Genomic DNA, 72,089 nt, shown 5'->3' with positions numbered 1-72,089 from the left:
AATCATTAATCATTAATCATTAATCATTAATCATTAATCATTAATCATTAATCATTAATCATTAATCATTAATCATTAATCATTAATCATTAATCATTAATCATTAATCATTAATCATTAATCATTAATCATTAATCATTAATCATTAATCATTAATCATTAATCATTAATCATTAATCATTAATCATTAATCATTAATCATTAATCATTAATCATTAATCATTAATCATTAATCATTAATCATTAATCATTAATCATTAATCATTAATCATTAATCATTAATCATTAATCATTAATCATTAATCATTAATCATTAATCATTAATCATTAATCATTAATCATTAATCATTAATCATTAATCATTAATCATTAATCATTAATCATTAATCATTAATCATTAATCATTAATCATTAATCATTAATCATTAATCATTAATCATTAATCATTAATCATTAATCATTAATCATTAATCATTAATCATTAATCATTAATCATTAATCATTAATCATTAATCATTAATCATTAATCATTAATCATTAATCATTAATCATTAATCATTAATCATTAATCATTAATCATTAATCATTAATCATTAATCATTAATCATTAATCATTAATCATTAATCATTAATCATTAATCATTAATCATTAATCATTAATCATTAATCATTAATCATTAATCATTAATCATTAATCATTAATCATTAATCATTAATCATTAATCATTAATCATTAATCATTAATCATTAATCATTAATCATTAATCATTAATCATTAATCATTAATCATTAATCATTAATCATTAATCATTAATCATTAATCATTAATCATTAATCATTAATCATTAATCATTAATCATTAATCATTAATCATTAATCATTAATCATTAATCATTAATCATTAATCATTAATCATTAATCATTAATCATTAATCATTAATCATTAATCATTAATCATTAATCATTAATCATTAATCATTAATCATTAATCATTAATCATTAATCATTAATCATTAATCATTAATCATTAATCATTAATCATTAATCATTAATCATTAATCATTAATCATTAATCATTAATCATTAATCATTAATCATTAATCATTAATCATTAATCATTAATCATTAATCATTAATCATTAATCATTAATCATTAATCATTAATCATTAATCATTAATCATTAATCATTAATCATTAATCATTAATCATTAATCATTAATCATTAATCATTAATCATTAATCATTAATCATTAATCATTAATCATTAATCATTAATCATTAATCACTAATCATTAATCATTAATCATTAATCATTAATCATTAATCATTAATCATTAATCATTAATCATTAATCATTAATCATTAATCATTAATCATTAATCATTAATCATTAATCATTAATCATTAATCATTAATCATTAATCATTAATCATTAATCATTAATCATTAATCATTAATCATTAATCATTAATCATTAATCATTAATCATTAATCATTAATCATTAATCATTAATCATTAATCATTAATCATTAATCATTAATCATTAATCATTAATCATTAATCATTAATCATTAATCATTAATCATTAATCATTAATCATTAATCATTAATCATTAATCATTAATCATTAATCATTAATCATTAATCATTAATCATTAATCATTAATCATTAATCATTAATCATTAATCATTAATCATTAATCATTAATCATTAATCATTAATCATTAATCATTAATCATTAATCATTAATCATTAATCATTAATCATTAATCATTAATCATTAATCATTAATCATTAATCATTAATCATTAATCATTAATCATTAATCATTAATCATTAATCATTAATCATTAATCATTAATCATTAATCATTAATCATTAATCATTAATCATTAATCATTAATCATTAATCATTAATCATTAATCATTAATCATTAATCATTAATCATTAATCATTAATCATTAATCATTAATCATTAATCATTAATCATTAATCATTAATCATTAATCATTAATCATTAATCATTAATCATTAATCATTAATCATTAATCATTAATCATTAATCATTAATCATTAATCATTAATCATTAATCATTAATCATTAATCATTAATCATTAATCATTAATCATTAATCATTAATCATTAATCATTAATCATTAATCATTAATCATTAATCATTAATCATTAATCATTAATCATTAATCATTAATCATTAATCATTAATCATTAATCATTAATCATTAATCATTAATCATTAATCATTAATCATTAATCATTAATCATTAATCATTAATCATTAATCATTAATCATTAATCATTAATCATTAATCATTAATCATTAATCATTAATCATTAATCATTAATCATTAATCATTAATCATTAATCATTAATCATTAATCATTAATCATTAATCATTAATCATTAATCATTAATCATTAATCATTAATCATTAATCATTAATCATTAATCATTAATCATTAATCATTAATCATTAATCATTAATCATTAATCATTAATCATTAATCATTAATCATTAATCATTAATCATTAATCATTAATCATTAATCATTAATCATTAATCATTAATCATTAATCATTAATCATTAATCATTAATCATTAATCATTAATCATTAATCATTAATCATTAATCATTAATCATTAATCATTAATCATTAATCATTAATCATTAATCATTAATCATTAATCATTAATCATTAATCATTAATCATTAATCATTAATCATTAATCATTAATCATTAATCATTAATCATTAATCATTAATCATTAATCATTAATCATTAATCATTAATCATTAATCATTAATCATTAATCATTAATCATTAATCATTAATCATTAATCATTAATCATTAATCATTAATCATTAATCATTAATCATTAATCATTAATCATTAATCATTAATCATTAATCATTAATCATTAATCATTAATCATTAATCATTAATCATTAATCATTAATCATTAATCATTAATCATTAATCATTAATCATTAATCATTAATCATTAATCATTAATCATTAATCATTAATCATTAATCATTAATCATTAATCATTAATCATTAATCATTAATCATTAATCATTAATCATTAATCATTAATCATTAATCATTAATCATTAATCATTAATCATTAATCATTAATCATTAATCATTAATCATTAATCATTAATCATTAATCATTAATCATTAATCATTAATCATTAATCATTAATCATTAATCATTAATCATTAATCATTAATCATTAATCATTAATCATTAATCATTAATCATTAATCATTAATCATTAATCATTAATCATTAATCATTAATCATTAATCATTAATCATTAATCATTAATCATTAATCATTAATCATTAATCATTAATCATTAATCATTAATCATTAATCATTAATCATTAATCATTAATCATTAATCATTAATCATTAATCATTAATCATTAATCATTAATCATTAATCATTAATCATTAATCATTAATCATTAATCATTAATCATTAATCATTAATCATTAATCATTAATCATTAATCATTAATCATTAATCATTAATCATTAATCATTAATCATTAATCATTAATCATTAATCATTAATCATTAATCATTAATCATTAATCATTAATCATTAATCATTAATCATTAATCATTAATCATTAATCATTAATCATTAATCATTAATCATTAATCATTAATCATTAATCATTAATCATTAATCATTAATCATTAATCATTAATCATTAATCATTAATCATTAATCATTAATCATTAATCATTAATCATTAATCATTAATCATTAATCATTAATCATTAATCATTAATCATTAATCATTAATCATTAATCATTAATCATTAATCATTAATCATTAATCATTAATCATTAATCATTAATCATTAATCATTAATCATTAATCATTAATCATTAATCATTAATCATTAATCATTAATCATTAATCATTAATCATTAATCATTAATCATTAATCATTAATCATTAATCATTAATCATTAATCATTAATCATTAATCATTAATCATTAATCATTAATCATTAATCATTAATCATTAATCATTAATCATTAATCATTAATCATTAATCATTAATCATTAATCATTAATCATTAATCATTAATCATTAATCATTAATCATTAATCATTAATCATTAATCATTAATCATTAATCATTAATCATTAATCATTAATCATTAATCATTAATCATTAATCATTAATCATTAATCATTAATCATTAATCATTAATCATTAATCATTAATCATTAATCATTAATCATTAATCATTAATCATTAATCATTAATCATTAATCATTAATCATTAATCATTAATCATTAATCATTAATCATTAATCATTAATCATTAATCATTAATCATTAATCATTAATCATTAATCATTAATCATTAATCATTAATCATTAATCATTAATCATTAATCATTAATCATTAATCATTAATCATTAATCATTAATCATTAATCATTAATCATTAATCATTAATCATTAATCATTAATCATTAATCATTAATCATTAATCATTAATCATTAATCATTAATCATTAATCATTAATCATTAATCATTAATCATTAATCATTAATCATTAATCATTAATCATTAATCATTAATCATTAATCATTAATCATTAATCATTAATCATTAATCATTAATCATTAATCATTAATCATTAATCATTAATCATTAATCATTAATCACTAATCACTAATCACTAATCACTAATCACTAATCACTAATCACTAATCACTAATCACTAATCACTAATCACTAATCACTAATCACTAATCACTAATCATTAATCATTAATCATTAATCATAAATGATGGCTCAACCACAATGCGTACAATGTACTTCGGGGCCTGTATCTTGTCGAATGCCTCGATTCCATTTTGCACTATTGAACGCATTTTTTACGTCGAGGGTTATTACTGCGCAGCATTTTCCTTTTTCTATTGGAGCCTGAGCCAAGCTAGTCACCATGTTGATTGCGTTGACAGTTGATTTCGCCTTACGAAATCCGAATTGTTTGTCGGAAAGGCCTCCTTCCTTTTCCGCAACAGCGAGCAGTCTGTTATATATTACTCGTTCAAATAGTTTGCCAATGGTATTGACCAGACATATCGGTCTATATGAGGAGGGGTCACCCAATGGTTTACCTACCTTCGGAATGAGTATGAATTTTTTTGTAGGTTCCATTGCTCGGGGAATTCTCCTTCCCTAAGGCATGCCGTGAAAACTTGGGCAAACATACCTGGCGCTGTCCTGGCGGCTACTTTCAGGGCAATATTAGGGATTCCATCCGACTCTGGAGTCTTTTTTTCAGTCAATCTTTTTACTGCGTCTAGAACCTCCTCACTTACCGCTATCGGAACTTCGTCGGGATTTAAATATACTGCAGGCAGACTTGTACAATTCACATCTACTGGGAATAGAGTGTTCACTATATTCTGCAATAACTCTGCACAAGTAATCGGTGGGGAGCGCTCCCCTTTTAGCGAGGACATCACCGACCTATATGCACCACCCCATGGGTCAGAGTCAGCTTCAGTACACATGCGCTTGGAATGTTCGGATTTGCTCTTTGCGATTGCTACTTGCAATTTTTTGTCGCATTTTTATATTGCGCGTATAGCTCCTCGAACTCAGGTCGGTTTCTTCTGCGCTGGAAGCGTCTCCTAGCTTTGAGGCACTTTTTCCGGCATTCCTCAATTTCGAAATTCCACCAAAAATTAGGATTTCGTCTACGGAAAGTACTACGTTGAAGCACAGCGGCATCGCATGCCCGCTGCAATTTTTCCACGACCTGTGAAACTTTGTCTCGTGCGCTTCCTGATAGCAATGTATCTTCCAGAAATACCTGCTTGAACATTTCTGCGTCAAATTTCTTAGTTACCCAGCTCATCGTTATTCATTTTAATGGCTTCATATTATTCCTTTGCGAGGTTTGAAAGGTCATAGCCTGATGATCACTGTGTGTGTACTCATCGCTGACACGCCATTGCAAGTCTCTGATTAGAGTATCACTGACGAAGGTGAGGTCTACTACCGATTGCAATTCTCCCCTCCGGAATGTGTTGGCTCCCCCAGACTTGGCAAGTACCACGTTCAAGCGCGAGAATGTCTCCAGCAATATTCGTCCTCTTGTGTTGGTTTCCCTGCTACCCCATTCTTCTGCCCATGCGTTGAAGTCGCCGGGTATTACTTTGGGAAGAATAGTTTCTCCAGCAATGACGTGAATTCCTCTAATGTGAGGCTCGGTGCTGCGTAACAGCTATATATGTATATCCCTCCAATCTTGGCACGAGTGAACCCATCCTCTGGATGTTTTTTTCGTATCTACTATAGCTTGGCTTCCGCAGCTCCATATCGCCGCCTTACTGGTTTTGTCTGCTGTCCATACTCCGTTGTGCAGATTTTCGTATTGTTCGGATACAATGGCTACGTCGACGTTGTTTTCGAATACGCTTTGGGAAAGTAGGTCTTGGGCTGCTCGACAGTGATTCAGATTGAGTTGCATAAACTTCATTTGGCCTTATTTATAAACGCCTTTCTGAACACTGGGCATTTACTGCTTCCTGCAATGTGGGCGCTGTCACTATTTTTTGCTTCTACGCAGAATACGCACTTGGGCATTCCGTTGCAGTCCTTTGCAAAATGGCCTTGTTCTCCACATTTGCGGCACAGATTTGATCTGTCTTTCGAGCTAGTGGAAGCTTTCGCGATGTGATCAATCTGCCAGCACTTACAGCATTTATGCACTGGACTTTGTTCCGTAACCGACAGACCACCCATCGAATATGTGCTTTGCCCACTGCAATCGCCTTTTTTGCTGCTTCAATTTTCAATTTTCTTCCATAGGTCTTCGCCTCCGTCGTTACCAGCTTTAAGTTCGAACAGCAGGTCGCCTTTCGCGGCTACTGAATGATGCTGGAGGGCATGGTTTTGCAATAAAGAATAGCCCACGTGCTAAGTGCGAACTGACACACTTTATGTACTTAGATGACATCAAGTTGTATGCTTTGTACTGACAGGAAGAAGAAGTCTGTTGTGAATAGTAGACATGTAAAGCCGTGATAATCGGATAGGGTTTGGATAAGACAAATGTTGAATTTTAAAATTATGTACTTTCAGGTCAAAATATTGTTAACCATTGAAATTGAAGTGAAAAACGTGAAAAAGTGATGGTTATCTTAATAATAACTCCAACTGTTTTGTTATTAATTATCTTCTGCAATGGTGAAAAATTGTACTTCATTGGGGAATCCGGCCTCTATTTATTATTTGATTCTGCTAAGATATCGATATTGTCCGGATAGTTGAGTGGTTAGAGCACAAGGCTATCGTGTGGAAGGTCGCGGTTCAAATCTTACTGGTGGAAGTGGAATTTGTATCGTGATTTGCGGTCGGATACCAGTCGACTCAGCTGTGAATGAGTACGTGTTGAAAGGTTTGCAGAAACAGTCAATTCTCTTCTCTCTTAGTCTCCTAGGGAACTCCACTTTGTCGCCAAAAAGTTCATTGAACTTTCCATCCGTTTTCCTAGGATTTCATCTTTGTATTACAGCCTGTTTGCCTGCAATAGTCAGACTAAATTCTAAGGATTGGTGATCTGAGAGTGAGACTTCATCTAGCACTCGCCAGTTTCTAATCAACTCTAAGAATTTTGAAGTGCAGGTTGTTGGGTGAATTACTTCTCTTCTCCTTGGTCCCACGAACGTAAGGGCGCATCCTATAATGCAATCTAACCATTAACAACAAAGTTATAGAAGGTCACCGCGGATAAAATTCATGGGATTCACGTGCGAGCCATGGTTGGCGAGGTGTCCCGTGACTATTCAAGCCAAGTGGCTCAGCTGCAGCAGATGTGCCAATATTAACAGCCAACATCTCTGAGTTCGTGTCCGGATAGCTCCAATGGTTAGAGCGTTGGGTTGTCGTAGCGGAAGGTCGCGGTTCAAATATCACTGGTGGCAGAGGGATTTGTTATCGTGACTGGATACTTGGCTGTGAATGAGCACTTGAGTCAAATCAAGCTAATAATTTCGGGCAAGCGTAACGCTGAAAAGCAACACCACGTCGCCTTACAATCTACGATCCCTTGAGCCACCACAACTATCTGATCGATACAGGCGCTGAAGTTTCGATTCTCCCCGTATCCCGGCAACATAATTTAATACTACAATCGGCTATAGGCAGGTGGACTTGAGTTTAGGACTTCGACGAGCGTTTTCTTGGCGCTTCGTTATCGCGAACATTAGTATACCCATCTCCATCATCATCAACGGCGCAACAACCGTAACCTATTGAGCCGGATTTTATCCACAACCTGACGCCCATGGTATCACTCATAGATTTCATCGCTATGTAGACTACGGCATTGTCCATCCTCATGTAGAGGGCCAAAAATTTTTCGGAGGATACGTCTCTCGGACGCGGCCAAGAGTTCACAATTTTTCTTGCTAAGAACCCAAGTCTCCGAGGAATACATGAGGACTGGCAAGATCATTGTCTTGTACAGTAAGAACTTTGATCCTATGGTGAGACGTTTCGAGCGGAACAGTTTTTGCTGAAATAGGCTGTGTTGGCTGACAACTACTACGTTCTTCCCATGATGTCGATATCGTCAGCATAGGCCAGTAGTTGGGTGGGCTTAAAGGGAATCATACCTCTTGCATTTACCTCAGCATCACGGATCACTTTCTCGAAGGCCAGGTTAAAGAGGGCGCATGATAGGGCATCCCCTTGTCGTAGACCGTTGTTGATGTCGAATTGTCTTGAGAGTGATCCTGCTGCTTTTATCTGGCCTCGCACATTGGTCAGGGTCAGCCTAGTCAGTCTTATCAGTTTCGTCGGGATACCGAATTCTCTCATGGCCGTGTACAGTTTTACCCTGGCTATGCTATCATAGGCGGCCTTAAAGTCGATGAATCCTGTGAACTTTGAGTCGAACGGACGTGCTAAACGGACTTTTTATCGCGATTACTCTGCCGTTTCCTTTACCTTATTCTCTGAGCCTTTCCCTGAGAAACCTGGTGCTATGCGTTATGTCAACAACGGCTAATTCTCGCCCTTCTTGTGTGCTCTCGAAGACTTAAAATTTTCTTCCGAAAACAATATTTTGCATCTAATTTTGGAATTACTGTTCCCCGGTCAATTATCTTTTGTTTGAAGTGCAGTGATTTGCAAATAACTCTGACTTTTTTGCATATCTTTAGGCGATCTTCGTTACTAATTCCTGTTTCTCTGTTATCGACGACACAGAAAGTGTTACGTAGTACTGTGACAACACGCTCGCCTATTGTTCGGTAGATACTGAGTTCGATCCTCTTACGCCCCGCTTCACACTTTTTTTCCCCTAATAAACTATACTGTTGCCGAATCTTTACAGAGTGCGCGTAATTTCATTCTCAATTGAACTTCATATTACTACTATCGATAAACTATTGTGACTACACTTTCGTGGTTTGTGCGTTTAATCACCTTTTTTTCAAATTTATTATGGCAACTTCTTCACCGATTTATGGTACTCTGTGTGCCATTTGTAAGGAGCCGGAATCTATTCGCTCCAAATTTTTAGACTGCGATGGGTACTGTGGTGCGACCTTCCACGCCAAGTGCTTGGGTATTCCCTCTGCGTTTATAGATATTCAGGCTAAATTTTCCCCTAACGTTACGTATCGTTGTAACGCCTGCTGCGGTACCACGCTATCGGATGCAATTCAGCTGCTGCATCAACAAACGGCGACTTTGGCATCGATTCAACTTGCAGTTTCAAAATCGCCGACAATTCTGCCCCCGCAAGCTGCTGCTTTATCGAGCACCAGCGTAGTCTCAGCTCCTGAGATGCCGCTGACTGGCTCTGTTTATACCTCGCCGGCGACTGCAGCCAACAAAACTGGCGCCATACCTAAGTCGACCCGGTCGACTAATTCTAATTCTCTGCCTCTATCTGCCTCGCTTAATTCCAGTGTGTCCATAAAAGATGGTATCAACCCGATGATGTCCGCTAGCCTACTGAAAAATCCTCCATCCGAGGGACAAGTTCCCTACGCAACATCGGATGCGCAACGAAGTTCTGGCGTTTATCCTACAGTCGCTTCATTAGCACCACCGCACGCTTCCTCCTGTGCATCATGTCGTCCGAGCGGCCCCAATTGAACGTCGCCTCGCCACCGAAACAGCTGTTCGTGTCAAGGCTAGCGTACTCCACTACGCCCGACGAAATTCTGGCCTATATCAGAAGCAAAAGCAACTCAACTTTGTCACCTCTTTCCTGTGTGAAGCTGACGAAGGATGGCTCTCCTGACCGAGTGATAGCTTCCTTCAAAGTGACATATCCCCATGACTTCGATGCTATCGTCCAATCCTCCTTTTGGCCACAGGGGGTCTTCGTTAAGCCTTTCAGAGGTCTAAGATTCGTGAAAATTTCCGGCCCGCCCGCCTGCCTCGCCGAACTTGAATGATTCTAATAACTATAGGCTATTTTATCAAAATGTAAGGGGTCTAAGGACCAAGCTGTCGGATTTCCAACTGTCTGCTTTAGCATTCCAACATCATGTCATCTGCTTTTCTGAAACTTGGCTGGATGACAGGATTTTAGATTCTGAGCTCCTCGAAGGTTACTCTGTGTTTCGTTGTGACAGAGACTGCGTTGCGCTTGGCAAGACAACTAGCGGAGGTGCCCTAGTAGCTGTTAAGTCCCCTCTCCGTGCCGAAATCATCTTTTCCTCTTCCTCCTCCTCCTCCTACGATTCTGTTACCATACGTGTCCTTCCGCCAAACGTATGTCCCTTTATCATATCGTGTGTATATTTTCCCTGCCTAAGTCTGCCTTCTCTGTACGAGGATTTCTTCGACAGATTATCAGAGACCCTAACCGTTTTGTTTCCCTCAATTCCTTTGATCCCCTGTGGTGACTTTAATCTTCCTATGCTCTCCTGGCCCGTTACTCCTGGCCTTCCCTCCATCCCTACTAACTCGACCCACCCTTTCCTTCCTCTATCCACTTTCATGTACACCTGTGGGGCCCTCCAATTTAACCTTTCTAGAAACCACTTAGATCGCACTCTTGACCTTCTCCTCTCTAACCTTCCTGTACGTTATCGTTCCCAATCCCTTCATGCTCCGTCTTACGTTGCCCCTGACGCCCATCATCCTGCTCTCGAGTTCGATGTTCAGATATCCCGACTCCACTCTCCTGTCGCTCGCAAGCCTACCAAGTTCAACTTTCGTAAGGCGAACTTCGAAGGTCTGAACTCAGCCCTGGCGTCAATCAACTGGGTCCCCATGCTCTCTCCATTTACATGTGATCAAGCACTCAACACTTTCTATACCATATTATCTGATCTTCTTCCTTGTTACGTTCCCTCCTCTCCTAAGTGCTTACGCTCTTACTCCGTCTGGTTCACCACTGAAATTCACAAAAAACTACGTCAAAAACAAACTGCGAGAAAGAAGTTCCTGTTTTCTAGAAACGTTGCTGACTTAGTTTTTTTCAAATCCCTTCGTTCCTCGGTCAAATCTTTAATACATAAGTCCAGACACGAATATTTGTCCAGCGTGGAAGACTCACTAAAGCGCGGAAATCTGAAACCTTTCTGGTCCCACATTCGCAACTCCCGCTGCCCCGCCAAGTTATCCCCTCCGTCCATTAAATTCTCTGGCTTCTCTGCTAACACCCCCCAACGATCTTGTGATTTACTCTGCCGCTACTTTTCGTCAGTCTATGTTCCTCCTCCTTCCTCCGAATCCCTCCCGATAGTAGATGTAGCCTGCCCCGCATCGCCTACCATTCCCCTCCTTACCCTTATCCTTGTCGAATACCTCATTGGCGAACTTGATGCCAAGGTCGGACCTGGCTACGATGGTCTTCCAAACCTCTTTTTGATCAAAACTGGTAAGTCCATCTCCCTTCCCCTATCTCTAATTTTCAACAAAAGCCTTCAAGAGAATCATTTTCCCAGCTTGTGGAAAGAGGCTCTCATTATCCCCATTCACAAAAGTGGCGATCGTTCGCTTGCCGAGAATTACCGTCCCATTTCCCTCCTCTCCTCCTGTTGCAAAATCCTGGAAAGATATGTCAGCGACTGGTTGTCCGCCCACTTTGGCCAACACATAATGAAAGAACAACACGGCTTCGTTAAACGTAGGTCCACTGCCTCCAACCTGCTTGACTTTACCAACTTTGTCGCCAAATGTCTAAATTCACGCCAAGAAGTGCGTACCATTTACACTGACTACGCGAAAGCCTTCGACACTGTAAATCACAAGATACTTCTATCCAAACTCTCGTCCCTAAACGTTCCCATGCCACTTGTTTTATGGCTTGCCTCTTACCTTTCCAACCGATCCTGCCGCGTCTCTTTTGTCGGCTGTACTTCCCGCTCCTTCTCCCCCTCTTCTGGCGTCCCACAGGGGTCTATCCTGGTCCTTTGCTATTTTTATTTGTTATAACGACCTTCCTCCCCTCCTTACTTGTCCCTGTTTGCTCTATGCAGACGACCTTAAGCTGTTTTCTGCTATATCGTCGCCTATGGACTGTGTTTCCCTTCAGTCTAACCTTGACACTCTGGTTCGTTGGAGCTCGACTAATGGTTCAGCGCTAAACGTCAGAAAGAGTCACTCTATGTGCTACTCCCTAAACTCCTCATCCACTTCTTTCTCCTACTCGCTTGACGGACATTCCTTATCCTGCTTAAATTCCACTCAAGACCTCGGAGTCACTTTCGACAATAAGCTCCGCTTTGACACCCATTGCCTCGATGTCATCAATCGAGCAGCAAAATTGTCAGGGCTTTATTCTTCGCTCCTCCTCTGATTTTGACTCCATCCAACCCTCCTTAGCTCTCTTCAATTCCCTTGTGAGGAATACCCTCGAGTATTGCTCCGTGATCTGGTCACCCACTCGTAACTGTGATTGTCTTGCCCTTGAAAATATACAACGTAAATTCACCCGTTCTCTCTGCTTTAAGAAAAGCTTCCCTCGTGTGGATTACCCCTCCCGCCTCCGCTTTCTAAGCCTTCCCTTCCTACAACAGCGTAGATCCTATCTGGATCTATGCACATTCTTTAAACTTTCCTCGGGCCTGATGGACTGCTCCGCCGCTGACGAGATCACCTGCCGTCCTGTGTCTTATAACACACGTAACGCAGATATTTTCAACGTGCCTTTCGCGGAGCTCGGAGTCTAGTTTCATTCCCCGATTCCCAGGCTTTGCCGAAATTATAATGCAAAACAGCTTGGTCCTTTTAACTTGCCTACTTTAAATAGATTTAAACGTAGGATAAGTTTTTTGCTTTCTCCTCCTCCTGAGGACAATAATTAATTGGAATTCTTTCTGTTTGTTGTCCGTTAATTAAATAAATAAATAAATAGATGCTGTAACTGTTGTCCATATTCCAACAGTTTTTCCATCGCTTACCGCAGAGAGAAGATCTGATCTGCTGCTGATTTGCCTGGAGTAAAGCCTTTTTGCTATGGGCCAATGATGTTCTGGGCATATGGAGCTTATCCGGCCTAGCAAGATAGCGGAGAATATCTTATAGATGGTACTCAGCAACGTGATACCTCTATAATTGCTGCACTGCGTGATATCTCCCTTTTTATGTATGAGATAGATAATGCCTCGTTGCCAATCGTCAGGCATTGATTCGCTGCCTCATACCTTGAGCACAAGTTGATGAACGATTTGGTGTAACTGGTCGCCTCCATATTTAACCAATTCCGCTGTAATTCCATCGGCTCCTGGCGACTTATGATTTTTTAGCCGATGAATTGCACGGAGTGTTTCTCCTATACTTGGTGGAGGCAGTATTTGTCCGTCGTCTTCAGTTGCCCATTCTGTGGGAAATCAGATTTCCCTTTTTGTCTCGGCAGGATGAGCATCGAGGTGTATAAGGCTTCATCCTGCTGACTTGTTAGTTAAACTTCCGCACTTGGTGCGGTTGCCCCCTGTACATTTCTAGTTCACAGACTTTTTGGTTCTCCCAGGCTTCCTTTTTCCGTCTGTGAAATCGCTTCTCCGCTCGACGGAGTTCGTGATAAGTCTTTGCGCGTGCCCGCGTTCTTTGAGAATGCAGCATTACTCAGTATGCGGCATTCTTCCATTCCGTTGCTAGCTTACATTCGTAGTCAAACCAGCTGTTCCGACTCCTTTCGCGGCTGGGCCCAAGTATATTTGTGGCCGTATCAATGATAACGCTCTTCAGGTGGTTGTGAAGATCATTTGTTGATGCTTCATCTCCAGGTCCTCTGTTGAGTGCGGTTATTTCGGCATCCATTTCCTTCTTATAGGTGTTGCGGAGGGCTTCAATGTTAGCTCTCACCTGATTGTCAGAGGGGATTCTGGGTGGTGTTCTTATTCGAGCTAGGAGCACCATGCCAACGAGATAGTGATCCGAGTCTACTTTGTCCCCGCTATATGTTTTGACATTCATCAAGGCTGACCGGTGGCGGCGTTCGATCAACACGTAGTCAATTTGGTTGAAAGTGGTCCCGTCTCGAGAGGGGACCGCTTTCCGCGCAAACCAGGTACTTCCAACAACCATTTCGTGTGACACTGCTAATTGAATAATGCGCACTCCGTTACCATTTGCATTTTGGTGTAAGCTATGGGAGCCAACGTATCGCCTGAATACGGGCTCATTCCCTACTTGGCTGTTAAAATCCCCAAGTATGATTTTGATATCATATCTGGGACAGGCTTCGAGGGTTCGTTCTGCTGCCTCGTAGAAGGTATCCTTCTCCGACTCTGCAGTCTCCTCTGTAGGGGCGTCAACGTTAAATGAGGCTTATATTTCTAAACTTGCCTCGCAAGCACAGAGTGCATAGCCGTTCGCTTATATTTTCAAAGCCGATAACAGCAGGTTTCATTTAAGATTGCTGATTAAGAAACCTACTCCGAGCACATGGTTTACTGGATGGCCGCTATAATTTATAGTGGGGGCTCTTCTCCAGGAAACCGGCCCCTGTCCATCGCATCTCTTGTAACGCTGTTACATCAGCCTTATATTGGGACAGGGTATCGGCTAGCTGCTCAGCAGCATTCGGTCTGTATAGGGAGCGCACGTTCCATGAGAAAATGCGCAAATCATTAATCCGTTGTCGTTGTAAGATCCAGCCTGTCCGAGGCTCCTTTCGTGGCTTCGTAACAAGAAGGGTCAGCCGATTTAAAAGAAGCTACATATGTAGCTTGTGGGCTATCCCACGTTGTTGGACATTCCGGGCCAATGGTGAGTTCTAAGTGATTTTTTTCAAGCAATTATCATTTGAGTTCTAATCTGCACAGCAACGTGAGGTTCTGAAGAGTACCGACATGTATTTCCTACAGAGAAAATTTCGCATGGCGACTTGGATTTTGGCATTGATTTTCTGTCATATTTTCTCCTGCAGGATTTCCCTTGTGGAAATTTGGTAAATGGCGGTGCAATCTTTTGAAAAATGGACTCCATATTCCTTGCAGAAGTTAATGCTAAAGAAGACATAGAAGCATAGTGAATGGAATAAGATGGAAAACGAGTCTTGAAATAGGAAGTGACCATTTATCCAAGACCTGCATCCTTTGTCTGCTATCAGTTAATTAACGACGAAGTGGTGAGACTGAATTGAATTTGAAAATTCAATCCTGCCATTTGCCGAGACGCCCTTTAGTCTGAAATTGAATCAAAAGACAAAAAATCTGGCCACATTGATTGCTACCTACCATTGCTTCCTTATGGCGCAAGATCTCCATATGTATGTATTCACCCCTAATGAGGTACAAACAAAACGTCAATTGTTTGTTGGTAATTGTTACGTGTTTTACGCAAGGATAGGTCATGAGTGAACGGGCGGACGTCAGTATATTTTTCTACAATTTGGGGGCAAGGATGTCGATTCCCTTCCCCCATAGACACATACACACAGAAATATATCAGGTCATAAACTCCGGTACCGTGAAGAACCGCAAAAGCTGAACTACCCTGAGTCGCATCGAGCATTCACCTTTCAGCTAGGCGCCGCCCTCCCCCGGGTTCGCAACAATGCATCGGGTCACTATCCTCCACTGCCGGGTTTCCACCGTTTCGGGGGGTGGGACGTGGGGTGTCTGAAAGCTGCTCGCTGCCTGTCACCCTAGAAACATTAGTATGTACATGCCGACGAGCGGTAGTATCCCCATTTCGAGTTGCAAGAAAGCGGACGCAGTGAATTCTGAATGGGGGAAGTTCTCCACTGTTAGGAGTCACATCCCCACCCATCCTGGCTGCCGCGTGAGAAAACACCACTAACAAACAGAGCATAATGCCCGACGTCGCCACCACCGCCGCTATGCCGAATACAGTTGAAAGCTTTAGCTCGAGCACAGGACAACGGGCGGTTGAGCAGCAGCCTGAATCGTCCCCGCAGCATCCTGCAACGAACGCGAGCTAGGACACGATAGCCATCATCACATCCATTTTCCATTACTCTAAGTCACGGCAAAGCCCTTTATTTACGGTCGAGTGCATTTTCGAACCCAAAGCCGTGAGAAATTCAAATATCGCCCGAAATTCGGTCGTGACCATTTTCTCGGAATAGTCCTGCTCCTGGCCGTTAGCGCGAAGCCACGCACCGCCCAAGGAGCCGCCACCTTTTTACCGGGGTGACTGTTCGTTCTCTGTTAGCTGTGTTTTGTTAAAAGTGTATGTAGCTCGCCGACAAAGGGCCCGGCAAACAAAGGAAGCAGGCAAGGAGCGTCTGCAAATTTCTGGCGTGTAGGCTGCCGCCAGGTTCGCCGCAACACCAATACCGGATCGAGCGCGCCAGCTGTGCTCGGATTGCGAGGAATATACCAGAAGCAGAAGGACTCCCGGAAGGAACAGGAGCGAGTGTGTGTTGGTGTGTGTTAGCGCACGTCTCAGGCCGGTAGGCAGACGACCCGTGGAATAATGTAATGCACTTCCTGCGTCCCGCTCCGTGACCGCACCTCCTCACAAGCGAAGCGAACCCTCTTGTGGCGCGCGCAGCCGGTCGGCGAGGACTACGACCGGATCGGAATTCCCCAGGGGCAAAGGAAGAGGAAGGCAGGGCAAGCAGGAAGGGAGAAGGTATCCCAGGAGCAGACAGCACATGATTACGAACACACTATAAACGCACCGGCGACGCTGCCGCGGAACATGTGACGGCGATTTCCTGTGCCAGCAGCCAGCAGCCAGCCAGAAGCTATAAGCCGCCATCTGAGCATCCGCCACAGACCCATGAGAGCCCTTCGCTGCACTCTAACAGTTCAATTGCACCCGAGTCGTTACCGCCGCGACAGGCCATACGCAAGAGCTACAGCCAGAACCCGAGCGGCTGCACCACCGCACCGGACCGCCGCCAGCAATTGCAACTGCATCCCAGCCGTGAAGAAGTCGAGGAGCTGCAGCAGCACCTCTTAGCCATCGTCGCCGCATTCACATTCGCATTCGCACTCGAGCCCGTGCGTGGACGCGAGCCGAGGATAAGACAATACAATCGTACCGCCCGCCCGTAGCGGCCAACGGATTTGGCGCTGAGACTTGCAAATAGTGCGTGCGGCATCCGTTCGCACCCAGTGCGTTTTGTTTGTGGACGCGTGGTGAGGAAGTGGCCGCCAGTGACGAAAATAGTGCATCGCTCGCGAGATAAGCCCCACGCCCGGAACAGACGGAGCAGCGCTCGCGGCAGATTCGCCTGTTTCGAGTACGTCGATTCGGCGGTAAATTTGAATTTCGCGGGCCGCGCGATCTTCGCGGATTTCACGTGTGTGCAAGTGTGTGAGTGCGTGTGTAGTGTATGCAACGCAAAGCCGAGTGCCGGCATTTTTGCGCGCGGGGCACAGGGTTCCGGTGCACCCGATTTGTTTAAGACAGGGAGTAACGACCCCCGGTGGAAGTTACACAACACCCCGGCCGGCCTATATACACGCTTGAGCCGGGCGAAATTATATGAAATCGCGCCCAGTGTGCGCGCCCTTTTTGCTTGCTTGTGTACTACAGTTGTGCGATGAGAGTGTAGTAGCGCGAGTCCTGAATGATTTGATCGTCTGCCGCAAGGACACCGACAGCGTGTACGTGAAACAGACGAGCAGACCGCAAGCGCTCGCGTAGTGATAAATAAGGAGGGTCAAGGATTTGTAAGGAGGCGCTGAGGGGCGCACCCGAATAGCCAAGTGCCCATCAGACCAGTTCCCTGGTCCTGCCGTTCACGATCGCTCACAAATTGCCGCGTCTTTTCGCCAGACCGTCTGACGAAATGTCGACCCTGTTCAACGAACTCGAACGTTCAGCCGGCACGCTCAGCTGTTCGGCAGCGGGCGCGACGGCCTTCTCTTCCCAGGTCGCCGCTCTCCATCAGCACCAGCACAATCCTCATCAGACTTCGAACGGGTCAACATCACCAACGAGTCAAATACCCTCATCCCTGTCGCAGTCGCCTCTTTCGTCAGCGTCTGTGCCCTCTCCCACGCAGCAGCATCAGCCCGTAGCATCGTCAACGACGATCATCTCCTCAACCAGCACCCCGCCACTGATGTCGATGACCGGCAACCCCAACGCCAGCAGTAACCTCTCCCCCATGGGATCGACCATGAATGGACTAGTGGAGGATCAGCGCGCCCTCCAGTTGGCTTTCGAACTCTCCATGGTCGGCTTGTCGGACACGATTGCCAGCCACCATCACCAACAACAGCAGCCTCTGCTTCAGCAAATCCAACCGGACACCAACCATCAGGCGCTCAGTCACCTCCAACAGGCACAACCCTATGATCTCGGCAACGTGGTGCTCACTAGCCAGCAAATGCTCCAGCAACACCAACAGCAGCCTCCTGCCAAAGGACTTGGAGGCGCGATCAACAACAACCTGCCCAACGGCCTTGGCACCGCCAATTGCAACGGTGTCAACCTATCCTCCGTTCTGGCGGTCACTAGTCAACAGCAGCAGCAGCAATCGCAACCGCAACAACCCCAACATTCGATTAGCGCCTTCTCGTCAATCCTGCCGCCCGGCATCGATGAGCGTTCCAAGAAATCGCAAAACATGACGGAATGCGTGCCGGTACCGAGCTCGGAACATGTCGCAGAAATCGTTGGACGCCAAGGTGAGTGATACTAAGTAGGATCCACTTGAGAATTGCACCTCCCAACCCCCCATGGAACTGCGTTTGCTTGTGTTGATTTATAGAAGAGACGGAAAAAGCGCTGAAATATTTATTTTGCATAGATCAACGCTATAGCAAGGATGCGTGTGAGGGGGATGGAGGGGCGGTTGTACCAAATCCTTTGTTAGTTGTTTGTTTGGTTTTCTTTTCGGCTTTTGTTTTGGGGGTATTTCTGGGGAAGAGGTGGATTCCTTGTTCATGTTGCTGATTCAAAGGACGAAGGGGCGACTTGGACTTGATATCAAGGAGATTGTGCTAGTCTCTTTAAGGGATGGAAATTTGGAGAATATATTTTCGTCGAAGTTGCTTCCCGTTGGCTCCTTTTTAAGGTTTTGTGCAAAACAAAACCTTATTAAAATCGGTTTTCTCAGAAACGGTTGTAGGCGATTGATCAATTTCGGAGGAAGGATACAATGTCTATGTCGAATCTAAGGGAGAGGGTGTAACTTTTTTCACCAAATATAGTCATGTGGGGTATCAAATCAAAGATATTGGTAAGTACTTTCCGAAACTGGTCTTAGTTATGACATTTGTTCGAAAGGTGGGAAGTGCGGAGGATCGGAAGCGATCATTTCTTTCACGAAACTACCCAAACAAAAAATCAAGAGGCTGCCACTATATGAGGTCTAGGCTCAGAGATACTCTCGATATTTGTTCAAATAAAGTTGAAAATTTTTAGTAATTGACTGCAAAACCACCTTAAGTTCATCCTGAGAGCAATGCAGGCTTATAACACAGAGCATGATCCTACCAAGTTTGATGGAAATTGCACTATTACTAATAAAATTCAAGACTTTGAATGCCAATCACCATCATTATCAACGGCGCAACAACCGGTATCTGGTCTAGGCCTGCCTTAATAAGGAACTCCAGACAGAGCCGAGGTCCACCGATTCGATATCCCTAAAAGCTCTCTGGCGACCTGGCCTACGCCATCGCTCCATATTAGGCAGAGTCTGTCTCGTCTTCTTTTTTTACCATAAATATTGTCCTTATAGACTTTCCGGGCTGAATCGGATTAAGTGACCCGCCTACCGTAACCTATCGAGCCGGATTTTATCCACAACCGGACGGTCACGGTATCGCTCATAGATTTCGTCATTACGTAGGCTACGGAATCGTCCATCCTCAGAGGATTCTTCTCTCGGACGCGGCCAAGAGTTCGCAATTCTTCTTGCTAAGAACCCAAGTCTCCGAGGAATACATGAGGACTGGCAAGATCATTGTCTTGTACAGTAAGAACTTTGACTCTATGGTGAGACGTTTCGAGCGGAACAGTTTTTGTAAGCTACAATAGGCTCTGTTGGCTGACAACAACCGTGCGCAGATTTCATCATCGTAGCTGTTATCGGTTGTGATTTTCGACCCTAGATAGGAGAAATTGTCAACGGTCTCAAAGTTGTATTCTCCTATCTTTATTCTTCCTGTTTGACCAGTGCGGTTTGATGTTGTTGGCTGGTTCGTCTTTGGTGTTGACGTTGCCACCATATATTTTGTCTTGCCTTCATTGATGTGCAGCCCAAGATCTTGCGCCGCCTGTTCGATCTAGATGAAGGCAGTTTGCACGTCTCGGGTGGTTGTTCCCATGATGTCGATATCGTCAGCATAGGCCAGTAGTTGGGAGGACTTAAACAGGATTGTACCTCTTGCATTTATCTCGGCATCACGAATCACTTTCTCAAGGACCAGGTTAAAGGGGACGCATGATCCCCTTGTCGTAGACCGTTGTTGATGTCGAATGATCTTGAGAGTGAACCTGCTGCTTTTATCTTGCCTCGCACATTGGTCAGGGTCAGCCTAGTCAGTCTTATTGTGTGGAATCCTCGTTTAGGTAGTCAAAGTTCTTTTGGTGTGCTTCTAACCAGCTTACGGTTTCATAGAACTCCGGTGGGTCGCGTATTCAGTGGAAAGAGTGTTGAGTCTTGCTGAGCCCAGCAAGCAGTCAACTTTCTGTTCCTCGGCTTGTTTTATTTTTATTCCTGAATTCAGTTAGGATATTTTTATCCCAGGCTCTTTTTCAATTTTTACAACCTTGAATAAGGCTCATGTTTTACCCGCGTCCCAGTCTGCATTCACTATCCAAAGAATATTGGTAGAGGATCTATTTTCATCTTTGGAACTAATCATTATTTCCGGGTAAATCATTTTTCTCTTTTCCTTTCTTACTTTATTTATCCTCGTCCACTGTTTAAAGTTTGATATCACAGTCAATGTATGGCTAATCATCATAGCTATTTAATTTCCTTTGATGGAGAATCCCTTTTGCGCATGGTGGTCCCTTGGAACTTCGGAGCCTCATTCATCCCTTCCCATTCCTTTTCGTGGGTTTTCCTTCTTACCAATGTTAGAGAACTGTCATCCCCGTTTCGTCTGTGACTTCCGTACTTGTCGCCCAAAATGCCAGCCAAAACAGCGATGGCTTGATACCCTAGATGATGATCTGAGAGCCTGCCGACTCCATTTAGATCATTTAAACGGAGAAAAATTTCACAATGGATCAAAACGAACTGATCACGTTTTTGAACGGGACAAAAGCTGAAGAAGAAGTGCCAACTATTTGTGTACATGGCGGGGTCTGGTCAGTATTACCGACGTACATTGGCAAACATGATCTGGTGCGAATTACAATGGTTCAGGCCCAACTTGGCCCAGGCAAAAATATTTTTTTTTGGTTTGTGGGATTCCCTGAGTTCCGGCCCGTTTGATGAAGGGCAAGACAATGTTTGGAGAAAGTTGAAGTTAGAAGCAGTTCATCGGAGGCTGCCTTGAATCCAGTAGTTGTCAAATATTGGCTACTCCTCTATATAGAATCACAAACACTACATCATTATCATCATCAACGGCGTAATAGCCGGTATCGAGTCTAGGCTTCCCTTAGTAAGGAACTCCAGACATACCAGCTTTGCGCCGAGCTCCACCAATCCGATATCCTTAAAAGTTGTCTGGCGTCGTGTCCTACGCGATCGCTCCTTCTGAGGCAGAGGATTCTATTTCTACCATAGATATTGCCGTTGTAGGCTTCGGGTTGGATCTTACGAGTTAAGTGACCCGCCCACCGCTGCCTATTGACCCGGATTTTATCCACACCAGCTCCTAATTTTTTGTAGGTGTCCAAAAGTTCTTTTCTTGAACAGGGTTCGCAATTTTGTTGTGTTGTTAAGAGCCGAAAAGCACTACATTACATGAGTGCAAATTAGCCACTATTTTCGATGATACTGTTCTTAAGGGAAAAGTAAGTAAGTAAGTAAGTTATCTCTGCAAGAGACGTCATCAAGGGGATCGAGACTAACTACTCTCGCTATCCAAAGTTAAGAACTTAATCGCAGGGTTTCACTAGTTTGCGTAGGTTTGATTCATTTGGTTTGGGTTAATTGACAAGCTGCACAACACATTAAACTATACTTCCTTTTTATTTGGTCATCGTCCTTTTTATGTTCTACCCCATAAATACCAATCTATTCATTCTGGTTGCTTTGATCCTCCCAAGTTAATTGATTCCCCCCAACATGCTTGACAGTTGCATGTATGTCGCCAATTTTAAACTGCATATTAGCTTACGTCTATAGGTAAGTGTGCAGCTTTCTATCAAACTCAAATACATAGGTTGTGTTTACTGTTGCTAGACCACCGGATTGAACACCAAAAGTCTAAGAATAGTCTAGGGCATAGCACGCTCTTTCACAATGGCATGTTTTGTTCTGGCCGGGCGGACCCACAATATTCTGCTCTAAAGTGAATCAGCCCGGCTGTGAAAGTCCCGACATCTTCCTTCAATGTCATACCGTTTTCGAACGGACCCTTCTGTCTACTGCGAATGAAGTCGCATCTTTTTCGAATTGTCAGCTTCCATAGTGGGTCCTTGCAATTTACGTCAACTTAGTGGGTTACTTTATACCTTTAATAGCGTACTTCACTGTATTCACCGTAACTCCTACTTTGCTGAACTGAAAAACGAGGAAAAGTCCTGAGGTACTGATGAACTTCAAAAGATATTAAATTTAGTACTGTTGGTACTAAAAAATTAACACTGTAACGAAATCTAGGTTCTCATTAGGACATTGGCAATTCTTTTACTTTCCACGAAGACCCTTATGATGACAAAAATTCAGGGTGTCAGTTGAGACTTGAGTGGAACTCTATGCCGCTGATTTGGGGGATGTTCGAAGGGGGTGGATGCTGAGGCTGCAATTATAAAATGAGCTCTGTTGTGTCACTAAGGTTTTTAGGAATCCATTGCACTGAATGTCGGCGATTTAGATAAATAGCGAAATAACTTTCTAAGAAAATAATTACAAGCCATTTTGGAGACTGATCAAAGACAACTCGCTTGATTATAACTAGGCAGTCACCTCCGCGCGCCATTAAGGAACTGTGGATGCATTGACGGACTATATATATCTAGGACTAATTTCTACGCTAGAATGCAATGAATAAAAGGACACTGTTCGGGCTCTTTTCCTCCTTTGGTAGCACTTTTCCCTTGCTACACTCTAAGTAGATTATAGCGAATAATCGCCTCAATGGTGAATATAGGTACTACACAAATATAAAAACTGTTCGCTTGGTAAGACGACTGGTGCTTCATTCTAGCCTCTGAATAATTTTTTTAGGATGGGCTGGGTCATCTCTACGTACCTTTTAAGCTGTGAGAGCTCCTCTTGTTTAGAAAACAAATCTTCCGCAGTACAAGTCGTCCTTTGGTGTAATAAGCCACTTTAAGTGTCTCCTTGCAGTGTTCACTATATTGGACAAGTGGAAAAAGGATAATAATGCAGACTTAACATTGTCCTTTTCGCTATACTTTACGGGGAATTAAATGGTTAAAAAGGCGCAGGCTGGGTTGGTTTTCTTCGTTGATAGGGCGAAAGGTCTTAATACTGTTTACTTGACAAAACCACCTTCCATACACTGTGTTCTAGTCAAAAGCAAAATAGGTAGGTAGAGTAGAAAGGAAGGCAATGTCCGAGCTAATTTCCTCACCTAGTAGAATACGAGTTGACAGTTGACAGGATCGTTCTATTGGCCACGATCTCATTAGATTTTATACAACATGGCTCTGTCTGGCCTTATTTGAAAATTTGAAAGGGACATTCCTTCGCAAGATTTTAGGTTGAAAGAAGTATCTTTGAAAGTGAAAAATTCAGCACAGATGTGTCGAATGTGACGTCTTTCAAGGGCTCTTTCAGATTAATAAGAGCTTGCAACGGGATCTCATCCTTCTATTTTTTTTTTTTTTTTTTTTTTTTTTTTAATTCTAATCCCAAATAGCATTCAGTCAGTTTGAAATGAATAGGTTTTCAGGTATTGTGAAGAGGAAATGTCTTTTTTCGATGTACAATTGGCGAATATTGACGCAGTGCAACCACCGAACAACTACATGATCATGATTTCAAAAATGTACCTACAATCCCAGGTAGAAAAAAGATTAAAAAGGCACAAGATACATACTAAAGAACGCACCTGGAGTTTTCGGTCATTATGTCCGCTGTGGCACCAAGAGTGCATATTTCCGAAGCGAACGACTAGTAAAATATTGCATCGAGGTCTGTAGGCAGCAGCTGCTGTTTGTGTTGTTGCAAAGCCAAGTTTATATCCCCTCAGATATCCATGCATATGTGTCTGCTCACATCTATACGACTTCATGTGTTAAGGACTTGTACCTTTTTTTCTCATTTCTTTTTCAATTTTTGGTTTTATTTATTTTTTTTTTTTTTTTCTCCTGGGCTATCGCGCATATTCAGTTGTCCCGAACCAGCTGATGAGGCTTGAAAGAAGTTTTTTGTGTCCCCGTGTCTGATCGTATCCTGTTTGCCTGTGCTGCAATGGCATTTTCTGGTTAGTGTAGCAGCCTTTCTATTGAACCAATTGCCTTGTGTGTGGATATATACGTGCAGAGTTACATAGCTCCATGATTGGGCGCTTGCAGATATCTGGCCAAGTCACTGAAATAACTATGGCACGAGAGGGAAATTATGTGCTCGTACATCGGATTACTGCAGGGATCTTTTCATTATATTTTCATCAAATGACGGGCTGAGCAGCTGTCATTCCGGGATAAAGAATCCAACATATGGACTGGCAGGAATCTACAAATTATGCACGCAAATGAGAATATAGAAAGACAGACACAACAGAACTAAAGGGACATTGTTACCTGCCTTGAACTTTTCAAATTGTAAGGAATCTAACTGTAAGGACATTTTTTGGTAGGTGGGTAGACAGATAGTAGACATTCTATACTGTTACACACTTGTAAATTGTGTGTTTCCAATCGTCTTGAAAGAACAGAGGATGAGGTAAAACTAATGCATCTTTTTTTTTTTTTTGCGTACACGGAGGTGGAAAATCTTAGAAAGACACGTCCGCCGCCCGAACGGCGGAACTACAGCGGGCGCGTGTGGGATTCACACCCACTAAAACCCACCCCCGGTCTCTCCAGCCCCAGCCCCGCGGGACCACTATTGAGGTATTACTTCGCGGGGTAGGTTTGTTCTTAGGCACTCATCCTTCTCCTATTGCTCCTTCTTTGTTCCTTCAGCAACTCCTCCTGCATTTGGATGATTGCGGAGCCAACCGCAAGCCACTTCTCCTCGGACTCCAGCATCTCGGTAACCAAGCTCTCTGGGGTCCCGCTCTTGCCCAGCACCTGGTTTAAGCTCCTTCTCTCCATCGCAAATCGTGGACAGTGAAACATCACATGCTCTGGATCCTCCGGTATGCCATCACATCTGGGACAGTTCGGAGAATCATCCAACCCAAAGCGGTGCAGATACTGCCTATAGTAACCACCGTGTCCCGTGAGGAACTGGGTAATGTGGTAGTTGGTCTCCCCATGTTTTCGCTCAAGCCACACTCTAATGTTGGGAATGAGCCTGTGCGTCCACCGACCTTTCGTAGACTCGTCCCATCTGCGTTGCCAGATATCAAGCGACTCTGACCTTGCCGCATTTCTACGCTGTGCATGCCCCTCCATATGTCTTGCATTGTACAGGACACTCATTTCTTTGTCCAGAATGTCAACCGGGATCATGCCTGCCACCACCAATACTGCCTCATCTGATGTGGTTCTAAAAGCACTGCAAACCCTCAAAGCTATCCGCCGGTAAACCGAGTTCACCTGCTTCCGTCTCTGAGAGTTTGCAAGCGCCTCTGCCCACACAGGCGACGAGTAGAGCAGGATGGAGCGCACCACTCCGGCTACCACCAACCTCCGGCAGTGTTTCGGTCCACCAATATTTGGCAACATTTTTGCAAGTGCCGTGGTGGCACTGGCTGCCTTTCGTATCCTGTTTGGCATGCATACTCTAGGTGTTGCCTAAAACTCAACTTGGTGTCAATTATTACTCCCAGGTATTTGATAGCCGGCTTTGATACGACCGTATGTCCATCGACCTCCACTTTTACAGTGTTATTTTTCCTGCGTTTCGTTATTAAAACCGCTTCCGTTTTCGCGTCCGCCAAGGTCAGCCCGGCCTTTTCTAGCCAGGACTTTATCGCTCTCACTGTTTCCTTTGCGTAAACCTCCACATCTTCTGGGTGTTTTGCTGCAACAACCACAGCTAGGTCATCAGCAAAGCCGAGAATCGTAGTCCCCTCTGGGACGGGAAGAGCAAGCACCCCATTATACATGATATTCCACAACAGGGGACCAAGTACCGATCCCTGTGGTACCCTGGCTGTGACAATGTACTCTTTGGGGCCCTCATCCGTCCCGTACCAGAGAGGTAGTTTTCCACCAAATTCGCTAAGTATCCGGGGACACCTATGTCAGCCAACACACTTTTAATTCTATTCCAGTTGGCCGAGTTGAATGCGTCTTTCACATCCAACGCGACCAGGGCACAGCAGCCGCCAGAAATCAGTGCACCTTTTGCCAGGTTTACCACCATGCCAATTGCGTCCACCGTAGAGTGGGCGCGTCGGAAACCAAACTGGCGTTCCGACAAACCATTCCTGGCTTCGACGATGGGCACTAACTAACTAATGCATCTAGATTAGGTATAATATATATGGGTACATGACTGTCAGTGGTCCCTAGATGGCGTATTGTAGATTGACCTTAAAAGGTGCTTAAGCTTGTACTCCTCCACCTTTCTGCGTCACGTGCAGTGCCAGTGAATTATGAACATCTCTGATTTCAACCATGAAATTTACTGTATATACGAATCCACTTTGAAGGCATTGACAGATTAGTTTGTTTTCATTCAACGATGATTCAGGAGAAAAGTATCACCCTTTCTGAGTCCAAGTGACTGTTACACCCCCTGATATCAACCTAGTTTTTGTAGTGTTTTAAAACAAAAGGTTTATGAGAGGCAAACTCCTATGTTTCAATTGTCAATCATTCTAGGACAGTGCATGGTATTATCGGGAAGTGGTCAGTGTGTCCTGATGCGTGACCTATTAACTGTAACTTCCGCGTTCTGATGAACACGTCCACGAGGGTCTAATCTGTGGATTCAAAGACTTCAATGACCACACCGGAATCTTAGTAATCATCACCTTCTTTCACTCTCCGGAGTAAATCTAGGATTTACAGAATTTACAAATGAGTGGTAGTAGCAGCTCTGTAGAAACTACTACGGTGTTTTTACTCCATTTGTATATTGATGGTCAAATTGATTCCATTTTATTTGAAGGAGCAGTTTGCATGTGCTTATTACACTCATTACATTCCCGGCAAACGAAGCATTAATCTATTGTGATTGTAAGCACTGGGGAAGGGAGTAACTGACTCCTGAAATATCGTATCTGCAAATAAATATAATGGGGTTGTCTTTTATCAAAAAATAATATTTTCGTTTCATTGAATGTGATACGGTCAAGGACTGTGGTAAAGTACTCCTTTCGCCTCTGCAACTGCTCCTCATTCTGAATGGATGGGCCCTTGTAAGCTTTTTCGGGAGGTGGTCTAACATCATTGTTATCTGCGGGAGCTTTTGTTTCCCTGATCAACGCAATAATAAACTCCTTTTGTCGCCGTTCACACCATTCTGCGACGCGGTATAGAAGTTTAAGAGAGCTTTCAATCCCTTTCGGTCGGCGACCTGTGTAGCGTCAAAGAAAAGACCATTTTTAATTATGGCATAACGTATTTTCGGGCCGATTATTCAAGGCATCTGCCGTCTGATCAGAAAGATAGCACTCCCACTGTAGAACGACAGCTGGACTGACTTAGCGGAGGACTTAGCGGAAGTCCGAGGCGTCGCAGATATTCAAACCTGCGAGAAGCGGTGGAGGCAACACGCAAGCGGCCATTAGATGATTTCTTTGAACGTACAGGTTAAAGAGGACGCATGATAGGGCATCCCCTTGTCGTAGACCGTTGTTGATTTTGAATGGTCTCGAAAGTGATCTTGCTGCTTTTATCTGGCCTTGCACATTGGTCAGGGTCAGTCTAATCAGTCTTACCAATTTCATCTGGATAACGAATTCTCCCGTGTTTTACCCTGGCTATGCTATCATAGGCGGCCTTAAAATCAATGATGAATTGCACGGACTGTTTCTTCCATGCTTGGTTGTTCATCATTTTCAGTTGGCGGGACTTTTAACTCGCCGATATTTTGGAAATACTCAACCCATCGTTCCGGTATACTCATTCTGTTTCTCAAAATTCTAAATGGTATATTGAATTATATTTTTCATGCAGTCGCATAAGAAGTCCACATTCCTCACAGCGAACACCACAGATCAGTTTACCGAGAGCTCCCCTGTGTCTGCATAAAGCTGCTGGCGGAGGCCGTCCCACCTCTCGCAAGAGAAAAAGGTGTGGTCAGCGTCATCCGCCACTCTATTGCAGAACACACAATCAGGAGATCGCGTCTTCCCAACCCTGTGCAGTTAAGACTGAAAACCTCCATGTCCACTTAGAAGTTGGGTAAGGAAGTAATCAATCTCACCGTGCTTTCTGTTCAACCACGGGTCTAATTTGTCGATTAGCCGCGCAGTCCACTTACCCCTTGGCTCATTTTGCCAAGAAAGTTGCCATTCGTTAAGGGTGCGTTGACGTTCTTCACGGGCAACCACTTTTCTTAAGTTTTCGCTCTTACGGCGATAGATAGCTTTGCGCTCCTTGGCAAGGAGGGCAACGGGGATCACTCCCGCAATCACCATCACAGCCGGTTCGGAGACGGTGCGATAAGCAGACGCCACTCGCAAAGCTCCCCGCCTCTGCACTTGAGCGAGGCGTTGACGATGCACCTCCTTGTCAAGGGCATCAACCCATACCTCCGCACCATAGAGAAGGACGGACTGCATTGCTCCCATGAGGAGACGTCTCCTAGTTGATATAGGGCCGCCAACATTCGCCATTAGCCGACTCAAGGCCGCGACTCCTGCTGTAGCCCTGTCCGCGGCTGCTTTGATTTGCTCGAAGAAGCTCATCTTCGAGTCGAGCATTAGACCAAGGTATTTAATCGCTGGTTTTGACTCTATAGTCAACTCGCCGATCGATATGGGACGCAAGGTCGGGATTCTCCTTCTGGTCAGGATGACTACTTCGGTTTTTTCCAGCGCAAGGTTGAAACCGTGAGCAGTCATCCATCCACTTACCCGTCGCATCAATATGCCAAGTCTGCTTTGCGCCTGTTCAACAGTGCGTCCGGCAACAAGTGCCGCAACGTCGTCTGCATAACCGACCAGGCGCGAGTCTCAGCAGACTATCGTAGGAAGCGTTCCAGAGGTCCGGCCCTAGGATGGATCTCTGCGCTACTCCCGATGTGGTTTCCATCCTCCTCTGGCCCTCTAGCGTCTCATAGAACAGGGAGCGGTCTTTCAGATAATCCCTCAATATCCACAAGAGATAGCTTGGCACGTGAAAGGAATTCTCTAGTGTGCCTAGCATATCTGTCCATCTTACGGAATTGAAGGCATTTCTGACATCAAACGTTATGAGGAGCACTATCCGTCGAGATCGACGGCTGTGTGCCCCGGCTCGATTAAACGCATCTACGACTTCCATAACAGCATCCACTGTAGATTTCCCTGTTCTAAACCTGAACTGCCTTGCGGATAAGTCCCCGGCAGCACGGATCGCTTCAGCGAGTCTACCCCTGATGAGCTTCTCGAACACTTTTCCGGCCGTGTCAAGCATACACAGCGGTCGGTATGCAGACTTCTCAGGGTGTGACCACATGGAAAAATCCAGGAGATGGGCGTTTTCACCTGGTTTATCAGTGATTCTTGTTGGACAATCCACTAGTTGCCGTAAGTTATGAGACTCACACAGAAGCTCGACATGTCTTCCCACCAGGCTTGTGGTAGCTAGAAATCTGAGCCACTGTATATTGTGCACGTTGAAGTCGCCGGACGTTTTCAGACAAGGGCAATTGTTGGGTCAGATTTTCAATGCTAGAAGAGAGTGTGTGAAAGAAACGTACAAGATCGGCATCCGATGAATTAATAATAATAATAATCGTTAGCGCGACAATCCAATTGGATCAGGGCTTTGAAGTGTGTTAGAGCACTTCATTCAAGACCGTAACGGTACACTACAGGATTAAAGTACTCTGTTGGAATCGTTATTACCCTGATTAGATTCAGGTACTCATTCACAGCTAAAGCTAACAATCATTGCCGACATTTGGAGCAGTTCCACCTGTCAGCACAACTGAAGTCCAGAAGGCAATAAAACGAATGGAATCTGGGAAAGCCACAAGACCTGAGGACATCGCACCTGAGCTCTGGAAAGCGAAAAGCTGGGACCTAACACTGTGGCTCAGTGAATTCTTTAATCGGGTTATTCAGGAAGGAAGAACACCATCTGACTGCCAAGAAAGTCCCACTGTTCCAATATAGAAAAAGAAAGGTAGTCCAGCAGAATGTTCAAATTACCGTCCGATCCGGTTACTTTCCCATACCAGGATGATTTTTGAACGCATTCTTTACAACCGTATTCGCGAAATCGTTGAAATAACCGTGAATCAAGCCGGATTTGTCAAAAACTGCGGAACTACTGACGCAATACACGCTGCGCGGTCACTCATGGAGAATGGGTGGCACAATAGTTCTTCAAGGACGCGGTGCGACTTTCTCTTAACAGAATAATACTCATGGAGAAACACCGTGAGAAGCATCGCCCTCTTTACATTGCCTTTCTGAATCTAGAGAAAGCGTTTGATCGTGTGCCACACGAACTCATCTGGTATGCTTTACGACAACACTTCGTGCCAGAAGAACTCGTGCGCTGGGTTCAATTGATCGATCCGAAAAGTCAAGTTCGAAGTACGACGGGTGTATCAAAACCGTTTCGTGTGTCTGTTGGTGTTTATCAAGGAAGCGCCCTCTCGCCACTCCTCTTCTTCGACACCGTCACACGGAATATCCAACGTCCAGCGCCCTATACACTGCTTTATGCAGATGATGTTTTCCTAGTATCTGATACCAAAAATGATCTCGAGCAACTCGTTCAAAAATGGAATGATCGCCTGATGTAATACGGTCTCAGATTGAATCTAAACAAAACTGAATTTTTGACGACCGATCCCCATGAAACAGGCACAATCACTGTCAGCGGCAGTGATCTGCCCAGAATTGAGCGATTTAAACAGCTCGGGTCAACGCTATCAGCCAGTAGAGAACTGCGTTATGAAATTGCTTCACGCATTAACGCAACCTGGATGAAGTGGCGTTCCACAACTGGTGTCCTTTGTGATCGACGTATCAACGAACGTCTCAAATCTAAAATTTACCGCAATGTCGTTCGTCTTGTCGCTCTCTATGGTTCTGAGTGTTGGCCGACTATAAAAGACAATGAACGGCGTCTTGCGGTAATGGAGACGAAGATGTTACGGTGGACACTAGGCCTCACACGCTTTGATCACATCCGAAATGAGGATATCCGTGATCGTTATGGGGTTGCACCGATCGTGGAAAAGTTGCGAGCAAATTACAAGGGATTTTCATTTAAGAAGCTCTTCTTTCGGCGTTCAGTGGGGCCGCGAAGATCAGTATAAAAGTGAAATTAATGAGGCATTAAAAGTGGAATCTTGAGGACGTAATAAGGAGGTAAGGTGACCAACTAGTGTATGCAGGATATTGCAAGTACAATGCACATTCGGTTGAATTGCTGGAATACCTAAAAAAATAAGAAACAATTTCAAGTTCACCGGCCCGGTCTGCTCCACTAGACCCCCTTGAGATCTGGTTTGAATATATCTGCCTCGGCATTTTCATCCTCGACCAGTCTCACTGTTCATGGTGACTACATATATAAATTCACTTTCGCACGTGTGCTGGCTACTCATATGCAACAAAAACAACATCAATAACATTGCGGATAAGACAGAAGACTTCAGGCTGCATGCATGCGTAACTGCATCGTCCATTATCTTTTTTACCATAGTCTGCCGTGGACTCTAGTGTGTTGTGTAAATATATAGTGCATCGTGTGAATGCAGCAGTGGCAGCTACGATTATGCATTTCGAATGCAAATTATCAGACATGAGAGTGAGATAAGCGCCGCATCAACCATAGGCAATGAAGAGCAGAAACAACAAGGCTAAAGTGCAATGCAACACCAACTGCATGCCACGCACAGAAGAGGTGGCGACTCGGGAGGACACAATCGCGGAGAATGGAGCGAATCTACTATTTGGTCGATGACGATAATAATATTGGCAAAGCCTGAACAATTGTCGGCTGACCGCCATGTATGTTCATTCGCGCCGGTCGATCTATGGCTACAAAATGTTATGCAGACACCAAAAAGGATAAGAAAAAAACGAGCATATCTCAACAGTAATCTGTTGGTCAATAAATACCGCCGCAATTCAGTCCGGTCATATGTGCATATTTTTCAGAGCGCTGCCAGACAAACGAGAAGGCCATTGAAATCTTTGAAATTAATATCAAATTTAAAGAACTGTCAAGCCCTTTCGATTGGTGGCGCATGTTTGCCTTGCCCTTAACACTAGGAAGCTAAGAATTGTTAGTTTAAATATTCAGTATCGTTTTGTGAAATGTGATGATTCCTACCCTTAGTTTCGATATCATAATCAATTGCTTTTCCCTCTTCTTTAGAAAAAGCTTCCCTCGTGTGGACTACTCCGCTTTCTGAACCTTCCCCTTCTACAACAACATAGATCATATCTGGATCTATGCACATTTTTTAAACTTTCCTCGGGTCTGATGGACTGCTCCGCCGCTGACAACATCACCTGTCGTCCTACATCTTATAACACACGTAGCGCAGACATTTTCAACGTGCCCTTCGCAGAGCTCGAAGTCTACTTTCATTCCCCCACTCCTAGCTTTTGCCAAAATTACAACGCAGAACAGCTTGGTACGTTGAACTTCTCTACTTTAAGCAGTTTTAAAAGCAGGATAAGTTTTTTGCTCGCTCCTCCTCCTGAGGACAATAATTAATTGGAGTTTTCTCTGTTTATTGTTCGTTAAATTAAATAAATAAATTTTGCTCTTGCAAATTTTACTTCTGCAAAATGTAAGAGTAACCAGGGATGGAGCAGTCCAGAGTGCTTATTGGGGGATACGAACCCATGCGTACAAAGAAATTGCTTAAACCTCACCAAAAAGAACCTCCGAATCATAGTGGGAATTCTCACTGGTCATTGTCGGCTGAACTACCACCTAGGGAAGCTAGGGATATCTACGGACACTGCCTGCAGGTTTTGTGAGGAGGAGGACGAAACCTCTATACACGACCTGGGACAGTGCCCGGCACTTGTGGAAAGTAGGTCAAGGCATCTGGGAGAACACTTAATACCAGATGCAAAGCTGAAACATCTGGAAGTGGGGAACATACTAAAGTTCCTAACGGTTACAGGCCTGCTTGAGTTACTATGATCAACTGGTACACTGTAACCAGTAAAAGGGGCACAATAGCTCTTCAAGGACGCGGTGCGACTTTCCCTTAACAGAATAATAATAATAATAACTGTAAGAGTAAGGGCATATCTTGCAAGATGTTCTCACATGGTAAACCCTTTTTTCTTCGGGAAGAGTGTATACCAACAAAGAAAATCCTCTTCGTATCGCTAAGTGGTTGGGACCCAATTGGTAATCGATCGGTGGTTTGAAAGTTAGTATTAAGAAGAAGACAGCAGTTTTTTTGAAAATCTTCTAACCAGTTTTTAATTGGCCAAAAACAACAGATGTGAATCTAAAACGTACGCTTGGAGTACACTGTATGTATGAGGACGTCGATGTACACTCTCTCTCACTGTCTCTTTCAATTTAGGTGACCAAATTTGATATTTAAATGGAAACTCCTTAAAATCCTCTTATCTTTTCACTCTATTATTATTCGTATTGGTCAAAGGAACCACGTCGGCGTTAACCGTGCTCCTAATTACTTGGTGCACGTTTTAATTTTGTTTTTGTGGACGAGGTAGGTTTACGCACGGAGTATTGGACTCCCACAACAAAACGTCATCGAACTACCAACTAAACACCTCCCTGTCATCAGAGAACTAGCCTGGAATCGTTCGAAACATTAGTTTGGGCTAGCCCTCTCGACCTCCCAGGAGCGTTCAACTCAGGTAATTCCTTTCACCAACGAGAAGGGGTCGGAGGGAGGAGGAGCTGTTGGTTGGGCCATCCGGGCCCTCCACCGGTCGAGCTCACTCTTCTTCGCAATAAGAAGAGTCCGAATATAATGCGCAACAAGACTCCATCTCCCAACGCTCCTCCGCATCTTTCTGACAATGTTGTCGGAAAATAGCTCGCCTGTGTCTGCATAAAGGGGCTGATGAAAGTCGTTTCACCTTTCATAAGAAGAAAATGTGTCTTTGTTGTCGTCCACCCACTCCATTGCAGAACACACAATCAAGAGATCGTGCCTTCCGAATCTTGTGGAGCTAAGACTGCCTTGGGGATAACTCCGCCGCAGTAGGATCGCTTCAGCGAGTCTAGTCCTCATGTGCTGTTCGAGCAACTCTGGACTTCCTTATCCTTTGCTAATTACCACGAGTCTCGCCACCTTGCAGCGAAAAGGAAAAATGCCCTCCTTCAGGCAGGCGCTGAACGCCTCGAGCAGCAGGTTGGGCCGTTTGCGGAACACCAGTTCGTTAACTTCCGCCAGAATACCATCGGCACCTGGCGCCTTTTTACTTTTCATGGCGAGAACGGCTTCTTTGAGCTCTTCTATTATAAAAAGGGCGCACCCCCGACGCTTTCTGCGCGATTGACACCCACTCATATGAGAAATCTGGGGAATAATGCCCGTACAATGCGTTCCATCTATTCGGTACACAGTATGCAGGATTTCCGCAGAGTCCAAGCTTATACCCAAGTCTCAATGGGTCCCTGTTTATTTCGTTGACTGGATTCTACCAGCCGCGGGCTTTGCTTTTATTTATTGCACTGCGGAGTCTCCTTTTTGCTGATCTATAATAATCGTTGGGTCGGCAATTCGCAAGTCGCCGTCCATCAGTACATAGAAGGCTTGTCAAAGCTGGTGCCCCTCCTGGCATGGAAGAAGAAAGAAATCTTCTAGAACTCGCCCCCCATGCACTGATGATGCCAGAGATTCCGATGTAAAAATAATGTCATGGATGCTTGCTTCGCAGTCTGGGCGCCAAAACCTTGTCGTGGATCCGGTGGATAAAACTACAAGCCCGATTCTCCTTGCCATTTCCAGGATCCTTTTCCCTCTGCAGTCCCCCTGAATTATTCCCCATTCAAGGGCTGTGGCATTAAAATCCCGCCTACCGGCGGCCTCCAGAGTATCAAGCCGACGCCGAAAATCTGGCATCGTCTCATCCGGCATAAGCATCCCTAAACACCGAATCCAGACAAACCTCTTTCCTCGGCCTTGGGTAAGAACACGAAGTCGAACGTCGTCTCGAACTCAGCTGGTAGCGGTACCAGATAAGTCGAGATGCCATGAAGCCCGGTCCCGATTCCGGTATTGCTCGCTGATTACCACTAAATTAGCTTTTACCTCCGCAGGGAACTGCCCTAGCAGCTGTTGAATGGCTGTACTCCGATGCATCTTAATTTGTAGGATGCCGATCATGCTAGTTGTGTCTTAACCCTTTCTAGTTCCGCCCTAAAGATTGAACAGCATCCTGAATCCTGGAATCGACAGTGCGTGCGACGCACAAGATGCGCCCCGATCCCTGGAGAAAACGCAACTTTCGCTTTCATTGCAGGTCTCCGGTTGGTAACCTACCTGACCGCATCTGCGGCATGATGTCCTCCTGTCGGGTTCCTTGCAAGTTGCTGACGTGTGTCCTAGTTCAAACGCCTGTAGCACTCGATGAGGATTATCCGCATTCATATCCTGCATACCATCCATCCAATTTGAATTTTCCCGCTGGCAGAGTTTCGTCGCATCCTGCTCGGAGACTTCCACCACAGCGGGCATTGTCTACCTCTGGACATTCAAGCTTTATGGCCTCTTTCACTTTGACCTTTTCTGTGAGGCAGTCAAGATCTCGGATTTCTAGAGAGCACATAGGCTCTAGATTAGAAAGGAGTAGAGAGTAACCTCCTTGATGTTTCGCAGAGCCTACTCCTGCTAGTCGTTTCTGGGCCTAGTTCGACGAGGATAACGCCAAACTTCATTTTCCGTATGGAAGACACTTCCGCTCCATTATGTTTGGGTTTCATTCACTAAGCATTCCCGAAAATGTCTTGTATTCCATCGGTTTAATGAGCATAGCCCAGTCCTTCTTCCTTTCCTCGTCTCTTCTCTTACTGGCTTTTGGTTTATAGCCTCTTTGTCTTTGCAAAGACGGGTCTCTGGCGGCGTAGCCAGTTGTTTCCATTTATCCTTCTTTGCTTTCTTTTTTGGACTTTGGAAACTGCTTGGGTAAAGTCTCATTCAGACAGATCTTCCTCTTTACGCTTTCCCCCAGTTCGCTTTGCAGTGGGCTATTGGTGATTCGTTTGGCGCTTGCAGTGTTGGCAGCGGGAATTGCGGTTGCTTCTACTTTCGACGTGTCTTTCGCTGCTCTCTACGTTCGCCTGTGGAAGGAGATGCAGTCCAGTAGTTCCTCCAGTAACATCTTCCCGTTTTTGATGCTTTTGCTGATATTCTTCTGGAGGTATGTTGCCGATCGCATACGTTTCACCCCTGTCGGCCATTTCCAGATGAGCCTTTCCTTTTTGGTTCTAGCTAGGACGGTCGACTGCACTTTCATTCAATTCATGTCCGAATCGACCTGCTCAGAACTAGCGAGTCTGACTGGATTTTTTTCCCGAACAGGGACGCTACAGAGTGGAGTTGTCGTCCCTGCACCATCAGTCCCGATACTTGGTAAGGCATCCTCTTTTTTTTCGGGCGTCCCGGTGTTACATCGGGTACTTCAGCCCTCGCTGGTCGTTTCGGTGAACGGCGAATTTTCGTATTCCGTACAATCGCAGTCAGCTCTCTTTCCTTCCCTTATATTTCATCGACTTTTTTTTGTATTATGATTATTTTCTATGGAAACTTCACCAGTGCGTTGTGTGCAAGGGAGCGGACGACAGTAGTCAGGAACGGGTGTACCCTCGGGGACACTTCTACCTAGCCCAGTTACTTGAGGCCTGACCTACCTAGTGTCCTCAGAATGCCGGCTTTCTCCAACTCGAGCAGAAATTCCAACGATATAAGTTGGACATTCTAGGTCTAAGCTAAGTACCTCTTTTACCCTTGCGGTAACATGATTTTGTACTCCTGAAAACCGTATCAGACGCAAATCTGATTTCGGTTGCTTCTGACTGCTATTTCTGACAAACTGCTAGTTGCAAAATTCCGGTCCAAATTATGGATCCTCGTAATTATACAGTGCTATGCACCAAGAGACACTTTCCCTACAGTGGAAAGCGATGCTTTTTACAAGCAGCTTCCTAAAGGTGACATTGTGATCATGATGCGTAGTCTGAGTACCAAGGTGGGCTCTGACAACACCTTGCTCGGTTTTGTAATGGGGAAGCAAAGTCTTGGTGACCGTAATGATAACGGAAGGAGGTTTTCAGATATCTGCAACTCCCATCGCCTCGTCATTGGTAATAGGTCATTTGGATTTCACCTGACCGATACCGTATGACCAACCAAATTGACGACTTTTCAATGAGCAGTGAATTTACGAGCTGGTTTTTAGAAATTTCTGTGTCCGATCTCCAAGCCGATGTATCAGTACATTAAACACTAGATTCTACAAACCCGGCCCAAGAATGGATTCTTGTGCGTAGTCCTTGGGGACTACTTTACCTCCCCTCCACTAATTCTTCTCCACTGTTGCCTTTCTATTTTATAAATAGTTTTAAATAAACTCTTATAATGCAGAGGTGTCCACTCCTTTTCTTCTAACTCTTACAGCATCCCTGGATATCAAAAGCGGTCAAAGGTCCCCATGCGTACAGCTTGTCGAAAATGTCCCTATGAATTACAAATAATCATCTGGCACCACGAGGTTTACTTGTCAATGGTCAATCGATCGAATTCATTCAAATTTAGTTTGTTTTTTTAAACAGAACTAGCGCCATACTCCTACCAGGCATATTGATTAGTAAGGCTTGCTTTCTTCCCTGTCTTTTTTCCGTTCCTTGTGATTCTGACTGAACCCATCTTTCACAAATCCCGGAAGATTTCCTTTTTGGGGCAGATATACATTTGCAATATGTCATAAGGAACTGCTGGAAGAGCACTCTTCAAGGTTTCTATTTAAGCCTGATCAACCCCTGGTGATTTTTCGTTGTAAAAGCGGTTGGTCGCGCCCAGCAGCGTCGCCATTTTGAATGGTCACTCACTTGTCATTCTTCCTTCTATGTTCCTAATGCGGGGCTTTAAACATTTCCTGATGATTGCCCGCAATGGTTCTGTGTCCATTTCCGTTTCTTCATCAAAGGAAGAATCAATCCGACATGAGCTTCATAGGCTACGCTCCTGTATCCCTTCTTGTCATGATTATCTAGAGGAAATTCCCTAAGAACTCTCGTCCGGTTTGCGAGTTCCTCCAGTTTATATTTATATTCTACATAAGAAAGTCTGCCTACACAGATTAGTGTTCCAGTCGTCAGTATTCCTAACTTTCTCCACGTCCTGTTGAACACCCGCATAAGCCTGATGTATTTCTGCATTTTTTCGGTTTTGAACCTTACCAGCTCTATGAGCGTTTTACACTGTGCTCCTCAGCTTTCGTTCAAACTTCTTGCAACTGGGATTTCTGATGTTGAACCTAGAGTTTCATTGCGTTGTATAGGGAGCACTTTCACATCTACGGTCAGGATGCTGGGTGATGGACCACTTCATCTGTCACTCTCCATGGCTTTATCAATTTGGCAATTATGCCTGATATGGTTAGGGTCACATCAATGTATCATTCTCTGACCAGGATGTTGCTCGATATTTCGGAAGCTCCCTTGTTTTATTGAGGCAATGACTTTTTGCAACTGCTTAATCTTATAAGTTAAGAAAAGAACTAGGTGTTTTTCCTTACACTGCGCTGTCTCACCTCTGCCCTGGGAGCAGCGTGACCTGTTGGCACTTTCGGTCACGCTGCTCCCAGGTCACAGGTGAGGCAGCGTCTGATGAGTTGCCTCTGCCCTGGACGAAACCGTCAGTCAAATTTTTGATTTTTTCGATTCTTAATGCTTGGGGTGCTACGCTCCAAACTAGGGATCTATGGACTAAAAAACGAGGGAGTAAGTTGCTCTTCATTTAGTCCGGTCCACCATCAAGTGGATGAGGACTTAGGATCCCGCAGATCCTAAACAACAAGGGGGTTATAAGTTTTGCCCAGGGCAGAGCCATCTTCTCAGACGCGCCTCACTTCCAATCCTTTGCCGTAGTTTGGTTGCCACTGAAGAGCAATTCCCATCTTGGGATTGGTGTACCTGATGTCTCAGTTATTAATTAAAGCAGCTATTTTGCTGCCTCCAAAATTCAGAGTATTAGGGAGTTTGGTTGCTTTAGAATGAAAGAAACTTAAAATGGCTAGTCACACACACTGTGTACATCATTTTTCAAAGAGTCCCCGGAGTCCTCGGAGATTGTCAACCAAAAGAGTGGCTCAATTTTAGACTAGTTAGCTTGACATATTTTGATCTTCGCGGAGGTAAATGCATTTCTGACAATATCTCCAAGGCCCGTCATGCATCACAATTACTATATGGCTAAAAGTGATGGCATACCATCCCACACGGATACCAGATCATACGAAGATATCAGAAAAACGAAATAAGAAAACATCGACAGTTTGTCGCTACTTTCTCATGTGAATGTATCTGCATCTGATGCTGCTATGTAGAATCCCGACTAAAAGAAAACAGAAAAAAATACGCCAGAAATCCCAACATGATTCAAAGAAGGCAAGAAGCCAGTGCAAAACCTCCAGAAGGGTCTAAAATATGTAGAGTGTCCGGAAAATGTTGGCCACCAAAACAAAAAGGACAGAAATCCTATATGAGCTTAGGTTAGTCTCCAAATGCTCTTTATTGCTCTTTTATACATAGGTTGGCATTGCAGACTATGTCTTCGGACCATGTACACTGTGGGCATGTAAAGCCCAAGTGAGGGTTCCCTTTCATCGCTAGCCGGCAATCGCATGAGATGCAGCTCAGTGTCTGCATAGCAATGGTTAATGTTCGTTTTCAAGGTCTCATGCAGTCGCGTCTTGTTCCCCTGACACACGCTCCTTTCTTCACAGTGCTGAGTCCGGAATAGATGCAAAAGGCACGCATCCAATGCAGAAAATGATCATGCGGAATATTCTTGGATTTTTTGTGCTGCCAGTGACCGGCATGTTCTGTTTCCTTGAAAGACCATTTCGATGAACTATGGATGGAGCAGCTCAAATTTGCTTTATGAATAATAACCGTGTCGCCTTGGTATGGTCAATTTCTCTCAAGTTTTGCTTATGAGAAAGATAAAGTCTAGAATATGATTTCAAGAGTGTCGGTTTGGACAACTGATTTCTAGGTGAATAAATGGAGAAAAGCGGGAGAACAGTCACTTATATTTGGAGCATACGCTTATGAATGGACAGAGAGTGGAAATCCCTTGTTCCATTACTCAAAATGACATTATGAACCTCTACTCTTTAGGAATTTAAACTTTGGGAGCCTTCAAGTCAGGGAATTCCTTTCACCAACGGGAGGGAGTTGTTGTTCCATGCGATCCCTCCGCCGGTCGAGTTCAAAGTCCGAACATAATGCGCAATACGATTCCAGCTGCCAGCGCTCTTCAGCATCTCTCTGACAATATTGTCTGGAGAGAGCTCCCCTGTGTTTGCATAAAGCTGCTGACGAAGGCCGTTCCACCTCTCGCAAGAGAAAAAGGTGTGTTCAGCGTCGTTCGCCACTCCATTGCAGAACACACAATTAGGAGATCGCGCCTTCCCAATCCTGTGCAGGTAAGACTGAAAACCTCCATGCCCACCTAGAAGTTGGGTAAGGAAGTTAAGCCCTTGGGTGTTTAACGTAGGTACCTGTCGTGGAGACTTAATCCTACGGTCCTCTTCAGACACGGATTGATTTTGTGACCAGAATCAGAGCCCCGTTGAGCCAAGCAACAACGGTACCAGTCTATACCAAGTGCATGGCTTAGCATTCATACTGGTGGATGCAAGAATTATCTAAATCTCTACCGAACTAAGGAGTACGGCACCCGTGTTGAAACGCAACACCACGCCGAGGCCCGAAGGTCTCTTCTCGCTTGAGCATAGCCACAACCCCCATGAAACTCCCACTAGGGGGCCTACCGCAAATAACCGAGCTGTACTGACATACAACGGGAGTTCACCCGTATGTATGAGAGCCTAGTGGCTATCCCGGTTCCCATGGTACCAGTATACCCCTGGTAAGGTTTCGTGACCAATTTGCCACTTCAGATGAGTCCCCGTGCAGACTCGGGTCTGATCGCCCTAATTAGGCCTTTGGAGCATTCGCCTACTGCATCACGGCCCGCAAACCAAAGTGCGTACAGCGTCTCCCGGTGCCACCACTATGGAGGTTCTCCTCGGCCACGTGGTTTTGGTTTGGCCGACAGGGTTGCCGCCCCGACTTCCTCACCGCCACCTCTGAGCACCAATATCGCCAGATTGGAAGTCGATGGCGATGGCTGGAATATACTGGCGAAACCTGGGAGACCATATAATTTGGATATACCGTGCGTATTCGAGAAAACCGTCGCGCCGACTCCACCGGCCATCTTTGATCCGTCCGTATCCTTGTCTTGGTGGTGAATAGCATCAGTTCGATTTTGGTTGGGTTTATGCTGATTCCGCATCTTGCGGCCCACAAGGACACCTTTCGCATCGCTCCTTCCATGATGCCGCTCATAATGGACGGAAAGCTTCACAGATCCAACTGGATTATCCTGATTCTTAGCATGGATATGATCCAATGCGTGAGATATCCCTCCAATCCACTACCGGTCAAGGCTTTCTTAATGGCGTTGGTACTGACGTTGTTAAAAGCTCCCAATTTATCCAGCTTGTACTGCAGCGCTCAACTGTGCCAATTACCTCTTGGAGGGCGGTTTCAGTGGATTTTCCTTTGAGGTAGGCATGCTGGGACTTCGAGAAAGGCGTTTTCTCCATTATCGTCCTAAAGTGAATGTCCAGGACGCGTTCTAGGGTCTTCAGCACGAAAGAGGTCAGGCTGTTTGGTCGAAAGTCTTTTTGCGGACTCATGACCGTGTCTGCGCTTTCGGTATGAAAACCACTCGTGCGTGCCTCTAGGACTGCGGTACGTATCCTAAAGAGATGCAGCTCCGGTAAATCCCAACAAGCCACGGCGCAACCCTTTCCTGCTGCTTCTGTAGCATAACTGGCATTAAGCCATCTGGGCCTGGAGATTTATATGCGGAGAAACTGTTTATTATCGATTTGATAGTCTCGCACAGCTGGGGTTGCCGCAAACCCTCCAAGCAAGGTTCTGACTCACAGTCCACCTCGTTGGAAGGAAAGTGCGTTTGAACCAATAGCTCCAGGGTTTCGCTAGAAGATTCCGTCCAGGAGCCTTCCGACTTTTTAAGAAAGGATGGGCTCTGATGTTCCTTGGATAAAATCTTACTGAGCCTCGCGGATTCACTTGTGCTTTCGATGTTCTGACAATAGTCCAACCAAGATCGCCTCTTGGCGGTCCTGATGACCAACTTGTACTTCTTCAGGCAGTTATTGTATGGCTGCCAGTATTTTTGCCTGTAGCAGATGATGAAGATTTCTTTGGTCAGCTTCCTGAGGCTAGAGAGATCTTCATTCCACCACGGTGGCATGGTCTTTTTGATGTACTTAGTAGGACACAAGACTTTAAAGGCGGTATCGAATGTCTTTTCCAGAGCCCCGACCTTTGACTCCAGTTCGTCTGTCGTGCCAATCTTACCAATTTACGCACCGGAGAGTTTGGTCTTAATTATCTGACCAAACTTTCTCCAGTCGACCCTCCTGGGGTCTCTAAAGGGCTTGGAGACCTCTGCGGCGAGATCTAGACTGAAAAGTATCCAACTGTGGTCAGAGAAGGATCTCTGGTCAGACACTCTCCAGTCCTCCACCCTAAGAATCGCATTGTCGGTTATTAGGGTGATATCAAGGACCTCCTCCCAACCGTCACAGTTCTCCGAACAGGGGAAATGGAAGGTTGGTGTACTGCCCCTGTTACGCACCGATAGATTTGAAGTAATAATAAAATCAAAGAATGACTCACCTCTTTCCTTGATTTCGGGACTGCCCCAAAGCGTATGCTTTGCATTAGCGTCGCAACCTATCAGCAGGCTGCAAAATTCTGAGAGCGAGACCTGTTTAATTTTTTGGGACTCACATTTTAAGGCCTTGTGCCCATTTCTAACCTAGTATCAAAGTAAGTCCAGCTGCGAAAAGTACTGAAGGACCTCTTTAATTTGACACCCCGCACAGTCGTAAAAAAATGCACCCCCCTTTTGAATACGTGAAGAACTCCCGCTTAAACGGAAAATGGCGCCACTGGCTATATGCAAAGGGATTCAAAGACCACCTATTTTCACCAAATTTCCTTATAATAGGTGTAGCTGTTTCCGAGTAAATAGAGTGTGACTGACAAATAGACATTGAACCGATTTTAATGAGATTTTGTTAAAAAAAACTTCAAAACGGTGAGGATTGGCCAATACATGTGGGAACGCTATTTTGCTCTATGAGAGTGCTTGGGCATAGTTCGACAGACCGGTCTAAGGAGCATCGGAAGCACTGGACTGCGATGTCTTATCTCATCGCGCGTCTTTGTCTAGCACAGTTCCTTTCGACCCATACTTGTTTCGTTCGATGCGGGACAAACTTTCAGAACGGCACTTTAATTCTTTTGAAAAGGCTATTATTTTGATGGATACCGGCAGTTCAAGAAAAAATCTATAACTTAGTTAAAAGATGGACGAAGGTCGACAAATCTCGCAAATCACATGCAGATACCCAATAATAAACTTTGGAGGATCGTCAAGTTCACGGATATTCCATAGTTAAAAATAATTGCCTGTCTGGTGTCCCCGTAAAGGGGTCTGCCCACCTGCTGACCAATTGGAAATATTCTATAGTTTCATCAAGCGAATCTTAATAATATAATAATAGCTATTCTAGAATAAAAGAGTTATCCAGCGTAGCTGTAAATGTTATCGGATTGGGGCTCGATGAGAAAAGAGCGAAGAAAAGTTTAGTTTGCATAATAGCAGCACATTATGGAGATTTAGGAACTCTAAAGAGCGTTCAGGGATGTTGAAATTGCATTCCTTTGTAAAGCCCGTTTTTAATTAAAACCTCATAACTATCTCTTTTTTCCATGACGATAAATGCACTTCTTTGTGCATTTCACAGACCCGTCCCTAGTTAATGAAAACCACCTCATAATTAATTCCCAATTTCCTTGTCCTTTAAGCTGGTTAGCTTTGAAACAAAAACCGTACCACCGTCCTCATGTCCTTTCGTAAATTCTCTCTTTCAGAATAATTATAACTTATTTGGTTATTCGAATATAAAAAACGGGAAATCCTTTCCGGAAGATAAAACCTCAAGAGATGAAAAATGTAAGGCAATGGAAAACTACGTAATGAAATTATTTCACGTCATAACGCAACCTGGATGAAGTGGCATTCCCCAACTGGTGTTATTTATGATCGACGTATCAGCGCACGTCCCAAATCTAAAATTTACTGCAATGTCGTCCGTCTGCCGCTCTCTATAGTTCTGAGTGTTGGCCGAATATAAAAGACAACGAATGGCGTCTTGCGGTAATGGGGACGAAGATGTTGCATTGCACTGGTGCCGTGATACGTTTTGATCACGTCTGAAATGAGAATATCCGCGCAGCTCCGGGCACTCAGGCCATTGTTAGGTTCATTGTACTATCCTCGTAAGTTGCCTATTCAATGGCTTCCCGCCTACGGGGTTCGCAGGCTTTAGCGAATCTGAGAACATTCTCCAGAGGCAGAGAGTGTGCAGATTCTTCATTGAAGAAAACCTTGCCAAGGTGTCTTTGTCTAAGATCTGAGGATGCCGGGCAGCTGTATAAAAAGTGCAGGGCCGTCTCCTCCTCCTCCTCACATTGGCTGCACATAGCCGAAACCACTACCCCAACCTTTTCCATATGGTAGTTTAAGGAGCAGTGTCCCGTCAAAAGCCCTACTAGGGTTTTCATGTCCCACTTCTTAAGGGACAACAAAAATGCCGCTCTAGTGGCCCTAGGCTCTTTCACAACGATTTTCGCTTGCCGGCAAGTGTCCAAATTTCTCCACTCGGTTACGTGAATCCTTGCAATTTCACCCTTCAGAGTAGACTAAACAGTAGATGATCGGATTCCAAGAGCTGGTTCTGGCCCCACCATTGTGGCTCCAGACACTCGGCGCCATTTTTCCGAGGGGTCGGGCCAGTTCTATAATCGGATTCTCCGAGAACACCTCTGCGCCCGATCCATCCTCCATGACTGAACCGTCGGTGAAGATTCTTCCTAGCGTTCACCGTGAGTCCATTGGGGAGGTGCCAGCTGTGGATTACATGCAGAGTTGCATTCAAGCGGTCACATACTGTGTCCACAAACTTTCCGGTAATTATTACGGCTAGGTCGTCCGCAAATGCTTTCGCGAAGACTTTTTTGTCCTCCAGGAGCCACAGTAGGGTATCCATTACCAAGAGCCATAACAGTGGAGAGAGAACCCCTCCCTGTGGGCAGCCCCTGAGACATCCTACTTCAATAGACTTCTGGCCGACCGATGTGTGGATTTTTCTCCATTCTAGCATGTGAAGGATCCGATTCCATGCTATCTTGCCGCATCACTAATTGCCGCAAATGAGGCATAATTGAAGGCACCTTCGATGTACATGAATGCGCCAGATTCCAGTCTCTCGGTTGAGGGCTGTATGCAGCTGTTGGCCCCGAGATTAGATTTTGGATGCTGCCTGGGAAGTGAACTTCAAGCAAATGATTTGCCGTTTCTTCATCGCTTTCTGTGTACTTCCCATTCTGTAAACGTAAATAACCCAGTTTCTGGCTACGTTTTTTGACTAGCCAGAATCCGCTTCAGTTTTGAGGTTGTCGCAAGAGAGTTAGTCTCTTCGCAAAATCGTCTTCAAGATGATCGTTTGGCCGATCTTATGCTCTTCTTTAGAGCCTTCTGTGCCTCTTTATAGCGATTCCAGCTAGTGCCCGATTCACCCTTCAGAGCACGATTGAGGAGCATCCTTGTCGTTTAGGCCCCTGACTGCCCCACCAGGGTTAGGTTACAGTTCTTGTATGAGGTATATAAATGTGTTGATTCGACGATAAGTGCAGTCGCCGCTTTACAATGCTGTAAGCTCAATTCTTCCCAAACCTTCTTAACATCGGGTTTGGGAACGCCGATAGTGAGAAAAGTTCCCGGCCTATCGGCTCTCTCTCCTGTTTTGCTGCCTAGCAGCAACCAGGTGGAAGTATTCAGGTTGTTCTGTACACCAAGTTGTTCCAGAACCCCAACACCATTTCGCTCTTCTTCTGGAAGCCCGAAAAAGCACTTTTTGATCGATGGAAGCTCAGAGACCCTTTTCAAGGTTAGTCGCGCACCCTTCCACACATCGTTAAGGGAGGTGCAGTACTGCCTGCGCCACTCGTTCGTGTCTTCGTCGGCAAAGTTCAACCGTAACATTTTACGGTATACACCTACCGACTCAAAGCAAAGCTTAATGCCCTCTTTGCTGCCTTTTGTGTCGAAGAATTAGGATCGTCTGAGGACCGCTGCCGCTTCGGTTTCCCCTTAGCCGCAGGTGCCCCGAACGCTCCTTTCCCCTCAACCTTGGCACAGGCTTGGGTTGTGCGTTGCCCGGAGGCGGTTTGCCCGAAGGCGGTTTGCTATCCGTGGACAGGTGCTTACCCATGGGCAAGACTTTAGCCTCAGCAGGTGGCGCCGATTGGAGCCTGGGGTCAGGAGTGCTAACAGAAGGGGCCTGCTTCGGCTCGTCCGTTAAGGACTGGGTCCCAATTGGATTGGTTCCCACTGGAGTAAGTGGGGAATCTGAGTCTAGACTCAGGTTCTCCATCGATGAGCTCAGGGTTGCCCCTTCACTCGGGGTTGAAGTTTAACTGTGTTTGCTTAATAGGTTTATGTTTTTGTTTTTTCATAGTTGGCTGCCATGGCCTCAAGTTTTCCGGGAAAAGTAAGTTGATCTCGGCAGAACCCCTTTTTGCCGAGACAAGGCTAGTTGAAACTGGGGGTCGCCTGGCACCCAGAGTTGACCGTTTACAGCCACATCTTAACCCCTGTGACCATTCACACCTTGGCTTGGGGTTTTGATTACCGCTTGCCTTCAGGTGTCACCTCCCGTTTCCTGGAGTATCTTCCTTACTGAGCTCCCTCACCACGATAAGGTAATCGTCGAGGGGGCGAAATTGACAAGTTTGAACTACTATAACTTTCCCACTAATAGTTGGATTTTCATGAAACTTGTGTATGCACGAAGCTGTCCTCTATGTCGGTGCAAAATTTAGTACACCTAGGATGAACTTAAGGGGAGTTTTTAGTCAATTTCTAAAAGTTGATAATATACTATTAGTAAGTTTATTTGGGCATATATCGGAATGGGACATATTTTGAGGCCTAGATTTCATCACACAGGCACACCACCCTGATTTTTTTCGGATTTTTAGGTTGGGCAGATTCCGTACTTTGCAATTCAAGCCAAAACTAATGTCAGCTTCGGAAAGTAAAAGATTGACACCTATCATTTGATACCCTACATAACTATATCCGGTGAATCCCCCCTTTGCATGTATGGGGAGCCCCCCTCTCCACCGAAATTTATGCCACTCGCAGTATGCATGGGATTTCATAGTTCTCCACCGAATTTCGTTCGGATCGGTTTAGTCGTTTTGGAGAAAAGTGCGTGTGACAGACAGACAGTGAATCGATTGTGTAAAACAAAACCTTAAAAAGGGAAATCCTTTCCGGAAGCTAAAACCTCATAAGATGAAAAATGTAAGGCAACAAAAACTAGAAAAAACTGTGGTACTCCTAGACGTTCCTGCTAAAATGCTAATCATATGACAACCAAGGTGCCATGCACGTTTGTTGTTTGTGGTCTTATGGTGATGCTTAGATTCTACAACCCTGTCTAGACATTTCACAAAGGATTCCAGCGCTCGCTTACACCATGCTGCCAAGGGACAACTTACAACATACAGAGAACCACACCTGACTTCTCTCTTGTACGTTTTGGGGATGTTCTCCCCCTTACAACAGTCTGTAATTTTTTTTTTTTTTTTTTGCTTTTCGCTAAAGGCTCTTGCCCTCATCCTTTCTGCGTTCATCCGCTTGTTAGCCGGTATATCCATTTTGCGTATAATTTCGCGTACAATCAGATATAAAGGATCGGGCGGGGTAGGCTGAAAAGAAGAGAGGGGAACTGATTGACCATATTTCAAAACTGCAACGAACTGTGGAAGCGAATTCGCTCCTTTGAAACTAAATAAGTTACCTCATCGGAGAAAGGATATAATGATGTTATTGGACTCTTGTGCGGCAGTTCAAAAAGCTTTAGAATTCTCGTTTGATGGCGATAATGTTGCCGCCGCCATTGTGTCGGAATGCGGTGCTGAATAAACATTATTTTATCGATTTCTCGTACAGCGCATCGTAGTGAGGTTAGCAGTTGTTGTTTTTACCCTAAATATCCTTGTCACCTTCCATAGGATCACGTTATCTCGCTGAAAGCACATGTCTTTAGATTTTGTGTTCAAATAAGATTTTATGAATTGCACATAAGAAATAAGGAATATTCTTGGGGGAAGGAGCAAAGAGGAGGGGGTTGCCCAAAAATCGAATACATCACGTCGACTGCTGGACGTTTTCAAACCGTTTTTACGTTTTTCAATTCTCCTACACTTGTTGTAAAGGAATTTTGTGTTGGTGATTGTAGGGTGAGCTCAATCAAATCTCGTCACCAAGACCACCCCAGCTCCTTCCATTGGTATATATGCAAAAATTATTGTTTTACCCTTGCAAAATGGGGGACAACGAGCAGTTGAAATAGCATTCTGATGGAAAGTGAATGTGTTGGGGCGAATAGTCCTAGTTTAGTTCATAACATTTACTGAAACAAAAGGGATAAGAAAATAACATAATTTTCTAGAATATCCCTTCCGTTTTTATCCTTAGGTTGTCTTAATTATGAGGAAAAAGAAGCAGATCTAAAAGGATATTTCTCGTAAAAAAAAATCGAGATAAATATGAATGTGGTTCGTTCCTGGAAATATGTGCTTGTATACGAGGATATTGTCAAAATAATATTAAATTACATAAAAGGGCGTGATCTTATCCAACACTCTCCAGAGGATAATCCTTCCATATTACTATTATGCTGTGCTATCCTGTCATGACCGAACTATATCATTTAAGCTCCCAAAAGCCAGTTTGAATGCCTAAAAACGATTTTCTAGGTTCATATCCACCTAGCATGGTAAAAATTTGATCTGGTAACTTCTCTTAGTTTTCTGGAATTCTGGTGAGATTTCAATTAGATACTGTTTAGATTTCCCAATCTAGTTTTTAAGGTTTTTTTTTGCAAAACAAAACCTTCTTAAAGTCGATTCAATGTCTGCCAGTCTATTACAGGCACTTTTGTCAGAAACGGCTACACCGATTGATATGAAATTTGGTGAGAAGCTGGGAACTGTGAACGCAGTGAGTGATATCCTTCTACGTGGAGATTTAAGGGGGTCCCCATACATGTAAAAGGGGGATGTAAATTTTTTTTAAACCGAATATAGTCATGTGGGATATCAAATGAAAGGTTTCGATTAGTACTTCCCGATGCTGGCCTTAGTTTTGAGATTTATTAAAAAGGCGGGGAGTGGCAGGGGTGGAAAATGATGATTTCTTTAACGGACCCATTCTCAGAAACTATCCAACCGAGAAATCCTGAAAAAAATCATGAAGCTGCCCCAAGTTTGATCAAAATCATTTTTAGTAACAAAGTTACAGCTCAAAGTTGACTTTACCGGGTAAATTTACTGCAACTAAATATCGATATTACAGTAAAGTGGGTAGTCAGACATGCTAAACGTATATATATATAGTTCTACACTTAAATATACTCACAGAAGAAACAAACAAAACCTTTCATACCTGAAGTGCCCCAGTTTCCCGACTTGTTTGATATTTACTCCCTATGATACCTCTATTAGTAGTGAGGAAGATCTAGACTAATTTCTAATGGGGTGTGGAATTTATTGCAGGTTTAGGTGAACGTGCCCCACCTCCCCTTGGCACCTCTCGAGAAATCGGGCCATATCCTTTCCAATATTATTTAAATATAACCATATTTAATGGTTACTGACAACGCTTGCGAGTATATGCACGTGGCACCGCTAATACATCTCAGCTTTTTGTAAAGCCTCCTGATCGAGTATCATCATCATCATCTACGGCACAACCACCGGTATCCGGTCTAGGCCTGCCTTAATAAGGAACTCCAGACATCCCGGTTTTGTGCCGAAGTCCACCAATAGGATATCCCTAAAAGCTGTCTGGCGTCCTGACCTACGCCATCGCTCCATTTTAGGCAAAGTCTGCCTCGTCTTCTTTTTCTACCATAGATATTGCCCTTATAGACTTTCCGGGCTGGATTATCCTCATCTATACGGATTAAGCGACCCGCCCACCGTAACCTATTGAGCCGGATTTTATCCACAACCGGACGGTCATGGTATCGCTCATAGATTTCGTCGTTATGCAGGCTACGGAATCGTCCATCCTCATGTAGGGGGCCAAAAATTCTTCGGAGAATTCTTCTCTTGGACGCGGCCAAGAGTTCACAATTCCTCTTGCTAAGAACCCAAGTCTCCGAGGAATACATGAGGACTGGCAAGATCATTGTCTTGTACAGTAAGAGCTTTGACCCTATGGTGAGACGTTTCGGGCGGAACAGTCTTTGTAAGCTGAAATAGGCTCTGTTGCCTGACAACAACCGTGCGCGGATTGGGATTCTTATGCAACGCCCCTGAGCAACAACATGGTTTACCTTCAAGGGGTTGGCGATATCAGGAGCAAACTGCAACTAGATTGGTGGAAAAAAGCTCAACATAGTCGGCACTGACGCATATGAGGCCAACTATCCTGGCTAAGATTATTAAGTCATCAATGGATGCACCCTGGGGGAATAGGAACTTAGCCAGTATGAGCACAGAGGTACGAAAACTCTTCAACCGGGCAAAACAAACCGGGGATTGGCAGAGGTACAAAAATGCACTGACTGCGTATGGCATCGCGATCAGGGAAGCCAACCGGAACATCATCATCTACGGCACAACCACCGGTATCCGGTCTAGGCCTGCCTTAATAAGGAACTCCAGACATCCCGGTTTTGTGCCGAAGTCCACCAATAGGATATCCCTAAAAGCTTTCTGGCGTCCTGACCTACGTCATCGCTCGATCTTAGGCAAAGTCTGCCTCGTCTTCTTTTTCTACCATAGATATTGCCCTTATAGACTTTCCGGGCTGGATTATCCTCATCTATACGGATTAAGTGACCCGCCCACCGTAACCTATTGAGCCGGATTTTATCCACAACCGGTCATGGTATCGCTCATAGATTTCGTCGTTATGCAGGCTACGGAATCGTCCACCCTCATGTAGGGGGCCAAAAATTCTTCGGAGGATTCTTCTCTTGGACGCGGCCAAGAGTTCCACAGAGGCCACAATTCCTCTTCCTAAGAACCCAAGTCTCCGAGGAATACATGAGGACTGGCAAGATCATTGTCTTGTACAGTAAGAGCTTTGACCCTATGGTGAGACGTTTCGAGCGGAACAGTCTTTGTAAGCTGAAATAGGCTCTGTTGGCTGACAACAACCGTGCGCGGATTTCATCATCATAGCTGTTATCGGTTGTGATTTTCGACCCTAGATAGGAGAAATTATCAACGGTCTCAAAGTTGTATTCTCCTATCCTTATTCTTCCCCCCGAGTATCATATGCCTCGAAACCATGTAACTACATAAGTCACATAATTGAAGGCGTTATTTGCGTCCAGCATTAAGAGGAAAAGTAGGCTGTGGGCCTTAGTTTGTTTTCTCGCTAGGACCATTTCCCCCGTTTCAGTTGTGAATCAATCGGCTCTAAAACGATACTTTTTTTTTAGTAACGGCGGGGGGGGGGGGGAGGGAGGGAATTCCGGGACCCTTTTACTAAACATATCTAGTATAAGGGAAAACCGCCCGTTGCCAAGCAGCTTGCTGGATGTAGCATCTTATCCCGACACATTTTTGTTCCTCATAGGCAAGACTGATTATACGTCCCTTCTCGTCGATAGCGTCGATTGGGATAGTGTAGACAGAAAGAATGCTTGTACGATTTTCTCCTTTCCAACTTTTGCATAGGACGGGGTGATCAACACCAAGTTAATGTTCCTGATTAGGTTCAGCAAGCGGTGTGCTTCACTGTGTGCGGTCACTTCGTCCTTGGCCTCCCGTAAGCTATGTAATGCATCGAAACCCAGATTAATTTCAATTGTCTACCAAAAGACGGATGGTAGCAGGAGCGCTGCGCTATCACAAGCTATTGTGATAAGAATCGTCGTTGAATCCATAAGTGATTTAGTCACATTTCTTTTATTCGCGACCGGACCATGTAGCTCACCTACGTTTGCTCGACGTTCTACTTGGTAGATATTCATCGCGTGAGAGGTTAGAAGAATCCGTTCAGGGATTCGAAGGAAATCTACCGGTGATCACTGTTGGTATAATGTAATGTCCTTTGCCAATGAATTGTATCGTCGTGGCGGCCGTTCTTCAGGGTTCAAATTGAGCTATTCATTGTTTTTAAATTAGTTTTTTCCGAAAAATAGACCCCCACTCCTTTGCATACCACATTTTCTCTTATGAGTAACTTGTTCCCTCTCCAGCGGGTTGAGGGCTCCACATTCCAGGAGCTTCGTTGGAGTACGTACAGGAATTCCGATTCTTCTCATTTTCTGCAAGACTACTCTGCGTTTGTTGGGATGAAACCTATCCAGATAATTTGCGTCACAAACTTGCCAATCATTTTATCAATAAAAATGTCAAGCGATGACGGCTTTACGGTTTCTTACCAGGACAGAGGCAAATCTTCAGGCGTTGCCTCACCTCTGCCCTGGGAGCAGCATGACCGAAGCGGCTCGCAGATGGTAAATGCTCCTTTATCTAATTCGCAGAACACGACATGCCAACGAATTATATTGAGCGCAAATCCGCCTTATTGACCAGAGCTTGGCCAGAGTTGAAAATAGTTTTTTGAGCATTATGGGGTCCTAAGTCCGCATCAACTTAATGCCGGACTGGACTAAATCGGGAGCAACTTACTCCCTCTTTTTTTTGGTCCACGGACCCCTCGTTCAGGGCTTAGCACCCAAACTTTACAAAAATGTAGGCATGCCGTGTTCTGCGAATTATATAAAGGAGCATTTACCATCTGCCAGCTGCTTTGGTCACGCTGCTCCCAGGGCAGAGGTCAGGCAGCGTCTGACTATTTGCCTCTGCCGTGGTAAGAAACCGTAAAACCGTCTTCGCTTCACTTTTATGTAAAGTTTGGGTGCTAAGCCCTAAACGAGGGGTCCGTGGATCAAAAAAAGAGGGAGTAAGTTACTCCTCATTTGGTCCAGTCCGGCATTAAGTTGATGCGGACTTAGGACCCTACAATTCTCAAAAAAATACTTCATCAATATTTTTACAAGTGATCCCTGCACTTGCTCTTTCTCCATTTCTTCGGTGAGGAGCCAGTATACCGGGTTATCAGTTACTAGTTTAAGCAGCTTTGTGTAAAACAAAACCTTATGAAAATCGGTTTACTGGCCGTCTGCCTGTCATTTTACTCGGAAACGGTTATAGCGATTGGTATCAAATTTGGCGGAAAGGTGGGAACTGTGAACGCTCAGAGTGGGCGGGGGCTGCTCCCCATACATGCAAGAGGAGTGTGATTTTTTTTCTCAATAAATATAGTGTGGAAATGGAAGGTCTCGGTACTAACTTTACAAAGCCGGTTTTAATTTTGACATTGGAATGTGTGGAGTGCGGGGTTAGAAAATGATCATTTCTTTCATGGACGCATTCTTAGAAACTACCCAACCTAAAAATCGGAAAAAAAGAATTAAGAGGCTGCCACTTCAGGGTGCCCAGGCTCCGAAAGAACCTTCCATACCGATATTTGTTCAAATAAATTTTACAGCAATATAGAACATGATTCTGAGTTTGGTGAAAATCGAACTATTACTAACAAAGTTATAATAGATTGAAGTTGTCTCTTCTGTGGAAATTCACGATTTTCAATAAAAGTAGCATGGAAAAGTGGATATCCTCACATAATATATGCATATATTACGTGCTGGGAACTAATGAGACACAAAACCTTTCATATCTGAAGCGTCCAGCTTCACTTTTCTCGACTTTTTGCTGCTATGGATCGCAAGTTAGCGAAGCCTTTGTAACTTCCGGTCTGTGAAACCTCCTTCACTTTCTGCATTGCACTGTCATTTTTCGGTAAAGATCTAGACCAGTCACATTGGCTATTGGCAAGAACATGTACCTCTAATAAGTTAATTCCTGGCAAAAATGCAACAAGGAAATAAAACAAAAAATGAAGAGCTCTACCCTTAACTTTTCATCTCCTCCTTTTCTTTTGTTTGTTCACATTAACACAACATTTTCCTGCTTTTATACGAATCTTTCCATTTTCTTCTTCCATATTTTACGCCCTTATCCTATATCCTAAACCAGGAGGCAAAAGGAAATGCATATTCTGTCCTCTGAATCCGAATTACCAATTTCAAGGGTGCATACTATCAATTCCTCCGCATGCCCTCTTCCCCATCTTGCTTTTACGCGTAAGTACATGCACTTAACAGTGTAACTACCCTTCCAGACACATAAGACATGTATACAGGCGATAGACAAAATGTGAGGAAAATCAGGGGAGGGGGGAGTTGATACATTGAACGGAGTAAGCGTACTGGGCAAGTCTTGAAATGTTATTGAACCCAAGTCATCTACCCTCATTACTTATTTGCAATCGTCATGACATCAAGGGGATGATTATGCCGACGATGCTTCCATGTAATACTCGCGTTAGCATTTGAATTAGATATATAAACACATATACATATACAGTGGTGTGTGGTCAACGACACTGTATCTTACAGGGTTGGTTTGTCGATGTGTGGAAGGGTGTGACACATTGAGCTTTTATTTATGTTTTTCTTAGATCATTATATACTTGTGCACTCCCTGAGCCACGTTGCCATTATGGCAACATGCACCCTCCATACTTCGTCTCCTCTTTCTAAACTCAACAGAACTCCTTCCTGAATACGTAGATTTTGCCGGGCCTCGGGAGCTAGGATAATCGAAACAGGACTATTTGTATCCGACGGAGCAGTCAGGATGGAAACGGCGCATGACAGGTTACTATGGCGAACGGAAAATGCTAGGCAAACCACCCATTTGGAGGGAAAGGAAACCATCGAGATGCGCCCATCACCACCCTGTAAAACGCAGGCAGAACGCTCTAGCCCTATATACCATAACTACTACAATATTACTATCCATTAAATCCACAGATGCGGATACATAATATATTTCAATGCAACGCAAAGAGAGAATCACAGGCTAGGAATTAATGCGGCAAAAGCTTCAGTGTGCAATCTCAGAGTTTCTTGAACCCTCTCATCGTGCGGCATCTATGTAGGAAACTACTGGAACGTAGGGTAGTAGACATACAATAGGGAAACGTATGGAACAACTACACCACAATAACAACATTACAAAAATATAGTCCGGAATAAACAAAAAAGTTAGATGTTACTGAAGACTATCACCCGGGAGACGCATTCAGGTGCCACCAGGAAATCCCGTTTTTCTTGATCCTACTGCATTATCCCTTTGAATTTCTTTTGATATTTATGGAAACCCGTGTTGATAAATTGATACAGATGGAATGGAAGGAATGAGCAAGATATCCGCCCTGTTTGAATGTAGCAATGCAATTTATTTAATTCAGGACTATATAGTCATTATCTTTTCGTCCTTTGTCGCTTTTATCGCTTCTGTCTCTTCGTTAAGGGGAAAGTATGTGATGCTACTCCCGGTCCCCTTTCATTTGGTGCCTTTTAATATCAGGGCCAATCACCAAATTGACAATATTTGTCCAGCGTGGAAGACTCAGTAAAGCGCGGAAACCTGAAACCTTTCTGGTCCCACTTCCCTTTCGCAACTCCCGCTGCCCTGCCCAGTTATCTCCTCCGTCCACTGAATGCTCTGGCTTCTCAGCTAACCCCCACTCGTCCCTCTCCGTCCTCCGAATCCCTCCCGATATCCACATGCAGCCTGCCCCGCATCGCCTACCATTCCCCTTCTTACCCCTATCCTTGTCGAATACCTCATTGGCAAACTTGATGCCAATGTCGGACCTGGCTACGATGGTCTTCCAAACCTCTTTTTGCTCAAAACTGGTAAGTCCATCTCCCTTCCCCTATCTCTTATTTTCAACAAAAGCCTCGAAAAGAATCATTTTCTCGGCTTGTGGAAAGAGGCTCTCATCATCTCCATCCACAAAAGTGGCGATCGTTCACTTGCTGAGAATTACCATCCCATTTCCCTCCTCTCCTCCTGTTCCAAAATCCTGGAAAGATATGTCAGCGAATGGTTGTCCGCCCACTTTGGCCAACACATAGTGAAAGAGCAACATGGCTTCGTTAAACGTAGGTCCACTGCCTCCAACCAACTTTGTCGCCAAATGTCTAAATTCACGGCAAGAAGTGCATACCATTTACACTGACTTGGCGAAAGCCTTCGACACTGTAAATCACAAGATACTTCTATCCAAACTCTCGCCCCTAAACGTTCCTATACCATTTGTTTTATGGCTTGTCTCTTACCTTTCCAACCGACCCTGCCGCGTCTCTTTTGACGACTGTACTTCCCGCTTCTTCTCCCCCTCTTGTGGCGTCCCACAGGGATCTATTCTGGGTCCTTTGCTACTTTTATTTTTTATTAACGACTTTCCTCCCCTCCTTGTGTGTGTGTATGGTGGGGGAGAAGCTACAGCTTCTGAGCACTCAGGCCGTGTTGGCCCATTGTACTCGCCTCCCCCGTTTAACGGAATATTCCGGATTCGTTAACGTATCGCAGGATTTCCGTTAGTGGATGTGATGCTACCCGTCGCAATTGGAGGACATCGGTACCAAAGATCTGATGCCTGATGCGTCCATAGGCGAGGCATTCACATAGGAAATGCTCCGTGGATTCCGCTTCCTCATTACAGGAGGGACACGTATCATCTTCGGTAATTCCTATTCTGAACATATGCCCAGCTAGTGAATTATGGCCTGTCAGAATGCCCACAATACACCTGCAAGTCCTCCTGCTTTTCGACAGGATAAACTTTGCGGTACGTATGTTGGGTTCTGGCAGGAAAAGTTTGGTGTGTCGAGCAGCGTTTAAGCTCTGCCACCTGTCGTTATGGGAAACTTGTTCCCAGTTTTTGAAAACAAATTTAGCCAATGCTACTGATACCCCAATTGCTGGCTCCGGTCCCGGCATAGGGGAGATTGACCCCTCTTTCGCTAAAGCGTCCGAGATTTCATTTTCCTCTATGCCACAGTGACCGGGTACCCAGAGTAGTTCCACCGTATTGAATCTAGACATAGAGTTCAAACGGTTTCTGGATTCCTGAACGATTTTCAAGGTGATCAAAGGACTGCTCAATGCCCTCAGTGCAGCTTGACTGTCACTGCAGATTGCGATGCGCCTGCCCTTCAACCGCTCGTCAATCACCCAGTTTGCCACTCTTAGGATGGCTTGTCCCTGTTTGCTCTATGCAGATGACCTTAAGCTGTTTTCCGCTATATCGTCGCCTATGGACTGTGTTTCCCTTCAGTCTAACCTTGACACTCTGGTTCGTTGGAGCTCGACTAATGGTTCAGCGCTAAACGTCAGAAAGAGTCACTCTATGTGCTACTCCCTAAACTCCTCATCCACTTCTTTCTCCTACTCGCTTGACGGACATTCCTTATCCTGCTTAAATTCCACTCAAGACCTCGGAGTCACTTTCGACAATAAGCTCCGCTTTGACACCCATTGCCTCGATGTCATCAATCGAGCAGCAAAATTGTCAGGCTTTATTCTTCGCTCCTCCTCTGATTTTGACTCCATCCAACCCTCCATAGTTCTCTTCGATTCCTTCATGAGGAATACCCACGAGTATTGCTCCGTGATCTGGTCACCCTCCCGTAACTGTGATTGTAAAATGTACAACGTAAATTGACCCGTTCCTTCTTCTTTAAGAAAAGCTTCCCTCGTGTGGATTACCCCTCCCGCCTCCGCTTTCTGGATCTATGCATATTCTTTAAACTTTCTTCGGCTCTGATGGACTGCTCCGCCGCTGACGAGATCACCAGCCGTCCTGCGTCTTATAACATACGTAGCGCAGACATTTTCAACGTGCCCTTCGCAGAGCTCATTCATTCCCTGATTCCCAGGCTTTGCCGAAATTATAATGCAAAACAGCTTGGCCCTTTTAACTTCCCTACTTTAAGTAGTTTTAAACGTAGGATAAGTTTTTTGCTTTCTCCTCCTCCTGAGGACAATAATTAATTGGAGTTTTCTCTGTTTGTTGTCCGTTAATTAGATAAATAAATAAATAAATTGACGAAATGAGTGTTCTTCTGGTGCGGGAGTATCTCATACGACCTCCTTCTTGACTGCAGTGTACGGTCTCGTGACTTTCATCAGCAATGGACAGAGCATCGTTGGCAGCAGGCGTTGGTTAATTTGTATATCTAAGAAGCATGGATGTTGCATTAACAGCGCTAAATCCGCTTTCACTGCCTTGTCTAAAATCTGAAAATGCAGTTATCTCAACATCAAGATCAAAGTGAGACTGTTCTGTGCAAGCATTCTTTCTGTGCTTCTGCTATATGCTCAAAAGCTCATAGCCTTCATCAACACCTGTCTGCGTCCTATTATCCAAGTGCATTGTCCTAATACTATTACAAACGAAGAACTTGGTCGTCGCACGAGGCAGAAGTGACAGTGGATAGGTCATACATTACCAAGGGATGACAACTATAATACATTGCTGGATACGCCAGGTAGTGGGAATCCACCCTGACAAGATGGGTGACGAGTGGGTCCTTGCTTCCGTTCCACTTGGCACAGGACAGTAGAAAAGGAGTCCAGACATCTCAGAAATTGTGCGGAAATCCCAATACAGTGGTTTTCGACTGTCTGTTGAAAATTTTATTGAAAACACAACCTTATTAAAATCGGCTTACTGTCTTACTATCGACACGAAATTTTGTAGAAAGGTTGCAAAAGTTGAATATCCACCCATGCAGGAAATTATGTGTTATACATTGTTGCACTTTGAACTGCTAGGGGACAAGGGAGTCCCAGTACACCTAAAAGAAGTGTGCAATTTTTCCACCGATTATAACTATGTTGGGTGTCAAAGTAGGTGTTAGTTTTGAAATTGGTTGAATCTCCCACTTCTTCCCCTTCCGGTTGCCAAGACCGTGTTTCCCCATAAGATGTTGACAGATATCACCTTGGCATTTAGATCACCCATCACGATCAGAATGTCACTTTAGGAAGCTTCCTTTGAACTGGGTTTAATTGCTCGTAGAAAGCATCTTTCCGTTGGTGTATAGCATTGTACAATTGTGATGCTCTTTAACCTGAACGGAATTTTGCAGTTTGAAGTCTGTCCGGCTCCCAGGCCTCGCAGTAGTACTTAGAAGCAACCCGACACTGGATTCGCGTCTGCTACCACTTGGCTTTCCAGTGTACCAAAGCATATTCCCCCAAGAGGGAGAGAAGTTCTCTCCAGAGTCCCACCGTCTTACTTCGCTTAGACCCAAAATGTCCAGATTATATCGCTGGAATTCCCGTGCAACTTGGAGAAAGCGACCATTCTGGGGACCCTCGCTTCCGTTAAGCCATAACTCACAGGGCGGGTATTATTAGATCTGAAGTTTCACTATTTCAAGCCCGTGAGAGAGAACTTTGTGCTCGCAAATACTCCCCCATTCTCCTCTCTTTAAACGGGGCAGTGCATTCCCGGAGTTGATGAAAAGGCGATAGTTTCTGGTTGTACTCCAAAAGTTTTTTCCTCTCTATGAAAAGCAAAGATCCGATGGCATTCTAACAGAGGTATACAAACTGGTATTCCAATACCGACCAGACCTAGTACTCGGCGCATTTAACGCTTGCCTGAAAGGGGGCATTTCTCCTGCTCGTTGGAAGGTGGGAAGCTTGCATTGATCAGCGAACCGTCTTCATACCGCCCACTTTGTATGCTTGACACTGCTCGAAAAGTGCTCGAAAAGCTCGCCAGAAGTATACTCGCTGAAGCGATACGCGCTGCCTTATCTCGACGGTAGTTCGGTTTTACAGCAGGGAGATCTACAGTTGATGCTGTCATGCAAGTTGTGGACGCCGTTCGACCAGCGGAGGCATATAGTCGCTGAACTGGTCAGGTGGTGCTCCTCGTAAAGCTTGACTTCAGAAACGCCTTTAATTCCGTAAGATGGAAAGACATTCTAGGCACACTAGAGAATACTTTCCACGTGCCCAACTATCTCTTACGGATATTGAGGGACTACCTGAAGAACCGCTTCCTGCTCTATGAAATGCTAGAGGATGGAGGTCACGTCGCTGTTAGATGGAATTCGTCAGCAGCTCTATTTAAATGCGCGGTCAACCAGTCGTTGACATATTTTCCCAGGATTTTGCATCAAGAGGAGAGAAAAGAGATGGGGCAGTAGCTCACAGCAAGGGAAGGGTCTCCGCTCTTGAGGAGAGGAATAATTAGGGCCTCTTTCCAGAGATGGGGAAAGTAACATTCTTCTAGACTAGAGGGGTCGAGGGAGAAAACACGACAGAGAAAGTCGCAGGATTGTTGTGGGGAGTTGGAAGGGAGAGATTGAATGGGATTGCGAGAATTGCGAGTGTGAGACCAAAAGGGCTTCCAGTTACTGCAAGCAAGGGCGGCTTCGATGATCAATAAAAACTTTTTATGCGCTTTTTTAATCATTGACTTCACAAGAAAGCGCATGGCCTTAAAGTAAGCTAGGTCGGTGTCATTCTTAGAAGCCCGACACTTTTTCCACAGTGCATGTTTCAGGCGAATGTTATTAAGAATCTCCGTTGTGAACCAAGTTGCGTACGAACGTAGGCAGGCAGGAGAAGAAAGGACATAACAGGAGAGGAGATCGGACAGGATTTTGTAAAAGGTGTTTAGAGCTTGATCACACGTTGAGTTGCTTAATATATGCACCCAGTTGAAGGACGCTAAAGCTGAGTTGGGATCGTCAAAGTTGGCTTTGTTGAACTTAGTAGATTTACGTTCGGTTTTGGAGTTTGAACGAGGGAGCTCTGCTTCAAATTCAAGCGCGGGTCGTGAGTATCAGTTTTGAAGTACGGGGATGTGCAAGGAAATAAAGAGAGGTGGCCCTCGGGGAGGTTGGAAAGGAAGAGATTGAGAGCGCGGCCCAAAGAGTTTTTGGTGGTATTGAAATTTAGGGCAAAGCAAATGTTCATAAAGGAAGAAAATAGAAGGGAAGACTGGATGATTAGGCCAGTGGAGCATGGGGAGGTTAAAATCAAGGCATGGGAAGAAAGGAAGGGAATCTGACAGTTTCCTTCTGTTTAGACAAACTGTCAAACAATCCTTGATACAGGTCAGAAGGACAAGCAGAGGGGGCGTATACACAATATACAATGAACTGGAGGAAGTTGGGCGGGGAAACACAGCAAGGCAGTCAAAAGGAAAACCAGAGGGGACGGGTTTGGCGGGGAGTATATCTTTTATTACAATTAGGACCCCACCGCCGGTGGACTTACGAGATGCATCCCGGTCCCTGTCACAGTGGTAAATGGAGTATCCTTCGTGGAGCTCGGAATTTAATATGACGTCGTCCAGCTTTCGCAGATACATATGGCATGGTGTTGTTGAGCCAGCGATAAACTGAAGGCCCCAGCTTAGTTCTTAAACCCCTAACATTCTGATAAAACAGACAGACAGGGAACATGGATCTAGTTTGCTCGGCGAGGCAGGCGGGTTATGCTGAAATTTACCCACGAATTGGGGCGCCTGTATGGCTGATGAATACACCTTCAGGCCAGAAAGAAGGGTTGCCGAGGCCGTCAAGTTCGTTAGGATAAGTCACCTTCAAATACGCAATCACCCGGTCGGTGTTGTTCTACTTTGTCAGTTTGACGCAGGACAGAGGAGAAAGTAAACCAACTTTACTCTGTGTACTCCAGTATATTGTCCATAGAACTTTCGAACGCTAGCCTGGAGATAAAGAGCTGTTTAGGTGGGGGTGCCTGGGCTGCTGGTATGGGTGGATGAAGTGCCAGGATATATAGCAGCGGCGGGAAGTGGAGCTTCGTTGGCGACGGGAACGATGTCAAAAAGTGGAGCGGCTGTGTTCTGATTCGTGATCTGCTGAGGAGGTTGCGGATATTGTCCCGTTGAAGACGCGATGCAGCACGACAGGATGATGTAGAAAGGCATTGCAGATGAAATCAACTCAGGTTGAGAGGCCTGGTGCACAGACTCCTGGGAAGATGTTGAAGTTACATTGTTAGCCACAGTAGGAAGCGCCATTTCAGAAGTCAAAGTCTCGTTGAAAGAAATCCTAAGCCGCCGGGAACACATAGATAGCGACGACTTAGTAGATCGTTGGATTTTTGGCTTTGCACCAGTGTTGCGATTCACGTTATCGTCGGAATTCAGTGGTTGTGCTAAATCGCTGAGCTTGGTGAAGTCATCCTTGGCGGAAGGAGAAATAGAAACAACTGAACATGTAGTTGATACCGCCGATAGAGGGACTGTGGTATCAAAGTAGAAGCCTCAACGCACTGAATGGCTGCCAAGGTCGTAGACTGTTTATTAAGCAGCTGTATCGCGTCCGACAGGTTGGAGTTATGGCGTTGGTAATAGTGCGATTTCCGCAACACTTGGTAGGATCATGATCTATATTGTAGCCTACATTACAGTTTCGTGGAACTAGCATGAACCTTTGAAAAGGTACCGTTATGTAGGGTATTTCGGAGCCTAGGCATCATATAGTGACAGCTTCTTGATTTTTTTCCGATTTTTTGGTTGGATATTTTCTGAGAATAGGTGTTTTGAAGAAATTATCACTTTCGACCCCCCGCACTCCCTAGTTCCCCAGCAACTGTTGAAAACTAAGATCGGCCTCGAAAAGTACTAACCGAGACCTTTCATTTGATACACCACATGGGTATATTTGATGAAAAAACTTACATCCCCCTTTTGCATGTGTGGGAAACCCCGCTAGGATTATAGTCCAACCGTATTTAACAGCCGCTAACTTTATACTGAGTACTTTTGTATATTATTAACAGCTAATCAAGCGGACAGTGCTATCCACAGGTGTAGATTAGATATGCAATCCACGTGCTTAACGGGGGTGGGATAAAGGATTCTTCTTAAGACACAGCAGTAGAATAAGGCCTTGGCAACCCGATATTTACTAGCAACTAGTTAAGTAGTTTAGTGTAATTTGTCCAATTAATTTTTTTCCATATTTTTCTTCTTTCAGGTTGCAAAATTAAGGCGCTGCGAGCAAAAACGAATACTTATATCAAAACACCTGTACGTGGCGAGGAACCAGTTTTTGTGGTGACAGGTCGAAAGGAAGACGTTGGTAAAGCGAAACGAGAAATCTTATCAGCTGCTGAGCATTTCAGTTTGATTCGAGCATCTCGAAAACCAACGCTATCCGGTTTAGGTGGTAAAGGATCGCCGCCCGGTCCACCTACGAATATACCGGGGCAAGTGACAATACAAGTTCGTGTGCCATATCGTGTCGTAGGATTAGTTGTTGGCCCTAAAGGTGCTACCATTAAACATATTCAACAGCAAACGCATACATACATTGTGACACCATCACGTGATAAGGAGCCAATTTTCGAGGTTACTGGAATGCCTGATAATGTTCAGTCAGCCCGTCGTCAAATTGAAGCGCACATTGCATTGCGAACGGGCAATATTGCAATAGCGGCGGCAGCAGCATCAGGAAATACCACCAATACCACTGGCAGTATCACTGGTCTAGGATCCTTACTAGGCGACGAGGCTAACTCAGAATTTTTGGCGTCCCTCTACAAGAATGGTTTTGGGTCGTTACTTGGCTACTTGGAGCCAACGTTAAATGATCAGCCCCTGCAACAGCCTAATTCAATCCACCAGCAGAGACCTAGTTTGGAGCACCACCAGACTGTTCCCCACCACCATCCACAGCAATATGCTCCAGTACTGTCTTCCTCTACAGGCGGTAGCAGGTCCTGTTCGTCTAGTTCGTCATCGACCTCTTCGAAAAGTGCAGCCCGCAGCCAACCTGAACTTATCAGCATATGGAAAAGTTTAGGTGATTCCATTGATGTCGACGAAGGACTAGGCGAATCACCGAATATTTGGACCCTACCTGTAACCAGCGCATTAGGCTCACGTTGCTCGCCATCCACTTCGGTTAGCCCGACCGATTCATTATTGGGCGGTACCAGTGGTTCGTCAAATTCCTCCTCAAATGGAGTTGGTGGAAATGGTAATGGGGTCGGAGGCAATGGCAATACCGGCAATAATACAACCGTTAGTATGTTAGCGGCAAATGCAGTGGCCGCGGCGGCAGCTTTATGTCGTCGTGAATGTTTGGTATGTGGTGATAAGGAGGTAACAGCTGCATTAGTACCCTGCGGACACAATATGTTTTGCATGGACTGTGCTACACGCGTTTGTTCATCAGGCAATACCGGAAATGATGGTATTTGTCCAGTGTGCAGCCAAACTGTTATACAAGCAATACGCATTATACCATAATTTTTTTTTTTGCATTTTTCGGAGGGACCTGGTTTAGGGTGTATGCTACAAGGGTCGTAGTGTGTTTAGCATAGAGCTGATTGGATACAATAAAGGAGATACAGTATGGATCATCGACAACGTTAAACATATACTTCCAGATGAAACGCTAAAATGAAAATATTGAAAATGAAATGTAATGAAATCCCTCGCTCGTGAATTAGGACAAGGAAACCATGATTGACATGAACTTTATATATAAGGTATAAACATAAATATTATATACTCAAGTTTTGTTTATCTAATTTATATCGCAAGTTTTTTTTTTTTTATTATTATTATTATTTCGTAATTTAAATTTATTAATAATATAAAATGAGAAAGAATTGAATTAGTTTTCTATATTATTATAAAATAAATAAAATAATAAAGACTAAATCATTATCAGTGAATGAATGAAAAAGAAATAAACATTTGTATTGAATTTGCAAAAAAAAAAAATGGAGAATATTATATATTTGTAAAAAATGAGATGGGAAGATATACATATGCATATATATAGGTGTGTATGTATGTATATATATGCGTATATATACATATATATATTACCAGAAGACAAAATATACACTAAGCAAAAGATAAATAAATATAAAAAATAGGTTATGAAAAAAACCGAACCGTAAAACCGACATTTCGAAATAAAAGAAAAACACTACCCAAATATGAATATTGTGAGAGAAGAATAACAAAAAAAAAACTGTTTTGCTTCGTTGCAGCTCTCTATTTTCTTGTAAGCTTTTATTTAAGGATCATAAATTTTGTAATGCACGTATCCAGTGAAATTTATTCAGAAACTAAAGAAAGTAAAACACAACAAGTACTAAATTACAAAAAAAAAAAAAGAAAGAGTCTAGGAAACTAATGATAGTGAAAATATAAAAGCAAAACGAAAATTATTTTATTAAATCGTATGAAAATGCAATGGAATGAAATGTATATTTGTATTCAAGCGACGGTAATGATATTTAATTTATAAATATATATATATATATATCTCGTGAATATATTTATATATCATAGAATTAGTAAAAGTCGTTAAAGAGGCGATGATGAGGACATAAAGCGATATTCAATGACCCTTTTGTTGTGTTCACAATTTCACTGCCATATATATTTACATTTGATTTTACTGAAAATATAGTAGTGAAATATATATATTGTGACTGTTTTTTGTTTCTTTTATTATCACTTTTCCCAACTTTGCTTTATTATTTTCGGTTATAAATCTAGAAAATAACTACTCTATGCTGAGTTTCACACCATTAAGCTTGAAATTCAAATAAAATATGCATTTAAAATTTTCAAAATGGAGAAAACATATATCTAATATCTGCACTTTATTACTCTTGTTTAAAATTCTTAAATTTTTTTTTATCTGATTTCTACTAATACTAGAAATTTTGATTTTTGAATGTAAATAAGTTTGATGTTGTCTCAAAATACAACAAGAGGGTGTTTGTATTTAATCTTAGATGAAGAAAGCCAACAAAGGACAAAGAAGAGATCAATAAAATGATAGTAAAAATTTGAAAAAATATAGATGAAGACTCAACAGTTTTTATGGTTAATTCTTTTAGTGAAAAACAAAATGGAATAAAATATGTTTTATTAAGATAGAAAATAGGTTACGATTATAATTAAATTTAAGAAAGATTAAATTGACTGTTATTTTTAAATATTTTTTAATTACCTTTTTTCGTATATGCTATAAATATATATTATGTTCTATATATCGTCGAACATCAGATTCATATATATATATATATATATAACTTAATACACCGATTATATGCTGTCTGTGTGTTAAGTTCTTCATATTTTAATGCTTATTCTTTTGTTTAGATAGTTCTCCTATTTCTTGTTTCGTAATTCTAAAAGTTCTACTTTTAAATATAAACTAAGTAAAGTATGTAATTTCACGATATCAATCAAAAAACAAGTAGGTAACAGTAAATTAAAGCCTGCATTCGATGCATTCAAATAGTTTAAAATTATTTATTTTCAATTATCGTTTGTATTTTTCTCTTCAAACTAAAACTATAAGCAAATCTTAAAGAGACCCGTTATGGGAACGTAAAAATGATACCATACCGCAAAATAAAATATGAAAAATGAGTATATTTACACTTCATATACACCAACCAACTGCAGAAAAGTAACAATTGAAATCTTGATAATATTTCTTTAGTGTCTTTTTTTTCAATTTCAAAATATAACCAGATTTTTTTTTATATAATAATATTACGATACTTATTTCGTTTTGAGTTTGAGCAATGATATTATATATTCGTCAAGGATTTAATATATAAAAACAAGAATAATTTAAACTTTCTGTTATAATTTTATCTTCTCTGTTTTAGCTTTTGATGCTCGATTTTATATTGCTTTTTAATATATACATATATATATATGCAGGGTGTCCCGTTTATGATGGTATATATTTTAATGGTGGCTTGTACCACTCGTTTGAGAAAAATCGGTCCATGGAATGGACCGTTACAGAGAGTGTATATCGTTTTTCGCAAATAGTGTCAAAAAGTTTGATCCTACTAAAAAAATTCCGACTTTCCCACTCCAATAATTTAATCCTACTTTTATCAACTTTGCAATTTAGTAAGTTTAAAGTACCGTTACAATAATGCATATTCAAAATTTAGATAAAAAATCGATTGTTATATTCTTGACCTTTGCAATTCATTTTTAAGAAATGTTTTGTACTTTCCGAAAGTGGTATCGAATCTGCAACTAAATTATTGAGGCAGTGAAAAATTGTAGTTTTTGATTTTTTTTTGGGAAGGTCGAGATTTTGTGACATTATTTACGAAAAACACTATAACTGTGTAACATTGAAAGATAGAGTGCACATTTCATGGACCAATTTTCCCCAAACAAGTGGTACAATCCACCATTAAAATTTCGACCATTCTAAACGGGACACCCTATATATATATATCTTTATAATAAAAAGAATTGAAATTGACTTTTAATAAATTAATGAAAAAATTCATTGAAATAAAATTCGAAAAAAAAAGAAAAAATACAGACAGTTAAATTGTTTCCTTTAATTTCTAATAATTTTTGTTTATATCAACATATTGTATTTGTCTGATTTTTGTTGTTTAGTCAAATTTTAAATTTATGTTTCATGTTTGTGTCTATTTTATGAATTTTCAAAATATTTGTATCTTTTTTTTTTTGTATTTTTTGTGAGCAAAGGCAAAAGAGAAACGTACTGAATTTTTTTTAAGAAAAGAAAAGTAATAAAAAACAATAATAAAAATTAAAAATAAAGCGACGAGAATAGAATGGTTTTTGTTTTTATTTTTTCTTATCCTTAAATTTTGCTCTTCAGATTTTTGATTTTAAAATTACTTCTAATAATTAATTCAAAGTGGAAAAACCAAAACCTGGCATGATAAAAGAAAACAAACATTTACTGGCCATCACCCTAACGTGAATTCTTTGAAATTCAATGCGATAAAATAAAATAGACCCTTCCATCCTAACTAAAACCTACTCGAGAAAATTTCAAAAGAATAGCCAATGATAAAGCAATACTAAAGAAAAAGTGCCTTCCACACTCCTGCTGTACCGTTTCATTATAAACTTTTTAAAGGAGGTGGGAGCGTTACTTATTATGATTTATCTGCATAGGCTCAACTACATATGGCACATTTTTCTTCAATCTCGCGACATGGCAAATTGGCTCTTAACCTGCGGGACACACCAGCTCGAGTCATGTCGGCCCGCCAAGGGCGTCTTTCCATTGAAGCATATCAATAGCTTTTTACTGGCCTCCCCTGAGTTTTCCTATCTTCTTTTTTGGCTTTTCATTTGATCGGCTTCCTCACCTTTTAGGTATTTGCTTATTGGCCTTTCATTGTATAGGGCCTGCCGAAGCGTCGTTCCTTCTTTCGTAAAAGCAAGAATGTAGATATTTGGACTCCTTCTGGTTCATTCATTTAAAGCTGCCGTTCATTTTTATCTCTTTTAGCGCGATGCAAAGTCAACTGTAACACATCGTTCAATAAGTCCCGGGACTAACTATGAAAACAACATTTTATCGGCAAAATTCTTTATTATTCATCAACATAATCTCCTTCAAGGGTTATACAATCATTCCAACGCTTCTCTAACTTTTCAATGCCATGTTTGTAAAACGGTTTGTCTTTTGACTCAAAATGAGCCTCAGTAGCAGCGATCACCTCCTCATTTGCGCCAAGTCTTTTTCCCTGGAGCATCTTTTTGAGATCCGCAAAGAGCCAGCAATCGCTGGGGGCCAGATCCGGCGAGTACGGATGATGAGGAGGTAGTTGAAAGCCTAATTCGTTGAATTTGGTCATCGTTTTGATTGACTTGTGGCACGGTGCGTTGTCTTGATGAAAAATGACTTTCTTCTTCTTCATGTGTGCGCGTTTTTTCGCTATTTCGGCCTTCAAACGATCCAATAACACCATATAGTAGTCGCTATTGATGGTTTTTCCTTTTTCGAGGTAGTCAATGAAAATTATACCATTCGCATCCCAGAATACGGACGCCATCACTTTGCCGGCCGACTGTTGTTTTTGGACGCTTCGGGCGGCTTTCACCGGTCGTACGCCATTCAGCTGATTGCCAACTTGACTCCGGAGTGAAATGGTGAATCCATGTTTCGTCCACTGTCACATATCGACGCAAAAAATCCTGTTTATTGCGAGTAAACAGTGCCAAACAACTCTCCGAATCATTGATACGTTGTTGCTTTTGTTCCATTGTGAGCAAACGCGGCAGCCATTCGGAAAAAACCTTTTTCATAGCCAATTTTTGGTGCAAAATAGTAACTACACTACCAGTTGATATGTTCTCCATCTTAGCTATCTCGCGTACTTTCATTTTGCGGTCACCCATTACGATTTTCAATACTTGCTTGGTGTTTTCGGGAGTTACTGCCTCATTTGGCCGACCCGAACGTTCCGCATCATTTGTATCAGCACGACCGCGTTTCAAGTCAGCCTACCACCGACAAATGGTTGTTTTCGACGGAGTAGAGTCCGGATAACGTTTTTCAAGCCATTGCTGAGCTTGAACAGTGTTTTTTCCCCATTAGAAAACAATGTTTTATCAACACACGAAACTCGTTTTGGTTCACTTTTTCACGATTGCAAAGGTAGCGTCACTTCAACCACTATAGCTTTCTTGGTTATGTTTCGAATTACATCAAATTTTGACACATCTTATCTGAAGGTTGGTACTTCCGAACCTTGGTATATAAATGGCATTATTAGCGCCATTTCTACGCTAGTCCCGGGACTTATTGAACGATGTGTTAATTTATTATGTTTTGAGCTAGGATATATCCGTGTTTTATGAAGGGCCTTGTTGTTGAGGTCTGAAGGGAATGTATTCCGCACCCAAGCGTTTAATTTCTCAAGCTGAAATCGCGAGGTACAAATAGGCTGCTTTCAGAAAAAAACTATCACTTTATAGGTGACCATGACTCCGAATTCCTCTATCTGGTTTAAAGAGCAATTCTCCATCAAAAGCCCTAATAGGGTTTTCATGTCCTGAATCTTAATGAACAACAGAAATTCGTTTCTAGCAAGCATGGACTCTCGATCAATTTAATGATGATCCACCCTTTTTCCATTAGTGTTTCAAGAATGGAAGTCATAAGTTTTCATCCCAATATGTCTAGCTTTTAGTCTGCGATGGCCGCTGGATGAGGCCGCAGGGTATTGCGCTAGGAATGATATTTGTTAAGCTTGCATGAGTGGGATATTCTCAAAATTCAGCATGAGTGGTCCAAAAATCTAGGAGTCCTCGAATGCATGTAGCACGATGTGTCGCTGGAATCCGAAACACAAGAATTCTGTGTGTGAACAAGGTTCCAGACGGTCATAAAAGGTATCATCTAGTAATTATGCATCGATTGCACCGGAAAAGGACTATCTATTGCTTCCAGGGTGTTACAGTTCAATTTCGGTCAATAGCTACCGACAGATACCGCCTCCATTCGTCACAATCGTGCGACTGCATTCTCGGTTGGTGATTATGTAGATATTGTTGACTTTGAGATCTTCTGGGGTTTGTAAACAGCGGAAGTGTAGGCCGGAGGATTTCGAATTTTCAGCAATGTCAAAAATTGCACGATTAATTTACCTTTTTTTGTGACTTAAGATAATAGCACATTGTGACGATTTAAAAAAACCGATTTTTTTACACTTTTTGAAAGTATAGCTTACTGAAAATGTACAGCTAAAATCTCAGTTTGAAATTCAAAATATTTCTAAAATTATAGCTGTCTTTGGTGTTCGCATTTTGGAGTAGACGAAGTTTTTACCAGTCATGAAATCCACATCTTTGCTTCTATGGCACTGCAGTATTTGGATCCATGACTTCCTGTAGGATTCATCTCTTTTCGTCAGAGTCGCCCTTTCGTCAACTGTGTCCTTCAATTTGAAGAGCCTGATAGCTTTTGTCTAGTTTCGTCTACAGCAGGTGCAACCGATCAGACGCTGCCTCACTTCTGCCCTGGGAGAAAAGCGAGCGAAAGTAGCGACAGGCGATAATCGCTCCATTTATATATAATCGGAAATATGACATGAGTGCGAATTATGTTGAAGTAAAAATCCGTCGTAAGTTCAG

General features: G+C 42.5%; 1 protein-coding gene across 2 annotated transcripts; it reads left to right on the top strand.

Annotated features, from left to right (window-relative positions):
* The first annotated feature begins 16,378 nt into the window (after window positions 1-16,378).
* Window positions 16,379-69,538, top strand: LOC119660994 (RNA-binding protein MEX3B). Of its 2 annotated transcripts, XR_005250502.1 has the most exons (3): window positions 16,379-19,116; window positions 64,150-65,668; window positions 66,182-69,538. XR_005250502.1 is itself a non-coding variant. In XM_038070082.1 (2 exons), exons 1-2 carry the CDS (start codon window positions 18,273-18,275, stop codon window positions 65,424-65,426), a joined length of 2,121 nt encoding a protein of 706 aa, XP_037926010.1. In that variant the 5' UTR covers window positions 16,379-18,272; the 3' UTR covers window positions 65,427-65,928. The 2 variants fall into 2 exon arrangements, 1 of the variants encoding a protein (XP_037926010.1); XM_038070082.1 differs by lacking the exon at window positions 66,182-69,538 and having other exon boundaries at window positions 64,150-65,928.
* Window positions 69,539-72,089: the final 2,551 nt, after the last annotated feature.

Source organism: Hermetia illucens, chromosome 7 (assembly GCF_905115235.1).
Source record: "Hermetia illucens chromosome 7, iHerIll2.2.curated.20191125, whole genome shotgun sequence".
NCBI lineage: Eukaryota > Metazoa > Arthropoda > Insecta > Diptera > Stratiomyidae > Hermetia > Hermetia illucens.
Note: the sequence above shows the minus strand (reverse complement) of the source record. Positions and strands in the feature narration are given on the sequence as shown.

What these genes read in the sequence shown, in the direction of transcription:
- LOC119660994 (XM_038070082.1), top strand. Translation starts at nt 18,273, where the DNA reads ATGTCGACCCTGTTCAACGAACTCGAACGTTCAGCCGGCACGCTCAGC. An exon ending in AGAAATCGTTGGACGCCAAG is followed by an intron (nt 19,117 to 64,149) that starts GTGAGTGATACT and finishes TTCTTCTTTCAG; the next exon opens with GTTGCAAAATTAAGGCGCTG.